At 44.7% G+C, this 72089-nt stretch overlaps 1 protein-coding gene across 3 annotated transcripts; it reads right to left on the bottom strand.

The window, feature by feature from the left end:
* Positions 1–13308: 13308 nt before the first annotated feature.
* LOC147450273 (putative magnesium transporter NIPA4) lies at positions 13309–68701 on the bottom strand. Of its 3 annotated transcripts, XM_086519548.1 has the most exons (11): positions 68546–68701; positions 68372–68456; positions 68003–68171; positions 37734–37790; positions 37573–37663; positions 37311–37471; positions 37098–37225; positions 14762–14899; positions 14584–14676; positions 14401–14509; positions 13309–14306 (listed from the first exon to the last, which is right to left on the bottom strand). In XM_086519548.1, exons 3-11 carry the CDS (start codon positions 68157–68159, stop codon positions 14179–14181), a joined length of 1062 nt encoding a protein of 353 aa, XP_086375674.1. In that variant the 5' UTR covers positions 68160–68171; positions 68372–68456; positions 68546–68701; the 3' UTR covers positions 13309–14178. The 3 variants fall into 3 exon arrangements, with proteins under 3 accessions (XP_086375674.1, XP_086375673.1, XP_086375675.1); XM_086519547.1 differs by having other exon boundaries at positions 68003–68239; positions 68372–68686; XM_086519549.1 differs by lacking the exons at positions 68372–68456; positions 68546–68701 and having other exon boundaries at positions 37734–37803; positions 68003–68140.
* Between the last annotated feature and the right edge of the window lie 3388 nt (positions 68702–72089).

The raw sequence follows: 72089 nt of genomic DNA, 5'->3' as shown, positions 1-72089 counted from the left end.
AAAAGGCTACTACTGTCAAGGACAGAAGAACCCAAGCCTTTAAAGAAAATGATTGGGTCTTATTTTAAAATTTCCCAATGCTCGATTAAGGCACACGACAGGCAAGAATCCTACGGGACACCAAAAGTACTATGCTAAGTTAGCAAAAAGGTACTATGGTCCCTTCCAGATTCTTATGCCAATCAATGAGATGGCCTATCAACTCAAGTTTCCAAGCCATTGGCTCATACACAATGCTTTTCATGTTATCCTATTAAAGCCTTACAAAGGAGAGCCACCTCAAGAACCTACTATTGAAGACCCACCGGAAATCAAGGACCAAGAAGAGGTGTTGCAGCCCAAGTCCATTCTCGGACATGAAGACAAGGTACTAAGAGGCGGTAAGACTATTCGACGATATCTTATTAAGTTTAAGAATTATCCTTTTTGAAGATGCTAGATGGATGCAAGGCATACAATTAAAGGATAACCTAAACCTTGTCAATGCTTCCCTAGAGTAAGCAAATGTACAAATGTTAAAAATGAACAAAGTTTTTGTCTTATAAGACTCTCTTTTTCTTTATTGTGCACAAAAATGAAGTAGTATGCATTCTTAGATCAAGTTTGCGGAGACGACGTCTCCCAAACACCAAGTAGAGCTTGTCACTCTACTATGGAAGATTGATAGGACTAATGTGTAGACATGCTTGCGGCAACTTAGGCTCCCAAGCACCAAATGGACTAGTCATCCATTCTGGAATGATGTCGTAGGTTTTAAACAACATCCACTAATCCAATTAGCCATTGGTTCACCATGTGACGAGACACGGGAATACAACAACTGAATAACAAAAATTTGCAAGTACACAGAGTAGACGCAGGAAATCAGAGATGTATATTGATATCAATTCCCGGGTACAAGAAGAGTGTAGCTCGTATCAACCTCCCGACCACCCCCGAGCTATCTCACTCTCAATCTCAATCTCAATCTTAATCACAAGGCGCCATCACAATAGAATATCCTCCTTCTGCATACGGGCTGTCTTCTTCACGCCAAAAAGTGGTTATTTTTTACCTTCTTTCAGTCTTTAGCAAAGCGGTCCAAAAATAGGTTCGAAAAGAGACGTCCTGCATTCAAACGCATAAAAACCACAAAACGCAACCCACACTCGCGAGTTAGCAAATTTAGAAACTTTTTTTTTTTTTAAGTCCACAATTTCTTGCCATTTTCAGCGAGCCGTAACTCCCAAACGGTTTAGAATTTGATCGAGGCTGTCTCATATGAATTTGTTCATCTCATTGAGCTCTCCAAAAGTTGTGAGATGCAAAAAATCCATATCCTTCTCAGTTTGCCCAAAAATTTACCTACAAGTCAGCAATTTCCACAAAAACAGCCTAAAACAGCATTTTCTCACTTTTTCTCTAATCTACGGGCTAAAAAACGGGCATCAAAATGAAGGAATCTGTAAAAACTCAAAGATGCAATATTTTTCTTCCTGATGAGGACTATAAGTGCTACATACAAAACTTTTCAAAATTCTGGCCATAGCACCCTCAAAATTGGCTCCCGAGGGGTGTCCCGGGTCAAAATTTTGAAACTTCACAAGAACGATTAGAATGAAGTCGTACACTGAGGAAAAACGCTGGAATGAACAAACTTTACTCCAAACAAAAATATTTATCAAAACTTTGCAGAATAAGTCCTATTACATTCTCCCCTTGTCAAAATTAACTATGTCCTAAGAGTTGGAAGGAGGGGTATTCAGCATGCAAAACATCTAAATCTACCCAGGAGGCATCTTCTACGGGATACATATCTTACTTAACCAAAACTTCAACAAGAGTTCTACTCCTAAGCTGTCTAACTCTACGATCAAGAATTGTCTCTGGTTCTATTTTCAATGACCCATCATCGCGAAGATCATATATCTCTTACAAAACATGACGAGGATTAGCCACATACTTCTTCAATAAACTTACATGGAATAACGGATGAACTTTCACATGCACAGGCAATTCAAGTTTATAAGCAAGAGACCCAATCCGCTTCAACACCTTAAAAGGACCAGCAAACCTAGGAGACAATCGCCTATCCTTTCCAAGAATCAGATTAGTACTCTTGGGAACAACCTTTAAGAAAACCATATCTCCTACATCAAAAGACAATGGTCTCCTATGCCTGTCATAATACACTTTTTGCTTTTTCTGGGCTTCCTTAATGTGACGTCTAATCTTGGAAATCTCTAGGTCCATTTTCTCAAGCACTTGCCTTGAGACTTCTACCTTGCTTTCAGGGTCTGAAAAATTTAAGGGAGTTGAACAATTACAACCATACATAGCTTCAAAAGGTGCCATTTGAATAGAAAGCATGCCAAGAACTGTTATAAGCAAACTCAACCAAAGGCAAGTAGTCCACCCAATTTGTTTGTCTCTTACTCACATACATCCTAAGCATGTCTTCTAACACCCGATTTACCCGTTAAGTCTCCCCATCTGTTTGAGGATGGAAAGCATTACTCATTCTTAATTCTATTCCAATGGCCTGAAGAGTAGCCTTCCAAAAGTTTGATGTAAATTTAGAATCACGGTCAGACACAATGTTTTTGGGCATACCATGCAATCGAAAAATCTCCTTGACAAACAATTTAGCAACATGCAAGACAGTATCGGTCTTCTTCATTGGAAAGAAATGTGCCATTTTTGTTAATCTATCAACCACAACAAAAATAGTGTCAAAATTTCCTCTAGTTGTAGGTAACGCGGTGATGAAATCCATTGATATGGATTCCCACTTTTTACTAGGAACATCTAGAGGCTCTAACTCACCAAGTAACCTCTTTTGTTCAACCTTCACCTGTTGACATTTTAGACATTCACGCACATACAGCAAAATACCAGCTCGCATATTCGGCCAAAAAAAAAGAGCTCTTTACTTTAGCATATGTTTTGTTAAAGCCAAGGTGTCCCTCAAATGGAGTATTGTGACTTTCCCACAAAATTTGATGTTTTAAAGAAGAATTTGCAAACACACACAAGTGATCGTTATAATGCAAGTTACCCTTATACAAATGAAACTTCCCCTCCAACATTTCACCCACATGAGAGTTCAGAAATGAGATAATGTTAGAGTAAAAAGGATCATTATTCACTTCATCTCGGACTTGATCAATTAAATGACTACAGACCACAGAAACCAGATTACACATAGGCCTTTGACTCAATGCATCGGCAACCTTGTTCTCTTTCCCAGCCAAATATTTTAGATCAAAATCATACTCACACAGCAGTTGTAGCCAATGCTTTTGCCTATTGTTAAGCGATGGTTGAGTGAAAATATACTTTAAACTCTGATGATCAGTCCTTAATTCAAATTTCACACCAAGCAACAAATGACGCCAATGCTTCAATGCATGAACAACAACTCCCAATTCCAAATCATGTACATGGTAATTCACTTCATGTCTTCTCAACTTCCTAGATTCATACGCCACAACTCTCCCCTCTTGACACAAGACACATCCCATTTGTTTCCCACTTGCATCACATGTTACCACAAAAGGTTTCCCAAGTTCTTGGATTTTCAAAATACAATTTTCAGCCACTCTTGTTTTCAAGTTTCAAAAGCAGTTTGACATGATTCAGACCAAAAGAAACCCTTGTTTTTCTTTGTTAACTCAATTAAAGGGCTTGCGATCTTGGAAAAATCTTTAATATCCGTTTTCCTTTTTCTTAGACTTGGGAATGTGTTGCTTAAGGGAATAGACTAAAACTAAGTCCCCTTTTTTGAAGATTTTTGTAATTAGATGGGAATCGAAAAACTATTTTGTTTTCGCTTTTGTGCATAGATGTGAGCTATAGCAGTTAGCCTTTGCTCATCTGGCTTTTCTAAATCTTCAAGTCTCTCTGACAATTCATGTCCAGTCCACTTAATATCCTTAACTACCCTTAGTGTCGGCAATAGAAACTATATTGGCAGTATGGCATCAAGACCATAGACAAGGTTAAAGGGTGTCGCATTTAAAGCTATTTTAAATGAAACTTGATAAGTCCATAGAGCTGCATGGAGACTCATTTCCCAGTCTGTCCTTCCTAAACTAACCACTTTAGTCAATACCGAGCTAAGAATTTTATTTGTATGCTCAGCTTGTCCATTTGCTTGTGAGTAATAGAGAGCTGATTTGCTATGGATGACCATAGATTCATTAAGTTGATACTCAATTACCTCATTGAGGAAATGAGTTCCCCTATCACTGACTATTTCTATTGGCAATCCATATCTTGTGAATACATACTCATATAAGAATGCAGCAATGGTTCTGGCATCATTCTTTTGAGTTGCTTTAGCCTCGGCCCACTTGGTCAAATAGTCCATAGCTATAATGATATATTGAGCATGGGTTCTATAAGCAGGTGATTGTATTGGCCCAACAAAGTCTATACCCAATTTTGCCAAAGCTCTGGCCCCCATCATTGGTCTTAAGGGCATGCTATCTACACGGGTTGGCATTTTTACTCGTTGACAAGCATCACATCTCCAAACATACTCTTTGCTTGTGCAAAAAGTGTTGGCCACCATATGCCTGCCATTAAGATTGCTCTTGTGGTGGTCTCACTAGAAAAGTGACCTCCAGCTAATCCAGCATGTACTTGTTCTATAATGGGAATATATTCGTCTTTATTTGCACAAAGACGCAAATGTTGATCCTTACCTCTCTGATACAATTGGTTTCTAATAAGAGCATAGTCTCTTGCTTCTGTTTCAATTTCTCTTTGACAGCATTTACTCATATCCTCAGGAAATGTTCGTCTCGATAAGTAAGTGACTAGATAGTTACTCCGCTTAGGAACATGTGACATTGGGAGCAGCGTTACATGAGGTATGGGTGTTTGTTTTTTACATTGAGGACAATCCTTTACAAAAGAGCGAACATCTCTCCTTACAGTTGGCCAAAATACTCCAAGTCTCAGGATTGATCGCATAGTTTGATCTTCCGCAAAGTGAAGTCCTACTATGGTAATTTGTGCTTGACTTTAGGTATTGGGTTTTCTCCTTAGGATTAATGCATAAGAGCAATATTTCATCCCGACTTCTTTTGTACAACCTTCTAGCTAGCAATTGATACATAGCCAATTGCTCAATTAATCCGACTGTAATAGAAAGTGGTATTTGCGAATCCACTTTAGCTATGGTCATCAATGATACCATATTTTCCAACCATCGAGGTATCATTTCCACGGAGAACAGATATACATCTGGTTGATCATCGTCTACTCCTTTAGATGGTTCCCCTGAAACAATCTTAGATAAATGATCTGCTCTTTGATGTGTAGTGCCCTTTTTTACAACTACAGCGAAATCAAATTCTAGTAGAATGATGAACCATCTCACTATTCTTCCTGTGCTGCATGGCTTGTTGACCAAGTGCAAAAAGGCTTGGTGGTCCATAAAGAACACAAATTTGTTGGCCTATAGGTAATGTCTTCATATGCTGCATGGCTTGTTGACCAAGTGCAGAAAGGCTTGGTGGTCCAGAAAGAACATAAATTTGTTGGCCTATAGGTAATGTCTATACTTTTTTACGGCATAGATCATTCCTAATCCTTCCCTTTCAGTGGGGGTATAATTCTTTTCTGCCATATTCAAATGTTGAATAGCATAAGAAATAGAAAAAATAATTTTTTCGTCTCCTGGTTGAGCTAGTATGCATCCAATGGCAAAATTGGAAGCATCTACATGTATGTGGAATATCTTATTCCAATCTGGTGCTTTTAATATTGGAGCTTAAGTGAGATCTTGCTTAAGCTTCATGAAGGATTCTTCACACGTCTCAGTCCATTCAAAGTGTGTAATCAAGCTATACATGGGTTTTGCAATCATAGCAACATGTAAATGAACCGTCTATAATATCCACAATGTCCCATGAAGGCTTGAGTCCCCTTGACTGTTGTTGGTCTAGGCAAATCAGCAATAATATGAATTTTATCCATATCAACAGCTATGTCATTTATAGACACTATATGTCCAAGAATTTTTCCTTGTCTACCCATAAATGGGCACTTCTCAGGATTTAAGCAAATCCTATAAAGTCTACATTTTTCAAATATCTTTTTGAGGTGTTCAAATTGATCAGCTTGGATTGATGAATGTACGCATAGATCATCCATATATACTTCCAAGAATTTCCTAAGATATTCTTTAAAAATGTGGCTCATCAATCTTTGAAAGGTGGCAGGAGCTTTAGTTAACCCAAAAGGCATAACCCAATAGGCAAAAATACCCCATTCCGTTGCAAAGGCAGTTTTATGCTGATCTTTTGGGTCAACCAAAAGTTAATTGTATCCCAAAAAGCCATGTAAAAAGCTGTAAGCTTCTTTACCTGCAACTCGTTCTAAGAAGAGAAAAGTTGTCTCTAATGGTATCTGCATTCACTTTCTTGAGGTGGACACAAACGTGTAGTTTTTCATTCTTCTTGGGTACTACCTCAATCAGAGACATCCAATCTATGTGTTCAATTTCATAAATGAATTCGGCTTCCTTTAGTTTTTCAATCTCTTCTTTGATCTTTTTGGCAAATGTCTCATTATATGTGTATGGCCTTTGTCTACTTGGATTTGCATCATCTCTCATGGGTATGATATGTTGACAAATTTCTGGATCAACGCCCTTGAGATCCTTATAAGGCTAAGCAAAGATATCATGGTATTCTGTTAGTAAGCTTAACAAAAGCTCTTCTTCTTCTTTTTTTAGGTCATTTGCAATGTAGGCAGGTTTAGGCTCTTCTCCTGGTTCAACTAGATCTATCTTTTTTGCGTTTTCAGGTCCTTCATAGGACTCGTCTTGTTTTTGTGGTTCCATGATAGGTTGTTTGACAATTATGTGCATCTATTTGTATCAAGAACTCTGTTCTACTGGAGATTGATAGCATAGGTCTAGCTTTCACATTTTTGGTGTCTCTTTTTTATCTATACCATTTCTGTCTTCTCGATTTTTGGTTTGGAAAGTCAAAAAAAATTTCTTCCCCTCCTTTCATGAGTAGCTTAGCTCTCACATGTTCTTTTTTCGGCCCCGAATCAGAGATAGCTGAATATTCTTCTAACTCATCTGTTGCATCATAGTACAGGTCCAAAAAGACTTGTTGAGCTTTTATCAAGTCCTTGGATCTCTGTATTTTGTCTTCAATGTGAAGGGTTGAAATCATTTGTATGGGAATTATGGCATAGCCATCCTCATTGCAAAATTGAGTAGACATAGACGTGATTACACATGCATCCATTGTTGCTAAAATTTGAGTCTATCCAAATGGCTCAAACAGATGCTCTGGAAAGGGCTCAGGTACATAGGCTTCATCTATGCAATCCCTTTTTAAGATACATTCTTCTCGTTTTAAGCTCCTATTTTCTGAAGCTCCATACATCCAAACAGGAGTGTCTTTGTTCAACCAAGATGGAAGCTTAGTTTCAGCCGAAGAGATTGAATCAAACTCTTGTATGGGCATTTTTATGACATCTCTATAAATGTGATCTTTTAGATTAACCCTTGTTATTGATCCCACTTGCTTCAAGTACAGATAATTGTTTCCACAATCTTGTTGGATGAGTTGTACTTGTCGCATGAAAGGTCTTCCTAGTATGATTTCGTAGTTGAGTTTCTTCCCAAAGCCTATTATGGCAAAATTGTGTTGATATTCAATCCCACATGAATTAACTATCACTTTTTCAAGCAGTCCTTATGGTCTTTCAATGTGCATCAACCAATTGCAATTTCATTCGAGTTTGTCTAATGACTGGTTGTCCCCAGGATTCCCATACTGCTTTCGTGGCTATGGCTATGCCTGCCCCACTATCCAGTATTGCCATGGTTTCTATGTCATTATATTTCACTGGAAGGGTTGTGTTTCCTTCTTTCCCTTCGTAGTGTTCTCCAACTTTGTTCATTGGAACAGATCGAATCTCTTTGTTGTCCATTTCGTGTTTCAATTTTCCCAGATTTTTTGTGATTAGCCCCATTATTCTCACCTTATCTAGAGTTTTATGTAGATCATTCCATAAATATAGTCTGATTTTTAACAGTTAACCTAAAGTAAGAGTGCGTTGGATGGGTGTAGACATGATTGAATGGATGTTGTCTACTTCTAGGATCTGTTCCGCTTTCTTTACGTGAGTAGTTTTACACACTATAAATTCATCTTCGTTATCTCCCAAGTACGAGGGTAATGTTTTCAAGTTCAATGGTTTAGACATTCTTGAAGCTTCAGATCCGAAATCTCCATACAAGGATTCTACATCCATGTCCATAACAGGAGGTAGAATGTCTAACCATACTTCCTCTATAGAAGTTGACTTCAGAGTTAGGTTCCCATCATTGATCTCTCTAGATTTTTCTCATAAGTGTCCAGGACAATCTTCTTCTATGAATTTCTAAGGCATCTTCGTTGTCCGGCACTATAAATTCTGGCTCTTTTGTTCCAAGGTGGGACCACCATCTCGGATTTTTCTTTATCGTTTCCTTCCGCAAGCTGCTCAGGTTTTGTCATACTTTCGAGTTTAGGTTTTTGTTTTTCCAGCATCTCTTACGTGATTCTTACCAAATTTTGATAAGCTTCAAGCTTAGCTGCTTCCATGTCTAGAGAAGGATAGTTTTTTCATTTATTTTTCATGTTTTTGTCTGCTTTAAGACCAGCTTGGTAGGCTTCCAAGGCTGCATTAATAGGTTCAAAAATTTTGTCTACCAAAATTGATCCTCTAGATTTCATGGTGGTCTCTTTGATTTCACTTCCAGTTTCTTTCACCTTTTCTTGGAATAGTTTTTTTATTTTCTGCTCAATTTCAGCGCGTTGTTTCTGTTTTCTCATCTCATACCTTTTGCTTCTGCTTCTTTTGGTCTTTTGAGATAAATTTTTTGTATTTTCCGAATCATCAGAGGAGTTATGTTACTTTTTCTTAGCGTGGGCTCTGGTGATTACCTTGATTGGAACAATCGGTTCACTCTTAGATGAGCTACTAGGTATCACTTGGACTACATTCCCTATTGTTTTACCTTTGTTAAGGATTTTTTGGACAATCTTCCGGGAAACGTCCTCCCTTTTTACAACATTGTATGCAATAAGATTCAACTGGCTTGAGGTTCTTGTCAAGCTCTGGGAATTCATTTTTTAAATGATAATCTGCACCATAGTTATGATAGTTTCTAGTTCTTGGCTTAATCATGGGTCTTACCATAGTAGGTCTGATACCTTGATTAGCCACATAGTATATTGGTGCAGGCTCTGGTGGAGCATAAGTCACAGGTTCTTCCATTAGTGGTGGTGGTGAATTTTACCAATCTCCTTCTACCATTACTGTAGATGGACTAGGCTCAGCATAGGGTGTAACAGACACTAGTGCTTGTTCATCTATGACTCCCTCTGGATGCATGTACTTTACAGGCACTGCATTATGTCCTGAATATGGAGGTTGTTGACCCAACATGGGTTAAGGTCTTTCCATACCCATCACTGGTCTTTGAGTTGGGGCCATGTTAGGCTAATATATGTACATGGGTTGTCCTTGTGGCCTTATAGGCAGGTATTGAACATTCCCATCATACTTTGGTCGGTAATATCACTCATTGGTCTCATGGTTGGTCCATTTACCCTCGATTTCACACCATTTCTATGGCGTAATTGGTTGTCCTTGTTGAGGTATCCCTTGTCCTGGTCCTCTCATAGGTGCTTTTTTCGTGTTATTCATCATGTCATTCATCTGTCTTCTATAGCTGAAAGCGGTGTTGCAACAGTCGTTCCCACTTGTGTTGGTTTAGTGGATGTTGTTGGTTATCCTTAGGGACATCTTCTTCGTTAAAAATATCACAATTGTCTCCTAAGTCAATAACATCTGACATACACTCTTCTATGGTTGTATGCTTCTTGCTATATAGTATGCAATGAAGTTCTTTGTTTAGCATTCCCTCTGGAAACAATGATACTAATTGTTCTTCTGCAGCTATCTCTAGCTCTGGGCATCTGGCAATGTATTGTTTCATTCGAGTTGCACAATCCCTAATAAACTCACCTTGTTTCTGTTCAAAATTGTAGATTTGAGCTACCATGTTGTGTTTGATTCCCGTTTTGGAACAAGCAGCTACAAATCCTTGAGCTAATGTGTTTAAATCCATGATTGACCTTGGTGGAATGTTTTGGAACCATGTCAATGCTTTTCCTTCTAATGTCATTCCAAACCCATCGAATTGAGTATGGAAATCGAATATGTGTTCTGCTCTTAGCACTTGCTTAAAGCTTACTAAGTGGTCATAGAAATTCCCAGATCCACTGTATTTTTTGACCCATTTCTGAGAATCAACTGGTCTGACACGTCCATTTGGTTCAACCTCCGATCTCCTGGCAGTTGGTCCCGTTCTGAGTCCTTCAAACCAGTATGTTGGAAATAGTGACTCATGTAGCCTTGGACTAGCTTTACTGTTACCCGGTTTTCTTTGTGATGAGGTGGTTTCTGGTTTCTTAACATTACTCTCAGAAGATCTCTCACGGTGTTCTTCTCTTGGAATAGTTTATGGTCCTTGGTCCAATATCCAATCTCTTATGAAGTACCTTTGGTATTTGGTTTGTTCCACCTCCTCAGGAGTCATCATAACAAAGTTGTTGTTATAACAATCCCTAAATAGGTAGGTTAGTAGATATGATGATCCCTTAACTTTGATCTTGAAGATATAGATGATCTTCATGGGCGTTAGTTGTTTCGATTTGGCATGCGAAGTCCATAGAAGATCTTTTACGTTTCTATCCTCCCAACAATAGACTCCGATCCTAGGATTATCCGTACTAAGCCATTTCAAAGACTTCAAATCAACTTGATCGTATCCTTCGAATTCTAAAGTTGGTGGTCCTTCTTTAGCTGTCATATCTGAAATTACGGTATTTACTTCTAACCCCTATTTGTCTATCACGTCAGGGTTTTCGACTTGTAAATACTGAGTTCCGTTTCTATCCATGTACATTTTTCCTTGTTTGTTTGCCATGATCTCCTCTTCAAACTCAATACCATGGTCATCAATGCGAATAGCATACTCTTTGTTGGGTCTAGATAAACCTGAGCTCCATGGCGATTAGTCTTATAAAATGCACTGTCGTTCCGCTGTCTGAGTGAGTCGAATAGGAAGACATTTCGAATGTTGAATCTGAAAAACTGTCGGAGACTTCTTCAAGGATAGTGTACAAGGGATTGCCTTGATTAACACTTTCTTCGATGGATACTCTACTAGCGGTCTCTCCAAATATGCCTTGATTAGCTAGTATACGACCAGATCTAAGGTTCATATAGACTTGTGAAGCCTTAGATAGACTACTTATCGTCGGATTGACTTGTTATCAACTTTTTCTACTTGATTTGATTGCAACTCCTGCAAGCTCTCGATTCCTTGTCAGCAACATGATTCCTGTATCAATTTTGATCAAGTTAGCTATTCTTTCACAAAGACTGTGTAGTTTTTGCTAACTATTGTAATTGGTCTTTGTGGATCACATCAAATCGAGCTATTTGAGTCAGCAGTTGAGACTTTCAGACTCTAATTTTGCAACAAGTCAAAGGACTAATCTGCAACGTGAAAACTGAGTGAACATGTACCAATTTGGATCCGATTGAACCCAAAATTGTATGGGGACTTTGTATTATGTTGGTCTAACACTCTACACATTTAAAAGTAAAAAATGGTGTCTCTGTAGCAGTAGTTAATAATCGCGATTATTTACTTTTGTCAATTTTTTACACTTTTTGGCTTGATTTGCCCAGTATACAACTTGTTAAGATCTCTGAACAAGTTTCAACAAGTTTGGACCAAATCTATTCAAGTATAGCAATTGTTTCGTATCTGTAGACTTTGATTTGAAAATCTAGCTTTTTTGTGATCCAATTTTCACCAAAATTGATTTGTGTGGTCCACTTAATATGCTTAACCCTGTGGTATACTCAAATGTGCAAAATTATCAATTTTTGAAACAGATGTAAATAATCACGATTATTTACTCTAGCTAATTTTTTGCAAGTTTTTGTCTCAATCTTGACACATATCTATTAAGCACCTCAACTTAAGCACCCTAGCCAAATTTCATCAAGTTTGGATAAAATTTGTTTGAATGGTCATCAATTTTGTGTCCGCAGACCGACTTTGCAAATTTAATCGTTGTCCCTCCGTATTCATGTGTATCTGATCTTCCTAATGGGTTTTCCTCAAGTCTCCCATTTGTAATTAATCAAGAAAGATTTATAAAAAATTTGTGTGTGTGTGTGTGTGTGTGTGTGTGTGTGTGTGTGTGTGAGAGAGAGAGAGAGAGAGAGAGAGAGAGGAAGAAGAAGACATTTTTAACGTCGCAAGAAACTATCCCAAGAGACCTTAAAGAAAGAGAGAGAAATAGAGAGCTCCAAAATATTGGGTAATAAATTTTCAAGTAAGAAACCCCTTTAATATTTCTTATTGCTTCCCACAAATGCTCTATTTGCTTACTAGAATTACTGTGATAGTGAAATTTTTTACAGCAAAGTATGCAAAACTAAGCTTAGATAGCATTGCGAGTGGCATTTTCCTTTGGTAAAGGAACTCAGCATTTTCCACGCACTATTTGTTGCCAAAGCTTGCGGGAGGCCTGCATAGAAGATAATCGGCTTCTTCCTCACCTTGTGTGCACGCTTTTGGAAGCAACTACAAAATGTTATAATTTGCTGCTTGTTGTCACATGACCATCTAATGTTTCTCAATAAATTCAACGAGCGAGAGAGAGAGAGAGAGAGAGAGAGAGAGAGAGAGAGAGAGAGAGAGAGAGAGTTTTAACGTCGTAGGAAACTATCCCAAGAGACCTTAAAGATCTAGCCGACGAGGACCTTAGAGAGAGAGAAAGAGAGTCTTGGTTGATATCTTTGTAGGCACTACTCATATCCCACAAAATTTATCAGACTGTTACTAAAGAACAAACCTCTACTCTATACTTAACATGGCATAATTGCTTGCACCAGAACGTGTTGGGACACCAGAATGTAAACCTTGCAGAATGTAGCTCTAGCGGCATCACATGAGCAGAATTGTGTTTGACAAAGGACACGACATGCATAACATTCTGCATTGGGTAGCACGATCAAGATCTTTGCAACCGAGTAATTATGGTCAATAACTCACTCCAATCAGCTTTTAGATTCAGGATGTACCTGTTTTTGCTTGCAATTGAACTTCTGTATACAAAAACTGTTTTTCAGGTTTAGACGCATCCGCAAACTCATGTCCTTGCAGTTATCAATAAAGTTTATGAGAAGCCTAATCAGGCAGCAAACCAAGGTTGCGCCATCTCTATAAAGCTTGTTGAGCTTAAAATTACTAGAGGGAATTACATTGGGATGCGCATCACAGCTACCGAGTACCATTACATACTTGCATGTGGCTTGAGAATCCAAAGTACATGTCCCCTGAATATTATTTGCTTGTGTAATTTCAAAGGATGAATATTTCCAAGAGGGAACCGAGAAGCAGCATTCAAGTCTTAGCTCAGCACTCTCTACAACAAGAAAGTTTTTAGCATCTACACCACTTAGTCAAGATCACTGAACATAGAAGTAGGGTCCGAGGCGAGGATAGGGACCATTTTATGTACGACGCTTTTGATCTTGTGACTGATCAAATTTGACAGGAGCAAAACCTACAAATTATCCAGTCCTGCCAATAATGTTACTACTAGACCCAGACAACTGTTAAAACGATGGCCAAAAAGCGAATTCCCCACAGAAAGACCGCATGGATATTCAAATGCTGACCTGGACATTGATCATTGGCCACCAAGTTACAGAAAAAGCCTGATCAAGGATTGGAGCGTTACAGCGAAGTCCCACCCTCCCCCCCCTCCGGGGCCGCTTTTCTCTTCCCTTGTAGAACAGTAATAAGCTGAACAAGCTGACTGTTTCTAGCTTAGCTTTTTCAGCTTATTACATATAAGAATAGTAAGAAAACTATGGCTAGTGACAATTAGCCATTCAATACTATGCACATTGAGTAAGCATGCCAATGTACGCATCCAAAAGATGGGCGTCTGCATGAGCACTTGCTCACAAAGCGCACAAGCCTGAGCTCGAGATTGATGTCTCATATAAGGGCCACAATGTGTGAGTGACAAGGGGCAACTTGGCATGCCACAAGTGTTGTGCCAGGAGCTGAAAGCTCAAAACTCAAGGTGCACGGAAGGACTCCATTTTCCGGAGAGGAATTTCTTCTTTAGCAAAACCATCACCTTCAGGTCGTTTTCCTGCCACAAGCCGAGAGCTTGAAATTGAAGAAGTCAAGCAGGTGTATGAACCTGGGAAATAAACACGTGGTAAACGCATGAAAAACATTGATGCACAACGAAAAACCAAAGAAGCAAAGACTAGTCTAAGGACCAGGGGTCATGCCATTATCGCCCATGTCTTTGGTGGAGTGAAGTAAGAAAGTGCCCGAGAGAATGGTGATAAAACCGCAAAGCTCCGTGATTATTTGAGAAGGGTTTTGTCTGTCCCAATCCTATGCCACCAATAGACACAAAATGTTACCAGAAAGTCTTCAACTACTTTTTTGTTTAAAGGAACCTTCGATACCTTGAACATGATAACACTGGCCACTATGGTCAGTGTAGTGAACATCACATAGTAGATGGGGGAAACAATTGCAGTGTTGAACGTATCCAAGGCCTGTATAAAAATGTCAACACATCAGCAATCCATGTGAAAAAAAGGGCTTCGCTTTTGTGGTGCAGTCCAAGCAGTCAAATTTTACCTTGTTCAAGTAATTCATTTGTGTTACAATACAAGTAGCCACGACCAATGCAAAAAACCATGTCTGAGGATAAATTAGTTGATTCACACCCTGAAAGGTCACCTTAAGAGCAATGCCCAATGCTTTGACACTCATCACCTGCAAACATTATAGAAGTACTATAAATCCAATGTGCCGACACCAGTTAGTAGACAGGTATAACAAGCAAGTAAAACCAAAGGCAAGGGAGTAAAAGAATGCCTTCTGAAAAGAAAAAGAACCATTGATTACTCATTCTCAAATTACTCTCTTATGCAATGACAAATTTGAGACTTAGATGTTGAGTTTAAGGGCATTTTACAGTATATATTATAATCAACACCATAAGAGAAATCAGAGGTAAAACCTAATGGATTGGAGCTGAATCTTATACATGTAACGCCTCGAGTCAGAACGTTGAGGATGTCTAGAGGCCAGCAAACATTATGTTAAGAGTTATGGCATCCCTCTAGATTCCTCCAATCGGCAGTCCCGGTTTCTCCCAGGGACAAGTGACAGGGAGTGAGGACTGTTTTGCGGCTGTGGCCAGCCAGAGAGGTAGTTTTCTCATGTCGGGATATGTTTAGCTATGTTGGCTCGGGGGTTTTAGGCTTAGTTTCCATGGCCAGTAGGGCCTAGGCTGTCACAAGTTAGTGACGTGGAGGCATCAGATGCTGCTCCTGCCTCACTGCCCCCCCTCGCGCTGCCCCTGCTCCCTCCCCACGCTGTGCCCTACCCCATCCCCCCGCCTCTCCCTCCCTCCCCCTCGCGCTGCCCCTGCTCCCTCCCCGCGCGCTGCCCTGCCCCATGCCCCCCCCCCCCAACTCGCCCGCCTGCTGCCGCTTCTGCTTTGCCCGCCCCCTCCCTAGGCAGGAATTCACCCTCTCTCTCCTTCATCAGCAATAGCAGACACAGATGGAAGCTCGTGCTCCGCCACAGAGGGACTCAGATGAAGCCTCCTCGTCCGACCCTGCCGAGCCCACCATCTGACTTGCTCTGTCGCCAGCAGAGCAAACGAGCCCCGCAGCAAAGGTGGAGTGCCTTCAGGCCACCTATGTCATCTGCAAGATTATTGGCAGTCGTCCCAGTCAAGGAGAGATACTCGACCTTCTGCAGGCCCGCCTTCTGGCAAAGGTGCGGAAGATCATTGACATCCAGCTTCTCGGACGAGGATACTATCAGATAGAGTTTGAGACTCCTGAGATGGCTGCCATGGTCATCTCGATGAGCCCGTTGGCCATTCGAGCTATCAGAGCTCTTTTCCACAATGGCGCCATGGGTTCGATCCAGCATCGGATGTTCTTGTCGAGGAGGCAGACTTGCCTATTTCGGTCTGCTTCCCTGGCCTACGGAGGGAGTGAGATGAGGGCTTCCTGATCTCTTACTTTGCCCCATGCACGGCAAAGTTCTGTGCTTTCGTCCATTTGATTTGGGTCGGTCCCTATACAATCTAGTACCAGTCCTGCTTTCATCTTTCCTTTTCTGCCACATTCTTCCGCTGCTTTGGAGCTCTCATGCTTTATCTTCTGATTGTCCTCACTGTGCCTTTATGGGGCACTTTGCAGAGATGTGTCCTTGTTCTCTGCAATCAAAACACTTCCCCTCTTTGAGATAATCTGTTCTCTCATCCTTGATCAATTGGGGTTGCGCATCCTTCTTTTCCTGGAACTTCTTCTTTCTTTTATTGTCATTTGTTGAGTTATGTCCGGTCCTTGGGGTCGAAACTTGATCAGTGGGATAAATCAAGTTACCCGAATGCATAGTAAATCCCCGCAAAACATGTCCCATCAATTGTTGTATGGACTCGAACTTCTGCTCAAGATAGTGTAAGTCTATGATTAAGGCGGATATAAAAGTGATGCATTCATAACTAATCCATATTGCAATCATATCTATAGAGATTCATGAGACCCGAATGCTGCAGTCATTTCGTCTATCAGTTCCTGCACTCAAACAAGTCAAGTACAAATCAATCAGTATCATTTTCATTATCGGGAATCCCAACAGAATACTATCAGCTCAACAGTATCCTTGAAACCCAATGGGACATCAGTGACTCTATATCAAATCAAGGTATCGAGGCAATCTATCGAAAGGAGCGGAGTGACTCCCCTCTTGTGCATACCCACTGCACTAGATTCGTCCATGCTGAAATCGGGGTTCTATCGGAGTAGACTATGCTAAACCGAATGCTTCAAGGTAAAGGTTCACAATCTGAGGAGTATCTGTCAGGTCCTCCTCCTCCATCCACTTCGCATCTAATGCGGGATAGTTCTTGAATTTAACCAAGAGTTGCCTCATCACTTTACCTTTAATCTTTCTATCTTTATGTGTCAGTATCTGTTTTGGAACGAGTATCTCCTCGCTTTCCTCACTTCGGGTTGCTCATCTAGCTCCCCATCATCGGGCACATCGCCTTTAAAGGGCTTCAAGAGACTCACATGAAAAGCATTGTGAATTCTCCAAGTATCGGGCAGCTTCAGTCTAAAGGAGACATCATTTATCTTTTCTTGTATCTGGAAAGGTCCATAGTATCTCATGCTAAGCTTTGGAAAAAGCTGCTCCTTTCCCTTTTTCTTTCTCAGGCAGTACATTCTCAAAACGTAAGAGCACCCAGTAGTTCTTCTTTAATTTCAAATCACGACGGTGTCGATCTGCTGCCTTTTTGTGTCGTTCTTGAGATTTCTCTAAAGCCTCCCACGCCTTGGGAAAAGCAGTGTCCAAGTCCCTCGTGTATTGGTTGGCTTCAAAAATCTTATCTTTCGTGCTTAAGAAGGGTGGAACCTTCGGAGCACCTTCAATAATCTCAAATAGCGTTTTTGCATTAGCATACCAGCTTGGCGTTTTCCCAGTTTGCAGATCAGCCTTGAGTTTTTACAAACTCAGTAGATCAGCCCCAACGTTTTCTAGGCTTGCAGATAGATCAGCGTTTTCAGTTTTCAGCCTTCCAATCAACAAAACCAGCGAGCGTTTTCAGATTTCAGCCCTCTTAAGGAAATATAAAAGAAACCCACTGGTCACTTAGTAGAAGCAGAAGGAGCTCAGGCAACTTGCAACGCATCTTCTCAGTAAGACCGGCAGGAAACCCAACCTTTTCAGCCTACAAGACCCGGCGCCTTCCCCGTCGAAGAATGTATCGTGTTATTGTAGGCAAATTCCACCAAAGGCAAAAAAAATTCCCATTGAGTCTTCTGATCCAAAACGTAAGACTTCAATAAATCCAGTACGATTGAATTTGCAGTTTCAGATTGCCCATCTGTCTGCAGGTGGAAAGATGACGAGAACTGCAACCGTGTCCCAATGTTCTCCCAAATAGCCTTCCAAAACAAACTCGTGAATCGGGGATCTCTGTCAGAGACGGTTGTCTCAGACATGCCATGTAATCTGAATATCTGGGCAATCAACAGTCTCGCTAAATGATCTGGCTTGACGGTTTTCTTCACTGGAAAGAAGTGAGCTTGCTTGCTAAATCTGTCAATAACAGTCCAGATACCATCGTGTCCACTCTGTGTTTTCGGGAGATCAAAAATGAAATCCATTGCAATACTTTATCATGGGCGGGTGGGAATGGGTAAAGGATGTAACAATCCCTGTGCTTTATGCCTGTCAAACTTGAACTTCTGGCATACCAAGCAACTGCGTACAAAATCGTCCACGTCCTTCTTGAGTCTCGGCCAAAAGAAGTATCTCTCCACACCTTTCAAGGTGGTATCAATGCCGCGGTGACCCGTAAATAGTGGACAGTGGCATTCGGTTGGGAACCTTTTCCCTCAACGGCTGTGTAAAGCACAACATCGTTTTCTTAATCAAGTAGCCATCCCGAATGGAATATCCCGCTACTACCTCCCCATTCTGTATTCGACCGAATGCATCTGCAAAATCTGGATATGTGGCGTACTGATCGACCATATCCTCAAAGCTCTATGATGTATAGCGGAAATAGCCAAGACCAACGGCTTCCGGGGCAAAGCATCTGCCACCAAATTCTTATGTCCCTGCACATGGACAATCTGGAAGTGAAACTGTGACAAGATGTTCACCCACCGCATCTACTTTTCCAATAGCTGCTTCTGTGACAAGAAGTAGCGTAAACTCTGGTGATCTGTAAAGACCATAAAATCGGCTACGAGAAGGTAATGTTGCCACCGAGTAAGAGCATGGATAACCGCCAAAAGCTCTCTCATATATTTGTGCTATCAATTCTAGCCTTGAAAACAATCGGCTCTCATAAGCAATGACATGGCCTTCTTGCATTAAGACCGCACCCAGACTACGAACACAAGCATCACAAGATACTTCAAATGACTTCTGCAAATCCGGCAAAGTCAAAACTGGTCATGTAGTCAATTTTTCTTTTAATGTCTGAAAGGCAGTCACCTCTATGGGTCCCCACGAGAAAGGGACTCTTTTCTGTGTCAAAATATGCAAAGAGGAAGCAACCTCTGCAAACTTTCTAATGAACCGCCGGTAGTAAGAACATAAGCCCATGAAGCTTCTAACTTCATGGACATTCTTCAAATCGGGCCAATCACGTATAGTCTCAATCGTGGCCGGGTCCATCTGCTGTCACAATCTGGACACGTGGCTACCCTTGGTACACACATTTGGCTGGCTGGCTGGCTGGCTGGCTGCTGCAGACTGCCAGAAACGCTGATATGGCAGGCGATGTACGGGCTAGCTGATGACATGGCAGGCCTATACGGCAGTTCCGTAAATTACACTAACAAAAAATCCGTGGGCAGCTTTTGGTCTTGCTTTAATTCCTACACAAGGAGTTAGAGAGAGAGAAAGCTTTTATATAAAAAGCTTTTGCTTTTATTGCCAAGTATGGCTTGAGAGAGAGAAAATTGAACTGCTTTATTTTTACAAGCTTTTGATTTTCAGCTTTTGAGGCTCTGCTTTTGGCACCCCTTGTAATCTCTTTAAATATGTGGGTAGGCCACTCACAACTCAGAGCATCTAGACGTAGAGTCTGAGTGTGAGCGCCTACCCGCACCCTTGTACTTTGAACACAGATTAATACAGAAAGAAATACGAAAAGGGGCGCCATTCTTTGGGGCCAATGTCTCTGGGCACGAAACTCCGCCGGGCCAATGTCGAATCAATTGTGAACTGTGAACTGTTTGAAGTGATTATTTGTGGTGTCGTGGTAGATTCTCGACTTGGAGTGTCCAAGTCTGTTTTACAGTGGTATCAAAGTGCGGCCGATTTCTCTCCTATGGAAAATCCGATCCTTTTTCTCGCGACACCTATGGCTTCAGGCAAAGATCGGTCGACTCCCTCTGCATCCAGAGACACGGAAAGGGATCACAACAAAGATTCAGGCAAGGAGTATGGCCCGCCTCGGCCTACTCAGGCGGAGCGTCAAGAGATGGAGTGTCGTCAATTGATCGGCGATGCAACAAAGATGATGCTTAATTTCGCGAAGGACCCGAAATTTGCAAAATATATGAGCCAGACTTCTTTCAATGAGGTGCACATGTAGTGGCAGAAAACCACAAAACCACCCCGAAAACCCGCTATCAAGAAACCTCCTACTCCTAAGAAGTATACAGAGAAAGAATTAGAAGAGGTGGTTGATGCACGAATTGCTCAGCTTTTTGACGCGCAGAACAAAGTTAAAAAGCACGACAAAAAGCAGAAGAAAAGCACTGACTTCTCGGGTTATTTGGGTCGTCAGTCTACTTTTGAAAAGGCAAAGAAACAAAAGAAGCGTGTTTGATTTGAAGGAATACCCAGTTCTTCTTCTTCTTCTTCTTCTTCTTCTTCTTCTTCTTCTAACAGTTCTTCTAGCTCATCTGACTCGAGCGAAGAAGACAGAAAAGGTAAAAAGCGAAGGAAAAAGCAACGCTTCAGAAAGGGCACGAAAAAGGCAAAGACGTCTAAAATCTCGCCCCGTGGTGGACAGCTCTACAGAGGACTCGTCTACAGATAGTTCGGACTCTGATGACAGCAACTTTTATGCAAAGAAGAAGAATTTGTAAAAAGCCAACCAGTATGACTTTCTGAAAGACAAAAGCAAGAAAGTCCAAGAGTTTAAGGAAGGTGGACAATCAATTAAATTTGACACGTTTTCGGGTTACAGAGATGCTTCGAAGGCTTTGTCTTTTCTACAGCAGTTTGACATCGCTTTCGCGGGAGGGCGTTACTCAGAGCACTCTAAGATTCGGAGAGCTGCCTCTTACTTTAAGTGGAATGCTCGAACTTGGTGGTCCACGCTTCTATTAAACAAGACTGTGCCAGTTAAATGGCTGATCAAGAGGCTTTTTATTTCTTCTTGACTGACTCGAGAGTATGAACGCGATATACGAACTGCTTGGAACCATCTTCCAATGACCAAGAAGGATACAGTGGACGCTTATTGCGAGAGATTCTGGAGCTCTTTTCTACCCGCCCCTTCATTTAATAAGATCTCGTTCAAGGAACAGATTGAGCGGTTTACCTTGGGTCTTCCTACAAAGATCCGAGATCACTGCTTGGAACAAAAGTCAACTTCCATTCAGGAGTTGATGAGTCATGCGAAACGGGGTTTTTTGCCATTCACTCTAGCAGTTTGACCTACCGCACCGATGAGATCATGACGCAAAGAGCCGAACAGACTTCGACAAATGAAAGTAGAAAGAGGAAGAGCAACCCAAAAAAGAAAGATGCACGACCCAAGCTCACTCCTCAAGAGAGAGCTCGCTACATCAAGGAGGGGAAGTGCTTTGGATGCGAGGAAACGGGACATATCTCCGCGAAGTGCCCTAAAAAGGCACAGAAAGAACAGAACGACAAGGACAACGAAAGGCCTGAGAGTTCGAGAGCAGCTGAGGAACGTGGAAGAAAAGGCAAGATGAAAACACGACTGGTTCCAGATTGCATGGGTACCGATCCCAGCACGTTGGACGAGAGTACAGAACTTTGTCGAGCTTGGGGCAAAGTGAGAGCAAGAAGCCCTGATTTTCTTTGATGGAGGAGCCAAGGCCAACTTCATTTCACCGGAATTGGCGAGCGGCTCGAGATCACTCCCGATCGGATGGGACCACTTGCAAAGGCAGTTCTAGCGGCACCCGGCAAGGACGTAGCCATTACACCTGTCATTGGCAAACTTCGGTAGCATTGTCAAGGGTATTTGGGGCATGAGGACTTTTACATAATGCCTTTGGAAAGTTGTGATGTTCTCTTGGGAATTTCCTGGTACCACAAGAACAATGCCGTGGTCGACTATCGGGCGAGGCAAGAGACTTTGACCACAGAGAAGGGCAGAACCATTGTACTTGATATTAAACTTAAGGGCGAGCCTGTCCCTATCGTATCGGCTTCAGCCATTTCAAAGTTAATGAAATCCAGTCTGTTTGTTTACTCGATCTTTATGAAAGAGTTGAGTGATGAGGATAGGACAAATATGTCTGAACTTGATAAAGAACGCCAAGATTTTCTCCACTCTCATGCCGATTGCTTCTCACAGGGCCTGCCAGGCGAGTTACCACCCCCTCGTCCTGAAGATCATACCATTGATCCAAGGTTGCATCCGTACATATGTACGGATTCTATCCGTACCGTACATCCGTACCGTACGGTTCAATACATACGGATATGTTCCGTAGGCCCTTTTTTTTTTTGGTGGGGTCCCCCAAATTTATTTCAGCCGATTTCAATCATCATCATCATCTTCAGTCCTATTTCAGCGGTGTTTCAGCTGAGTGTGCGATTTTTAGTGCTTACTAGTTATTAGAGTCGGGACTCCAGACTTCAGTCTTGGATTTATCATTTTCATAATTCATTATGTATTTATTTTGATGCTCTTAGTTTTATGTGACCATGATAGCAGACATCTGATACTATTTGTTTGTAGACATTGATCAATGGTTAGCTAATCTCAGCTTTGCCTTTTCATTGTTCACTTAGAGTCGTGGACTCCATTTTTGGTATTTGTAACGGTGTACTGTTGATTTGCTAGTCTTTATTTGAAGTCTTGGTGAATACATAAGTAAATGTATGAGGTACTCTCAGTTTTAGGCTTTGTGAAAAAAAGGACGAATTTTTACGTACCTAAAAACTCAATCCATTCTATACTATGTACCTTACGTACCGAATTTGTACCGAACACTACGTACCTAACTACCTTGCATTGATTTGATACCTGGAAGCACACCACCGAACTGGCCACCTTACCGTGTGAGCCAAGAAAGAGATATATATATATATATATATATATATATATATATATATATATATATATTATATATATATATATATATATATATATATATATATATATATATATATATATATATATATATATATATATATATATATATATATATATATATATATATATATATATATATATATATATATATATATATATATATATATATATATATATAATATATATATATATATCTAGGATAGGTGCAAATTCACCCTTAAAAGGAAAGTGCAAGGTACATACCCATGGTAGTCACCCACAAGACAATATAACCATCAGCTCCATCATGCATAGTATTGACTAAATACCACGACATCCCCACTAACGTCGTCAGTGCCCAATAGTGGGTGTAGAACTAGGTACTAACATATGCTCCCAAACACGACACACACCACACACACACACACAAGAGCATAGTGAAAGACCTCTTGGAAAAGAGTCTTGTCCAGCCTAGTATTTCGCCGTATTGCTCTCCAGTGTTGTTTTTTTTTTTTTTTCCGAGAAAAAGATCCTTCTATTAGTTAATGAAAACTTCCCATAGGGCTACAACCACCTCTGCAAGAGAGGGCTACAACAAGCATGATGGGGAGACTCTCCCAATGAAAAAACAGCATATATACAATGAGGCTAAATCAAGAGATGGGAGGAGGAAAGAGCCACACAGGTGGACAGTAGTGCCATCTGAGCACCCCCTGGACTATGGTGTAGAAAGGCCCAAGGCGCCAGAGTCGAAGGAAAGCCTCGCGGCGCTCACGCATGCGATCGGAGCTGCCCTGTAGTCCCTCAAGCTATCCTCTGAGAGTATGGATCAGCTCTAGCCAAAAGTCACGAACAGTCTCTGCTGGTGGCACAGGGCAAGCCTCAAAGAAGTGGAAACAACGGGCCCACCAGATGAACCAAAGTGTCAGGCCACTGATGAGCTCCCAACACTCCTCTCTCTCACTGCACCACTCCTGTGGAGTAAGCTCTGTAGCAGGCTGGAGTGTAGGTCGCCCCCCCTGCATCACTATCATCCTCCTGATGGAAGATAGCTCAAACTGAAGTGCCGGGCCCGTGAGGGTGAACCAAGCCGCTGCCCCCCAAGTGTACTGTCGAGCCGTGGAGAGATCAGGCATCAGCCAAAGAACTCGTAGCCACACCTGCTGGGCCGAGGGACAGTCCCAAAGACAGTGACGCTGACTCTCCACCAAATGGTCACAAGCTGCACATGCGGCCGAAAGACCACTATGCACAAGCCAGCTCCCTACTGCTGTAGCTCTATGTGCAACCAGCCACTGGAACAAAGTGACGCGCCTCGGCTGTCCGAAGTCCCACAACCTCTACCAAAAGGCTGCCAAGAACTCAACTGGGAGACCCTCCTCCTGCCAATGACGTGTTGCAGCGGGGCGGGCCTCTCTCTGTGCTGCAAGTATATGACGTCCAAGCCGAACAGTGTACTGAACGAAGGGGACTCCTGGGTGGTCTGTAGAAGAGAAGGGGTCCCTCCATAGCCACTCACCAAGATCCCACTGTACTCGTGCCAGTGGACAGCACTCCCAAGCCCATAGCCTCCAGTGTCCAGTCTCAAGAGCTGTTGGGTCAGGGTCTATGACGCAAGTCCTCCCACAGATGCCCACAACTCGGATCCTCTGAAAACAGCACTCTACTACCTACGGGGCCTCTACTGCAACTCCTTGTAATCGTCCCCCACCCTGAAGCTCGAAGAACAGGGCTGGGACTGTCTCTGAGCAGGCTCTGACTGAAATGAGAACCTCCAGTCGTGTGAAGGCTCCCATCCACCGGGGTGCTACTGGCTCGAGAGGCGTAAGCCACTCAGCTGGAACTGACTCTGAGATGTCCTGACACATGCTCTGCACCCCTCTCATGCCCTACAGCAGCTGGCAACCCTGTACCTCCTCTGACAAACCTGTGAACTCTAGCCAGTCACCTAAAGAGCGCGCTGGACCTGCTGCCATGGGACCCCAGGAAACATGCGGTCGACTACCAACCAAGTGGCCTCTCTGAGTGCTAACCATGGGGTTCCAGACGAGGGGCTGCCGTAGGCGCTCCTCCATGCACATCGGCTGTCGCTGCTCCAGGCCACGCCGTAAGAGCTCCCAAGAACGAAGCGAACTCACAGCGAAGCGGTCCTCTAGTCTCCTGCTCAAACCAACTCGGCGCATCTTTGTAAAGATCCATCTGGTCGAAGGTTGCCAAGGGCCTCTTGACTGAGGCACCCTGGCATGAAGCCTCTGCAACAAGAACTCCTTCCAGGGCTCCTCACCTGGAAGAAGTCCTCTGACTATGAACTTCCCTTAGAAGGGCTCTGCTCTGCTGTGCTGGATCAATGATCCCAAGCCCTCCCTGAGAACAAGGAAGCGTGATGATCGACCAAGCCACCTTGGCTCGGGCCATCTGAGTGTCACGTCCTGACCAAAGGAAGTTCCTGATCAGCCTCTCTACCTGGCTGATACAAGAACTCGAGAAGATCCAGCAGGAAGTGATGTACCACATAGTTGCCAACAGCACCTCGTTGGCAACTACTACTCTACTAGCCAGCAACAGACGTGCTGAGCTCCAATGTAACAGCTTTCTCCTGATGGACAGGAGAAGAGCAATCTGCTGCTAGGGAGACAAGTCCAAACCAACCTGACAACCCAAGTATCGAACTGCAGTCCCTCGGGGAATCCACCTGAAACCCTCTCCTGGCATCCAATCTGGCATAGGAGCACTACCAACCGAGAAAGCCACTGTCTTTCTCCAGTTGATCAGTGTGCCCGATGCACAACAGAAGGTCTCCAGAGCCTGCTCACATCTGTGAAGATTGGCCTCCTGGCCATCTAAGTACAAGGCTGAGTCATCGGCAAACTCAGCGTCCAGTAGCTCCTCTCCCCGAATAGGGAGTGCTAAGCCCCGAAGACCAACCTGCTGTGACACCAAAAATCTGCTCATCGCCTCCGCATAGAACAGAAAGAGAAAGGGGGCAAGAGGACAGCCCTGTCTGACCGAGCGTGTGAGCATGAAGCGCTCACCTCTCCCTCCTGCCAAAAGCACCTGATTGTGAGCCTGCCTGTACAAAGCTGACACCCCTCTGATCCAAGCATCTGAGAAGCCCATCCTGCGAAGAGTGCCCTCTAGAAAGTCCCAGTCAACTCGATCGTAGGCCTTCTCAAAATTGAGAAGAAGAATCACAAGGTCCTCACCACGGAGCCGTGCCATGGCAGAAGCCTCCCAAAAAGTAAAGATGTTGTCAAGGATACTGCGTTCCTTGACAAAACCTGTCTGAGTCCCATGTATAAGGCTCTCTAAAAGTGGTTGAATCCGCAAACTCGGAGACTTGGCAAGAATTTTGTAGGCTGAGTTGAGGATGGTGATGGGGCGCCACTGTCGAATCTCATCCAAGGAGCCACCCTCCTTGGGAATGAGGTAGATCAGGCCCTCACTCATGCTGTCAAGCATCACTCCTGTGTGCAAAATGTATTGAAAAGCACTACAAAGATCTGGGCCAAGCAAGTCCCAGTACTCCAAGAAGAAACTAGGAGTCAACCCATCCTCTCCTGGACAGCTACCACGAGGGAGGGCCCTCAGAGTTGTGTGCAGCTCCTCAAGCTGAAGTGGCATCTCTAGCCTCTGGCGCATCTCCTCTGTCACAAGACATGGCATTTGTGCCCAAACCTGCTCCCTGCATGCATCCTGCCGCTCTGACTGAGGTTCAGCCGATAGTAACTCACGGTAAAATTCAGTAGTGACTGCACGCATATCCTCGGGCTCACAAGCAACTGACCCATCGGGCCTCCTCAACTGACTGACCTTGGCATGCGAGTGTTGAGGCCCCACTGTCTCAAAAAAAAGCACCGTTCACTCTGTCACCCACCTGAGTCCACTGAGATGCCTGTCGGTGGAAGGCAAACTCATGACGCCTCTCCTCTGTGCTAGCAAGCTCCAGTCGAGCCTACTGTAACTGCTCCTCCAACCATGGACTGTCTGGATGTTGCTCCTGCATCCTCTGTAGTGAAGCAATGCCCCGTCTGAGACGCTGCTCCGCCTCTCTCGCTGCAGCCCGGCGAGCCAGAGACTCCTGGAGAAAAAAGTGGCTAAGCTGAGCTAGGCCTGAGGCCACTCTGTCTGCTGGTGAATCCTGTCTGTCCATGCCCTCTGTCCAGAGAACCTCTACCCTCTCTCTGAGTGCTGAGTCCAACAAGACCCTCTCTGGGATGCGGAGCATCGTGCTCCCACTCCTCTGCCTGTCTGCCACTGTGAGGATAACTGGTGCATGGTCCGAGAAGGAAGTCCCTGCCAGGATGCCCACGGAACCCCCCATGTCACTGAAGTGGTCACTAGTGTAGAAGCGATCTATGCACGATAGATTCACTCCTCCCACTCTGCGATCCGATCTAGAGAAGGTAAGACTGTTTGGGGGCCTCAAAAAACCAGAGTGCTGCCATGTATCCGAGACCCTCAAAGTCATGCAAAACCTCTCCCAAGCTGCCAACTCGACTCCATGCACAGTAGCATGGCTGCCACCAATCCTATCAGAAGGGTCCTCCAACATGTTGAAGTCCCCTCCTATACACCAATGATCGACCTGCGGCAAAGACTCAACAATCTGTGACCTAAACTCTGCCCGAGCACTCGCCACATTGGGCGTATAGATGTTCAGGAAACCCACAAGGCCACCCTGAACCTGCATAGTAATCCACTGAGCCCTGCCTGGCACAATAATCCCTTTGCCCACAATGGCCTACTGCATTGAGTCCGCAATAGTCATACATACCCCTCCCTGGATGCCTCAGGTCCAAAAGCAGTTGACCAAAAGGTATCATAACGTCCACGCAAAATCTGACCACAACGCCGAATGCGGCTCACACGAATGGTGCTCCTGAAGCATGAGGAGATCAATCTCTCCTCCCACGAGGCAACGCTGAAGCTCCTGACGCAATCGGCCCCGCTGTCACTGAAACTGAGGCCCACCTAGTCCCTGCACATTCCATGAGACGATCCTCATGGGGAGCGAGAGAGAACAGATGTTGCTGTAGCAGCAAGACGGGCTATCTTCGAGGCAGGCTTGGATGGGGAGTAATCCGCATCCGAGCGTCCTCTAGATAGGCGTGACTGCAGTGAGTGCCTAGCCCAAGCCCAAGCAGAGCGAGCCGTACGCAATGCAACCTCCTCTATCCAGAAGTCCTCATGAATGTATACATAGCAAGGCAAACACTGCGTATCAGCAAAGAAGTACACCACAATGTGCCTACATCCTGTTGAGTCTGGGGGTGTCACCGCAAACTTGGCCAAAGGCCACAAAGTCCGCAACATATCTGTAACTCCAAGTTCTCCCATGTGCTGAGAGAACTCTAAGACCTGTGTATGTAACCATCCCACCACTGAGTCAAGGGACCACTCTAAATCGGCCCTACCACAGAGGGGGAAGGAGAAACCAACTGCTGAGTCCAGGGCCTCTGTCCCCCTAGCGGCAAGGAACATAACATGGACCCTGAAACAGGCTGCCTCATGGTCTGCTGCGGAATCGCCGAGAAAACGAATGAACACGTAGTCGAAGAAGTCCCAGCGGCGTCTGATGTCAATGCTCGTCAGCCCATGAGGGATGGCTGCAAGGGAGGATGTCTAAATCTGTAGAGGGGGCCGCAAGAAGGGCTGACCCTCTTGCGCTAGGCGACTCGTGGCAAAGGCGCTGCCAAGAGATCGCCTAGCCGCCGAAGAGTGACCAGTCTCCTGAGCCGACTGAGGAACTGGAGCAGGAGGGGGGGGAGAGGGAGCTGGGGAGAGTGGAGGAAAAGAGGGGCGGGATGGGGCGACAGAGGTAGAGGGGCGAGGTGGAGAGGCGACGGGAGCAGAAGGCGGGGAGGATGAGGCAAAGGGGGGGAACTCTGGGGGGGAGCGGCTGTCGAGGGAGAAGCGGAGGTGGAGGCTGGAGTAGGGATCTCCTCCTGCTCGAGAGGACCAAAACGGTTCCCCGTGGGAACCCACTACTGCTGAGTAGGCACCTGAGGGCCACTCTGAGTGCCAGGCTAACGCTGTGGCCCCTGGCGTCGGCGGCCACGGGCCTGCTGCCACCCCTCCTCCGCTGGAGCCCCAGGCTAGGAGGGTGGCTCTGCATCTGTACGCTGTGCCGCTGGCTATGGCTGCGGGCCAGCCCTGGCAAGCTCGGGCTGAGGCTGTGGTACAGGTTGCGGCCTCCTCCGTGGACAGGCCTTCGCTAGATGGCCCATCTGTCGGCAGATGAAGCACTGGTTCGGGAGGCCCGAGTACTCCACACTCTGTCGAAACCAACCCCCACTCACCCGAGGTAAAAGGATAACCTTCGGGAGAGTGTGGGTATCTCTGACCAAAACTCGAACTGAGGGAATGCCAGCCGCCTTGGCAGCTACTGATGTTGCCGTGCGAGGTGTCTCCAAGACAGTCCCAATGGCGGAACCGATCCTAGAGAGAAGTGGTAGGTACTCTCTCCGTAAACCCGGAAAGCAGACTGAGATGGGGATGTCTGCCTCCTCTACTAGAACATCCGAAGCTCGGTCAAAACCATGTCGCCACTGTCAAAAGTGGGCACGTGAGGCTCGGATGGCCAGTGGACTCATAGCTATGACCTTGGACGCCATCTCGGAGGACTCAAACTCGATCTGATAGTACCCCCGTCCGAGAATCTGGACATCCAAAATCTTTCCCACCTCTCGAGAAGGCGGGCCTGGAGAAGGTCTCGCAGCTCTCCTCTGCTAGGTCAGGTGCCGAGAATCTTGCAGATGACAGAGGTCGCCTGTAGTCGCTCTACCTCGGCGGCAAGGCTCACTTGCTCTGTAGGCGAGAGAGCAAGTCGAATGGTGGGCTCAGCGGGGTCGGGCGAGGGGGCTTCTGGGGAGTCCCTCTGTGGAGAAGCTGGAGCCTCCATCTCTGTCTACTGCTGTGGCGTAAGAAGAGGACGACGGGAGGGTGCTGCAGAAGGACGCGCCAACACTACTCCAATGAGTTGAAGCAAATGCTGAAAGTGCCAATTCTGCAGGGAGTAACCGAGGTGGTGGGCCCAAATTGACGGTGAATGGGCCGAGTCGGGGGGGGGGGGTTGACAAAGCGGGCTGAGGCAAGCGGGCCAGCGGCGGCGAGAGAGCTGGGGCTGAGGGCGTGCGGCGGCAACAGGGGCTGATGGCAGGCAGTCGAGTAGGGACAGGGCAGCGCGAGGGGGGGGGGGGGGGGGGGGGGGGCAGCGGGGGCTGAGGGCAGTGCGAGGGAGGGCAACGGGCAGCACGTGTGGGGGAGGGGAGGGTGCACAGCAGCAACGAGCGCGCGCGTCGGCACGCCAAGCGCTCTCCAGTGTTGTTAGTTTTCAAGTAAGACAGATCTTGGAGAATGTGCATCGATTATAGAGCTCTCAACAAAATCACCATCAAGAACAGATTTCCGATTCCTAGAATCGATGATATACTTGACCGACTTCAGGGATCCTCGTGCTTTAGCAGGATCGACTTGAAAAGTGGATATCATAATATCCGAATCGAACCGGGATACGTCTACAAGACAGCCTTTTGGACGACTTTTGGGTTATTTGAGTTTTTGGTGATGCCTTTTGGCTTAACCAATGCTCCTGCGACATTTAACCGGATGATGGACAGGATTTTCGAGAGTACAGGCTATTTGTTGGCACTTCTTTTTGACGATATCATTGTTTTCTCCAAGGATGAGGCAGAACATAGAGATCATCTGCTTCAAGTCTTTCAGGCATTACGAGATCACATGTTAGTGATTAATGCGAAGAAAAGTGAATTTTTCCTACCAGAGATACACTTTTTGGGACACATTGTGTCAGCAGCAGGAGTGCAGATAGATCTAGCCAAGATAGAGACTATTCGTGATTGGCCCGATTTGAAGAATGTCCATGAAATTAGAAGCTTCTTGGGATTGTGTTCGTACTACAAGCGGTTCATTAGAAAGTTTGCAAAGGTTGCTCCCCTTTGCATATCTTGACACAAAAAGGAGTCCCTTTCTCCTAGGGACCCACAGAGGTGACTGCCTTTCAAACATTGAAAGAGAAATTGACTACGGGACCAGTTTTGACTTTGCCGAACTTGCAGAAGTCATGTGAAGTATATTGTGATGCTTGTGGTCGTAGTCTGGGTGCGGTCTTAATGCAAGAAGTCCATGTCATTGCTTACGAGAGCCGATTGTTCTCAAGGCCGGAATTGACAGCACAGATTTATGAGAAAGAGCTTTTGGCGGTTATCCATGCTCTTACTCAGTGGCGGCACTACCTACTCGGAGCGGATTTTACTGTCTTTACAGACCATCAGAGTTACGCTACTTCTTGTCACAAAAGCAACTATCGGAAAAGCAAAGCAGATGCGGTGGGCGAACATCTTGTCACAGTTTCACTTCCAGATTGTGCATGTGCAGGGACAGAAGAATTTGGTGGGAGATGCTTTGTCTCGGAAGCCGTTGGTTCTGGCTATTTCCGCGATTCACCATAGGAGCTTCGAGGATATAGTCGACTAGTATGCCACCAATACAAATTTTGCAGACGCTTTCACACGGATACGAGATGGGGAGACAGTAGCGGGATATTCCATTCGGGATGGCTACTTGATGAGGAAAACCATGTTGTGCGTTACACAGCCATTGAGGGAAAAGGTTATGACTGAATGCCACTGTCCGCCTTTTACGGGTCACCGCGGCATTGCTACCACCATGAAAGGGATACTTCTTTTGGCCGAGACTCAAGAATGATGTGAGTTTGAGCGCAGTTGCTTGGTATGCCAGAAGGTCAAGTTTAACAGGCATAAAGCACAAGGATTGTTACAGCCTTTGCCCATACCCACCTGCCCATGGGAAAATATTGCAATGGATTTCATTTTTGATCTCCCGCGAACATAGAGTGGTGTCACGTGACACATCCAACCCTATGTGTCCATGGACAAGCTACAGCACGACAAGGGTTTAATCAGTCTAGTCAGTCTAGATTTAGAAGTGATTTGGCAAGTTTGTGAGTCTCTTTGCAGACCGTGCATGCCCAGACACTTAGTGTAGATGCATATCCTCTGGTTGCACACAGCATGATCATAAGCATTCCCATCAGAATCCTTCGGGGGAATTTTCCAGTGCATTTAGCCTATTTTCCCTATTTTTGACATTTTTCACTTATTATTTTTAAGTGACTTTTGTTGGAAAGTAGGTAGGGCAAATTGAGTAAGTTTGTATATAAGCAAACCTAAACTAGCACTAATTGGCAGAAGAGGCAGCAGGAGCACTCGCTCAACAAGCAACTTCTCAGCAGAACCCCAAGACCTAGTGTTTTTACATCACTGCAGCAAGCTAGCGTTTTTGGACAAGAACAAGGATCAGCTAGCGTTTTTGCATCTGCATCAACCCGGCGACAGCAGCAGGACATCAAATCAGCCTAGCGTTTTGCATTTGCACAACAACCGGCAGCAGCAAAGCAGAATTCGGCCCTAGCGTTTTTGGTTTGCATCACAACCTCAATGTTTTTGCAGATCATCGCAACGGAACATCAAGAATCACCAGCGTTTTCAGTTTTAAGCCCTCGGACATCGCAGATCAAGTCCCGAACCTCGCAGATCTCACCTTCCCGTAACAGTTCCTCGCTGCACAGTGGGATCCATCAGGGTTTGCAGTTTCAGCCCGGAAAACGCAGATTTCAGCATTTGCGTTTTCAGCGCATCGTCGTCGTACCGTCGTCATCGACATCGTCATCGACATAGAGTCAGAATTCAGCAGATAGAAGATTTGCAGATTTCAGCCCGTCTCGTCATCGTCGTCGACATCATCGGCAAGTCCAAATCATTGAGATTTGTGCAATCATAAGTAGACCGCTCTCGCCATAGAGAGTGGGACCTTCGGAGGAGGGTTTTACAACACCTCTGGTGTCGTATTTCTCTTCTCTCTCTATCTCTCAGTCTCAGACTTCCATTCACAGTGTCCATTCACTTTGTTTGTGTCCATTGCACTCTCTCACTAAACGAACGGAAGGCTCTCCCTTCCGTAAGTAAAAGGAACCTTGAGCACAGTTCGGAGCACTCATCTTGAGCAAAGTTCAAACATTCATTCCGTTGCACCTTACATTGGTATCAGAGCTTTGGCAGTGTTCTGTATCACTCAAGGAAAGAACCACAGAATTTTTTTTTTTGCTTGTTGAGGTCGCACGTAACCAAAGTTCACTTGGGCGTGTCGATTCCTAATCGTGTTTTTGAAGAGTGACAGGAAACCCAAGAACGAAGGGCTTGTCCAGCCTCCCCTTGTGCCTCTTTTAACTCATTGAGAGCGGACCGTGCACTTAGCGGCCGGCCAATCGACGTGAGGTGGGAAAAAGCAACCTTGGTGTGAGCGTAAGGCCGCCAAGGGGGTGCGCCCGCAGAAAAGAGCAGAACTTGGGTGAAGAGAAGATCCTTCTCTAACAGAGATTGCAAGCGAAAGAAGAACCTCAAGAACCTCAAGAATCCAAGAACCCCAAGAACCCAAGTTCCTGTTGAGCTTAAGAACCCAAGACGACAAGAACCCACAATAACCCAAGACTTTAGTGGATGGTCATCACTCGAAGCAGAATGGATACTTCGCTTGGAGGTGATGAGCATGAGAGAGGCAAAGAAGAATTTTCCCCACCAGGAGGTTTTTCCGACCCTCCCCCTTCCCCATCTACGCGAAGGAGTACACTAACTCCTATGGAGGAGTTGGAGCATTTGTTTATGGATAGGAAGTTAGAACGCGAAGCAAGAAGAGCAGAAAGAAAAGCAGAAATGGAGCGCGAACACCAAGAACGAATGGCATCCATAGCGCGTGAGAGCGAGCAAGCACGCTTGGAAGCCAAAGCAAAACAAGCCGAATTTGATCACGAGAAGAAAGCAAGAAAGGCAATGAACGACCGACACATGGAAGAGATGTTGCGACTTTTTTCTCAAGTACAGGCGTACTTTGCACAGAATCACGAAAAGGAGACTCTCAGTCTCTTCTTCTCCAAAGCAAGACACACATTATTTGCATGATGATTTGAATGACAATGATTTGGATGATGATTTGGATGATAATGATGAGCATGATGATTTGGATGATAATGATGAGCATGATGATTTGCATTATCAAGATGTGATTTCTCACAAGCATGATGATTTGCATGATCAAGATGTGATTTCTCACAAGCATGATGATTTGCATGAAGATGATGTGAGTGTTCACAAGGATGATGTGTTAGTTGATACTTTCTCTAGTGAAGCTAACCTCATTGCAGATTCAATCAGTCACAAAGAACCGATCTTGGCTCTCGAGTCTAAGCCCAAAGAACCCCCTCAGGAAGAACCGATCTTGGCTCTCGAGCCTAGGTCCAAAGAACCCTCACAGGAAGTACTATGTGTTCGCATGATTCGTCATCACGTATTGATCGAGTGTTTCATTCGTGATCGTTTCCTGTATTTTAGTCAACGTCTTTTTGCAATGCCTTTTTCTCGACATGACATATTGTACGTTGAGCACGTTTCACTCATGAATGAGCACGAATGTATACAAATTGTTCATGAAAAGCTGAAAAGTATGTATGTAAGTAAGTCACATTCCATGTCTCTTCCTTGGCACGACACAATTGTAGAAAGAGCACATGAAAGTATGAGCACCAAGCATGGGCATTTCTGTTGTGAATTGCCACAGTTGATTGATTTAGATCATAAAGAAAAGATTCGATCTCATTGTTTGTGTGTGTGTGGTGAACGATTTAACACTCCGTCTCTTTGTTCATCTACATTGCATGCCCAGTCTTTTAGAACGACAAGATTTTTTCCACTCACTTTACATGGAATAGGTATGTTCATGGTTTTGTGTTGGAAGTAGTTTCAGGAATTTTCAGCCTCGGAGATTCTTGAAGAAGGTGGACCTACGTCCATAGCCAAAGTTGAAGCATTGAAGGAGCTACAGATGACTTTGTGTCGCTTTCAGCGCGGCCCAAAGAAGCAAGCGTTGCAGACCTTTATGAAGTTCAATTACCGCACGACCCACACATCAAAGTGGGCCGGCGAAGAGTCCCTTCCAGGATTCCGGATAAATTTGGCGATCTCCCTCGACGCCATACAGTTCGGTACCAGTACCTCACTTTGAAAAGGAGGGGATGTCACGTGACACATCCAACCCTATGTGTCCGTGGACAAGCTACAGCACGACAAGGGTTCAGTCAGTCCAGTCAGTCTAGATTTAGAAGTGATCTGGCACTTTTGTGAGTCTGTTCGCAGACCGAGCATGCCCAGACACTTAGTGTAGATGCATATCCTCTGGTTGCACACAGCTTGATCATAAGCATTCCCATCAGAATCCCTCAGAATCCTTCAGGGGAATTTTCCAGTGCATTTAGCCTATTTTCCCTATTTTGGACATTTTTCACTTATTATTTTTAAGTGACTTTTGTTGGAAAGTAGGTAGGGCAAATTGAGTAAGTTTGTATATAAGCAAACCTAAACTAGCACTAATTGGCAGAAGAGGCAGCAGGAGCACTCGCTCAACAGGCAACTTCTCAGCAGAACCCCAAGACCTAGCGTTTTTGCATCACTACAGCAAGCTAGCGTTTTTGGACAAGAACAAGGATCAGCTAGCGTTTTTGCATCTGCATCAACCCGGCGACAACAGCAGGACATCAAATCAGCCTAGCGTTTTGCATTTGCACGACAACCGGCAGCAGCAAAGCAGAATTCGGCCCTAGCGTTTTTGGTTTGCATCACAACCTCAGCGTCTTTGCAGATCATCACGACGGATGGGCATGCACGGTCTACGAATAGACTCACAAAAGTGCCAGATCACTTCTAAATCTAGACTGACTGGACTGAACTGAACCCTGATCATGCTGTAGCTTGTCCACGGACACATAGGGTTAAATGTGTCACGTGACATCAGAAGAGGAAGAACTAGGTAGTCATTCGAAACGTACATGCTTCTTTTATTTTCGTGCATCAAAAAAAGAAGATTGACGGCCCAAATAACCAGGGTAATCAGTCCCCTTGTTGCGCTTCTTCGATTGTTTCTTCAATGGCTTCTTCGCTTCCAAAAGTTGGTTGATTCATCATTCGATGACGTCATCAAGTTCTTCTTCAATAAAACATCCATGGGGTAGGAGGTTTCTTAAGGGCCGATTTAATTGGTGAATCAATGGCTTTCTGCCAATGCGTATGCACTTCGTCAATCGGGTGGTAGGTCAAAAATTTGGCATACTTGTGAATCCTTTGCAAACTGGAGCATCTGCTTTACGCACTCGTCAACCAGTTGTTGGCATTGCATCTCCATAAGCTGATACTACGTGGGCCGAGGTGGCCCGTATTCGTGATCCGCTAATCCATTCGAATTTTCTATGCTGCCTCCCGCTCCCGAGGTGGCTACCTTCACCTTGGTTTTTGACCTAGGATTTACCGATTCCCTTCCACTGCCGATAAATTGTATTCACTGATTGAATCTTCATGTGTTTTGCATACAGTGGATTCTGTGATTAAATAAGAAAGTGCTCCATGAGAAGTTGGACTTCCACTTGCCTCACCCTGTCCAGCACATCTACAGGATCTGGTGTGGCTCGGGCTCCCCTGCGAAAGAACCTCTCCAGATTGAATTCTCTCTCAAGGACAAAGAACTTTGTTTCTTTCGGTTTATCGTTGCTCTCTTTCTTTTTGCTTTCTGGATGCTTTTCTAACGATCTTTTTGGAAAAAAAAGCACCTTGCTTCACTGAGCCCACAAAGCGCCTTGCTTTTCTAAGCTCAAAAATCATATTGCTTGTGTGCCAGCCTTTTAGAGGATTAGCTTTAAGCTCTAAAAAGAACACGTTGAGTTATAGCTTTCAAGCACTCCAAATTGCAGATTCTGGCACTCAATTTAGAGTAGAGAAGTCACACATAGTGATCAAGAGTGAGCACAATATTCAGAACCTTACTCCAACCACACAGTTGTATCCAAAAGTGCCTCAATTACAAAATACCCAACCCAGGGTTGACCAGAAACGACACCTTACCTACGGCTGCCTGTGGCAGCTGATAGACAATCAGTGCAATGGATTTTTTATTGAGAGTATAGGTTCCAATACCTACTGTTTCATGAAATGTAATTCTCAGCATAAACTTGTAAAGCAATAAACTCGAATATTGCAGTAAAAGCGCATCAAGTAAGACTCTTACCGAAAGAGACCCCATTAATGAGCAGATGCCAATATAAACCATCACGTGTGTACTACCATAGGAGGGTGCAAAGTGGTAAATGAGGACCAGAACCACCGCTATTGCAGAGAATGAATATAGCAGGAATGCTACAAAAGTAAGATCACCTTCTAGTTAATTAGACTGCACTATTTGAACTCAGAGTAAAAAGATGACAGGTGAAGTCAAAAATACCTGGTTCAGTTGCAAGAGTCCAAACATCATTAATGGACTCGATCTGCCGTTCTGCAGGAGCATGAAGTACGATGCTGGTTGAGCCAACTACACAAAGGACACACCCAAGTACCCCTAGGACATGCAATCTCTCCTTTAGCATCACATGCGCAAGTGCTGCACTGCAGAGGGGCCAACCACATGCCTAAAAAGTTAGGCATCACAAGGCTGTATTGCATAATATCCTGGCAGTCCCACTAAGAAAAAGTTCTCATAAGCTCACCTCACAATTATGCTTAAGGCTCCAAGAGGAGTCACAAGAATAGCTGGAGCAAACGCATAAGCAGCAAAATTGGCCGCTTCCCCAACAATCACTACAAAAAACAATGCATCTTGATTAACCTTGATAAGTTGAGCAATCTCGTCAGAATTTTAATGCCTTACTCGTGATCATGCCAGCCCACCAGAGGGGTTCATGCAAGTATGAGTAACCTCCCAATCCTGCCAACAACTTCTGTACAAGTCAGAAAAATTATGCTCAAAGACCACCAATAACCATAAAAAACTCAGTCCTATCTCTATGTATATAATCTTTCAGCACAAACATAACCGATTTCCAAGAGCAAGCAACCTTTACAGAAAATTTTGTTTCCCTAAAACTTAAAAGCCCCAGGCGCAGCAGATGATAAACGTGACAGAAAGATCAGATATCACACTACTCCAAAAACCCTTCCTTTGTTTTTTATACAAAAAAATAGGCCTTCTACCCTGTTGCATTACATAAAATCGACCACAGATCATGATATAAGAATTTGGAAGAAACCCTACAGCATATACAATGACATCAGTGGAAAAAATACCCCATACAAGCACAGGTTATACTAAAACCATGATACGATCAATGAAGAATGACACGAAGCCACTAGCTGCACAAAGCCTGCTGTATCTATCAAATGCTCATTTGCACCTGACGATGTAGTCCAACCTTTGCAGTCACAATGACCTCAAGTATCATACCATACATACAGCATAATCCTGTAGCCTCACATATGCTCCTAGGGACTGACTAGGCCCTACGATGTGCCTCAAGCATGTCCTGCATCCATCTCATTGAATCTCTACGTCGATACCCAATTAAGATGGGAGTCCTCTCTCTCTCTCTCTCTCTCTCTCTCTCTCTCTCTCTCTCTCTCTCTCTCTCTCTCTCTCTCTCTCTCTCTCTCTCTCTCTCTCTCTCTCTCTCTCTCTCTCTCTGTGGCGGGCGAGCAGGTCTGTGGCGGGCAAGTCTGGCGTGAGGCTGAAGCTATGTGGCGGGCAGGTCTGGCGCGAGGCTGAAGGTCTGTGGCGGGCTGAGCGCGAGGCTGTGACAGGTTTCATGCGTTAGGGACAAGCAGCACAGTGACTCTCTCTCTCTCTACACACTCAGTTCGAGCAGTGTGCAACATTCTGTGGGCAACGTGCAACATTCCACAGGGCAGCGCTGCCTGTGCATTAGGGTTTTGGGCGAGAGAGGTGGAGCAAGCAGGAGCTCGCGCGAAGGGCAGGCAGCAGAAGAAGTCCTACGCGTAGCATGTCCTAGCAACCCTACGCGTAGCAAGTCCTAGCATACGCGCACCCTTCACCTACGCGTAGGAAGTCCCAGCCTTAGAGAAAATTTTAAGCCTTAAGATAAAATATTTTAAGTTTGTCCTATTCTCCCTAGTACCCTACCCCACATTTGGGGCTCGGGTTCGATGGATCCGCCTACCGAAGGGGAAGGGCCGGGTGTAGATAGCTACACCACCCCAAAAAAAACAACAGCTACATTTAAGCGGAGAAACAGAGATACTGTACTATCACCAGGATCATTACGAGTGGGGAAAACGTCCAAGATACATGATGAACTAATGATGGAGAAGGTCCAGATGATGCTCAAATCAGAACTAAACTACATGAGAGATGACATCAGGAAGGAAATGCACGCGAGCGCTGAGAGCTACAGGAACTCCATGTATGGAGACATGATGAGAGAACTAAGGAGAGAGATCCGGGGGATACAGAATGAGGAGATTCAGATCTTGAAAACGGAAGTACGAAACCTAATCAAGGCCGAAGTAAATGTAACATAATGCGTTATGCAAAAGAAACTCAATGAGGCAGTAGCAAGTTTTGAAGCATGGAGAACAAATATGGAAAAGCACATGGGGGAAAAAGATGCAATAATTGAGGAGCTAAAAGGAGAACTTGCGGCTTGCAAATCTGCAACTAAGGAGAAGGGAGACGACCACCCTTCGGTGTTGAAGGAGCTCGAGGACATGAAAGATCAAATGAAAACTCTGCGGGAAGCAGATGAACAGAAATCGAAAACGGCATCTTCATGGGCGGAACGTCTTTTTAAGACACAAGAAAAGGTTGATGAAGCACAGAAATGGATTGAGGATGCGAAGAAAGGGAAGGCCCATATGCTCGAGACCACACCTACTTCTACCATTATTAATATGACCATTGAGGAAGAGCAGAAAAGGAAGAATCGGGCTCTGCATGTGCGGGTCACAGGAGTCAAAGACAGAGAGAATGTAGATGAAGAAGTGAAGGAACTGCTACAACGCATGGGCATCACAGAGCCTACTCACACAAGTGCATGGAGAGTGGGCAAGAAAGGAATCGATGAGAAGGGAAACGTAAAGGACCGGGCACTTATTCTCCGCTTCCCGAATATAGAAATAAGGAACGAATTTCTAAAGAAGAGGCCAACTCTTAAGAAAACCGGTATTTTCCTGGGAGATGACCTTACATTGGCACAAGTGGCACACATGCAAGAGTTGATGCCAGAGATCAGGGCAGCAAGAGAAAAGGGAAAAATCGCCTTTTATAGAGGAGAGAAAGTAGTGGTTCTGGAAAAGCGCTCAGCATGACGGTGCGAGACCTATGGGGCGACGCTCCAGATAGCGGCATGGAATTGTAATGGGTCATATAGGCTAGATGTAGGTGCCTTTGAAGACAGCTTTAGGGACAGAGACATAGTTTTCTGCTCAGAGACACACCAGATACTGGGACAGCGTATGCCACATGTGAAGGGTTATTTATGGGAAACAGCTGGTCGACCAGACAAGAGATCTCTACAGGGTAGCCGGGGGTCAGGAGGAGTAGCAGTCTTATTTAAAGAGGAGCTGAAACCACTACTACAGATTATCAAGAAAGATGAGCAAGCAAGGTATATGTGGGTGAGAATGAGAGCCGAGACAGGTAGATTTCTATATATCGTTATATGCTACTTCCCTCCAAGTACCTCAGTCTACTCCTCACCTAAAGGACAGTCCCCTTTCTCCATATTGAATAATGACATATGGGAGTTCTCTAGAGATGGAGACATAGTTCTCTTAGGAGACTTTAATGCCAGAACGGCCAACTCTCAAGCAGCATTCTATGATACTTCTGAGGAAATGCTCAAAGAAGTGGATTTATCACAAAGGGGGCTTACTAGAAACTCACAGGATAAAGAACACACTGAATATGGGAGACATCTCATGGAGATGGCAACCATACATGGTTTGGCCATACTTAATGGTCTAGAGAATTTCCCGTTATCTGGGGGATTCACATGCTTCCCACACAGGCATGGGGCCAGTACAGTGGATTATGTCATGACTTCACCAAGCTTTATTTCTAGTATCAAGGACTTTAAGGTGGGACCCAGACCAGTTGGGATTGCAGTGGATCATGCTCTCTTGACCTTATCAATCTCCTTCCAATACAATGCCTCTCAAGTACAAAGGAAGAAGACACACACAAGATATACTTTCACGCCAGAAACTGATTCAGTCTATGTGGAAAAGATCTATAATAGGATGCGGGCAGCAGAGCCCGTATATACTGTAGAGGAGATTACTTCTCAGTTAACAGAGATACTACATGGAGCAGCACAAGAGGCATACCCACATACTCAACCTGATTAGAAGAGAGGAGCTGGGAACATGCCTCAAAACAGTTGGTATGACGAGGAATGCAGAGAGACGAGAATCAAGGTCCAGAAAGAGCTTACACTTGGGATCATCACATATAAGCAGTCTCGGATTGCTCTTCGGCGTATAGTACGTCGCAAGAAAAGGACATTTTTAGCCAAACTAGAGAAGGATTTATATCAGCTCTTCTTGAGTCAGGACTCACATGAGGCATGGCGCTTATTTCAAGAGCACTCACCGCCTCCGACGATTACTTCTCCTGAGATCTGGGGTCAATATGTAACATCATTATATATGGTATCTGGACAGCCTCCATTACCAGATCCGCTAGAGCCATGCCCTACTGCTAGTACTTTCTTTACTACGGAAATGGTGGAAAAAGCCATTGATAAGATGAAGACAAGAAGAGCATATGATCATGAAGGTTTAGTAGCAGAACATCTGATCCATGCCAGGGATCTACTTTCAGAAGTCCTTGCTCGGCTGTTTAATCGGGTCATGTGTGAAGGATTACCTGAATCTTGGAAATTATCTACTATCGTACCTATTTTCAAGTCAGGGGATCCTATGATACCCTGGAACTACCGCACCATTATGGTAGGTCACACTTTGACCCGAACTGTACGCATCCATTCTTGAACAAAAATTGAGTAGATGGGCAGAGAATGAGGGCATAAGAGCAACAGGACAAGCTGGATTCAGAAGGGGTTATTCCACTTAAGATCATATTCTTACGCTCAGAGCCATTATTGAGGAAGGAAGAGCAAAAGGGAGAAGGATGTATTGTTGCTTTGTGGATTTTTGGAAAGCTTTTGATACAGGACCAAGGGCCAGATTGATGCGCAGGATGCAAGAGTTAGGGGTCCCCAAAGAGATTATTTGGGGGATCATGGCCTTATACGGGTCAGTAACTGGTTACGTACGTACTCCAGAAGGGGATTCCGACATTGTTCATTCCACCGTTGGAGTAAAGCAGGGATGCCCACTGTCCCCTACTTTATTTGGTATGTACATAGATGAGGTATCAGATTACATTGATAGAGAGGGTGACAGAGGGGCTCAACTTGCAGGGTCATGGATCCCTTTGTTGTTGTATGCAAATGATATTGTATTGATAGCAAAATCACCAGATGGAATGCAGAGGCAGCTAGATGCATTACATAAATTCGCAGAGGACAGTGGCCTGTCGGTAAACTTGGGTAAAACCAAAGTTATGGTGTTTAACACCACACCGCAGTGGGTCAGGAGATCGGCACCTATATTTGCATATGGTCAGGATACAGTAGAGTACACAGATGCATACACATACCTTGGGGTGGTATTTGCAGGACCGAAGTTTACTCTTAAGAAAGCAGCGGATGCTAGATTATCCAGAGCCTCTACGGCCTTGGGAGGGTTGGAGAGGATGTGTTCACAAGTGTAGTTTCAGGAACCACGAACAAAACTTTGGCTCTTTGATACTGTGGTGGCTTCGGCTATGCTTTATGGGGTCCAGATTTGGGGACCATCTGTGGATCAGGATAATTGGAAGTCAATGGAGAGACCTTGATTTCCCGAATGATTAGAGCCAAGGCCTCCGTACCACACGCGATTACCCGAGCGGAACTAGTGGCCCCTCCGATAGAAATTGAAGCTCTTACCCGATCAGTGTCCTTTATACATGGTTTGTGGGATACAAATAATTGCCGATATACTAGACTGGCCCTCGAATCCTCTCAACAATTAGCAATGAAAGGGGATACATCATGCTGGTATGCGCAACTGTCCTCGTGGTTTCGGAGACACGGGTTCAATATGGAAAGATTACCCCCCTTCCAATACTCTCTTGAGGCCCCATCACTGGCAATTACACGAACGGAGATTAATAACATCATCCGACAGGATCTTATACAGTTGGATACTAAGAGGACATGGGTAGACCCTACACAAGAATTGGGCACGAAGATGGCCGACTACAAAGAAAACTTCCTACAACTATCTGAAGATGGATTTGTGATTCACCCAAGTTACATGGATACCCACCTGTCTCATGGTTTGAGATGTGCTATTGGTCAGATTCGTACATCCTCACACCAGTTGGAAATTGAATTTGGCAGATTTAGGGGAATCCCACCCTGAGAGCAGAATTTGCAAGTTATGCGGAATGGAGCCGGAGACAGAATTACACTATATATGCCACTGCACAGTATACTATGAGATACGGGGGCGTTTTCATTGCCTCTTTAAAGAAGGCTTTGGACCTCTAGATAGAATCATGCAATACCAAGATCAAAGATGCTTAGGCTTGTACCTACTGGAACTACATCGGCACAGGGATAATCTAATGAGAAGACAAAGAGCACTACAGCCTCAGAGGCCGATCACAGATTTCTTCGGATCGAGAGAAGCAGGAGTGGAAGGAGAAGCAAGAGGCCAACAGCCAGCACAAAGGAGTACCCACAGTCATACCAAAGGCACACTAATTGACAGAGCGACTGAGCTTAGAAATCGAGACGACCACGACCAAGATGCAGAAGCACACTTCACCGGAGGAGACTACAACAAAGGATTAGAAGCATTCTAGCCAGACACCTAGAATGCTCCTAAGAAGTTTATTTAATACTTTGTATTTAGTTTTTCACATTTATTTTCACACTTTCACACTTTTCACACTTAGTACTTTAGTACTAAGGTACCCAGACATTGTAACAGATTCACCACTTTTGTATCAGTTTGGTCTCATAGGTCATTCCGGCCTTTTGAAGACGTTAATATAACATTTCATTTCATTTCTCTCTCTCTCTCTCTCTCTCTCTCTCTCTCTCTCTCTCTCTCTCTCTCTCTCTCTCTCTCTCTCTCTCTCTCTCTCTCTCTCTCTCTCAGAAAAGGGACTGTATTCTGTGTACATAAGAGACCTCTGGAGATGCACAACGGCCTATCATCCAAAGGAAGTACAAAAGTGGGCTAACAAGGAGAGAACTACATATACATCAAGGTGCCCTATATGATGAATGTAAGAGAAACCACTGTGGGGGTGCATAATGCCATGTGATGTAGCCATGATCTCGACGGAAAAGAACTGATGATCTCGCCCATCTTTGGAGAAAGACACATCGACACTGCTCCGCTACGCTGGAGGAGCCGGCTGAAGAACCCCACTTACTGCGAAGAGTATGCAGCAACTCTCTCTCTCTCTCTCTCTCTCTCTCTCTCTCTCTCTCTCTCTCTCTCTCTCTCTCTCTCTCTCTCTCTAAAGCGCCTGTGCTGCTCCCTACCATCAGTGTGCTGCTAGAGCTGCATCACCTGCGCGCTGCTGAATTTCACAATTTGCGCACCGCTAAGCCTGCCACACCTGCGCATAGCTGAACTTCACAATCTGCGTGCTACTGGAAATCAAAACCTTGCACGCTGCTGGGACTGAAAAACCTGCACAAGACTGCCCTGTCCAGCGCCATCACGGGTTGCAACTGCTGTCGAACAGCCCAGCCCGCGCCAGCCTGTGCTGTGCCCTCTGTTGCAGAGCTGTCCCCAGCAGCCTTCCTGTTGTGTCTCGCAACAAGGTTGCAGATATTATTGGTGATTTAGCTTCTTGCGGCTAATTTTCAGATTCTCAGACTTTCAGAAATTCAGAGGGGCAGGAAATTTTCAGATTTCCAGACTGTCAGATATTCAGAAGTGCAGAAATCTGCAGATTTTCAGTAACCTCAGAAGTGCAGAAATTCAGAATTGCAGAGAATGTAAGTGGATGTGGCATCAGCATATATGCGTGTTGTGGGAGCGCAATACACATGTATGCATAATGAGGAAGAACGTGTCTGCATAGTGAGACCCTTCCCTCCCTCCCTCCCTCTCGCTTTCGGCAGCTTTCAAGCATGAAGAAACAGAGTGACAAAGCTGACCCCTTAAAGGATGCCATTCAAAAGTGCAAAGAAGAGATGACCGAGACCATTAACAAGATCGACCGAGACCATTAAAAAGATCAACCGCAACCTCTTGGGCACAATAAAGATGCTCGAAGAACGTGTGCTGGTCCAAGAAGGCAAGATAACCACACTCGAAGACTGTGCAAAGACCCAAGATGAAGAGATTGAGCTACTCAAGAAGGAGCTTGCCGAGGGGTGATCCCAACACGCACTTGCAGAGGGAGAAGTGCAACCCTCAGTAATAGAAGAACTCAACACGATTAAAGAGCAAGTGCAGGCCATCAAAGAGGGGGAAGAGCAACAAAGAAATGACGACTTCTTGGGTAGACGTTATTACAAAGACTCAACAGAAAGCGGATGAGGCCGAAAAAAGGATCGAGGTTGTCAAGAAAGGAATAGGCAAGGAAACAACGCCCACACCAACCATTACTAATATGACACTAGAAGAGGAGCAAAGAAGACGTGTGCGCGCTTTACATGTGAGAATTTGTGGCCTTAGAGACAAAGATAATGTGGATGAAGAGGTAAAAGAACTCATTGACTATGATGGGGGTTAATGAGCCGATGCACACGAGAACTTGGAGAGTTGGGTAGTAAGAAAAATGAAAGCAATGGGGAAACCTCGAAAGAAAGGGCACTCATCCTTCATTTTCCCTCCATGGAAGCGAAGAAAGACTTTTTGAAGAGACCAACTCTTAAGAAGACGGGCATCTTTCTCGGGGACGACCTTTACCCTCTCGCAGATCGCTCATATGCAGGAGGTAACGCCGGAGATTAGAGCAGCAAAGGAAAAGGTAAGATTTCCTTTTACCGAGATGAAAGAGTGATGATTTTGGAGCGACGCTCCACATGACGGTGCGAGACCTATGGGACCATACTTAAAGTTGCTACTTGGAATTGTAATGGATCTATCCACCTTGATGTGGGTGCTTTTGAGGATAGTTTTACTGGGAGATACATCACTTTCTACTCCGAGTGTAAGGTGCAGCCGAAGTAAATGTTGAACTTTGCTCAAGATGAGTGCTCCAACCTGGGCTCAAGGGTTCCTTTTACTTACGGAAGGGAGATCCTTCCGTTCCTTTAGTGAGAGAGTGCATGAACACAAACAAAGTGGTGAACACTGTGAATGAAGGTGCTGAGACTTAGAGATAGAGAGAGAAGAATACGCAAAAAGTTGTAAACCCTCCTCCGAAGGCCCCACTCTCTATGGCGGGAGTGGTCTACTATTGATTGCACAAATCTCTACAATGCAATGAAGGTGCTGAGACTTAGAGATAGAGAGAGAAGAATACGCAGAAAGTTGTCAAACCCTCCTCCGAAGGCCCCACTCTCTATGGCGGGAGTGGTCTACTATTGATTGCACAAATCTCTACAATGCAATGGACTTGCCAACAACGAGCACGATGACGAAACGGGCTGAAATCTGAAAACGCTAATGGCTGAAATCTGCAAATCTTTATCTGCTGCATTCTAACTCTATGTCGGTGACAACGGCGATGACGACGATGCAACGACGACGCGCTGAAAACGCAGATGCTGAAATCTGCGTTATCCGGGCTGAATCTGCAAAATCCGGTGGATCTTACCTTGCGGCGAGGATCTGCTGCGGAAAGGTGAGATCTATGAGGTTCGGGGGCTGCAGTGCGGAGTCTATACGCTGAAAATGAAACCGCTTGTGCAGACAAGCCGATGACACTTGAGATCTGCAAAAACGCTAGGCTGAAAATGCTGTCCAAAAACGCTAGGGCTGAATCTGTGTCTTGCTGCAAAAACGCTAGGGCTCCTGTTGTCGCCAGAGGATCTGCAAATGCAAAACACTGGCTGATCTGCAATGCTGAAAACGCTGGGCTTTGTCTTGGCTGAAAACGCTAGGTTTGCTGCCCCGGGGGGGGGGGGGGGGGGGGGGGGGGGGGGGGGGGGGGCTTGCTGAGAAGGTGCACTGCTGGATATCTGGTCCCTACTGCCTCTTCTGCCAGAAAGTGCTAGCACTAGGGTTTCTTATATACATGCTTGTCAAAATTGCCGTACACAGTTTCCCAACAAAAGTCACTTAATAATAATAAGTGAAAAATGGCTAAAATAGGGAAAATAGGTCTATGCACTGTAAAAATGCTCCTGATGGGTTCTGACTGTAATCTGATAGTCATGCTGTGTGCAACCAAAGGATATGCATCTACTCTAAGTCCCTGGACATGCACAGTCTGCGAACAGACTCACAAAAGTGCCAAAACACTTCCTAAGCTAATTGAACTGAACTAAACTAAACCCATGTCATGAAGTAGCTTGTCCACGTACACATAGGGTTAGATGTGCACGTGACATCCCCTCCTTTTCAAAGTGAGGTAATGGTACCGAATTGTATGGCGTCGAGGGAGATCGCCAACAGCGTCTGGAATCCTGTGAAGGGCTCTTCGCCGGCCCACTCTGATGCGTGGTCATGCGATACTTGAACTTCATAAAGGTCTACAACGCTTGCTTCTTTGGGACGCGCCGAAAGTGACACAAAGTCATTTGTGGCTCCTTCAATGCGTCAACTTCGTCTATGGTCATGCGTCCAATTCAAGAATCCCCAAGGATGAAAATTCCTGAAACCACTTCCAACACAAAAACATGAACATACTCATTCCATGTAAAGTGACAAGAAAAATTCTAGTCTTCTCTAAAGACTGTGCATGCAATGTAGATGAACATAGAGACAGAGTGCCAAACCGTTCATCAACACACACAAACAATGGATTCGAAACTTGTCTTTCTGATCTAAATCTATCAACTGTGGCAAATCACAATGGAAATGCCGATGCTTGATGCTCAATCCTTTATGTGCTCTTTCTGAGACTGTGTCATGCCAAGGAAGAGACATGGAATGTGAATTCCTTGTGTGCAAACATTTCATCTTTTCATGAGTAATCCGCATATATCCATGCTCATTGATGAGTGAATCGTGTTCATCGTACAATATGGCATGCCTATGAAAAGGGATCACATAAGGACGGTGACTAAAAAACAAAAAAATCACGAATGAAACACTCGAACAATGCGTGCTAACTAATTATTCGAACACATAATACTTCTTGTGGGGGTTCTTTGGAACTCGACTCGAGAGCCAAGACCGGTTCTTCGTGATTGATCAAATTTGCAATGAGGTTAGCTTCACTAGACAAAGTATCAACTAAACCATCGTCCTTGTGAACAATCACATCTTTTTCTTGCAAATCATCATGCTCGTGAATAATCACATCTTGATCATGCAAATCATCATGCTTGTGAATAATCACATCTTGATCATGCAAATCATCATGCTTATCTTGATCATGCAAATCATTATGCTTATCATTATCATGCAAATCATGTGTGTCGTGCTTTGGAAAAGAAGAGATTGAGAGAGTCTCTGTTCCCTGATTCTGTTCAATCTACGCCTGCACATTAGAAAATAGTAGGACCAACTCTTGCATGTGTTGGTCTCTTTGTGCTTGTCTACCTTCGACCGCCAAGTGCGCTTGCTCACGCTCACGCTCCAAGGCTACCCTTCTGTCTTCGGTCGCCAAGCGCGCTTGCTCCTCGTGCTCACGCTCTAGGGCTGCCATTCTTTCTTCGGCCCCCAAGCGCGCTTGCTCGCGCACACGCTCTATGGTTGCCATTCTTTCTTTGTCCTCGCGTCGCGCGATCCCGTTTTGCTTTTCTTTCTTCACGTTCACGAGCCAATTCTGCCTTTCTTGCTTCGCGTTTAGACTTCCTGTCCATCATCATCTTGTCGAAAGCCTCCATAGGAGTTAGTGCAATCCTTGGCATAGATGGGGAAGGGGGAGGGTCGGAAACACCTCCTGGTAGGGAAAATTCTTCTTCGCCTCTCCCATGCTCATCACCTCCATGCGAAGTATCCATTCCGCTTTGGGTGATGACCATACACTGAAGTCTTGGGTTCTTAAGTTCACGAGGAACTTGGGTTCTTGTGGGTCTTGGGTTCTTGGATTCTTGAGTCTTGAGGTTCTGGAGTCTTGAGGTTCTTCTTTAGCTTGCAATTTGTGTTAGAGAAGGATCTTCTCTTACCCGAGCTCTTCTCTTTTCTACGGGCGCACCCCTTGGCGGCCTTGCGCTCACACCAAGGTTGCTTTTTCCCACCTCACGTCGATTGGCCAGCCGCTAAGTGCATTGTCTGCTCTCAATGAGTGAAAAGAGAAACAAGGAGAGGCTGGGCAAGCCCTTCTTTCTTGGGTTTCCTGTCACTCTTCAAAAACACAATTAGGAATCAACACACCCAAGTGGACTTGGGTTACGTACGACCGCAACAAGCAAAAAAAATATGAGTGATACAGAACACTGCCAAAGCTCTGATACCAATGTAAGGTGCAGCGAAAGTGAATGTTGAACTTTGCTCAAGATGAGTGCTCCGACCTGTGCTCAAGGGTTCCTTTTACTTACGGAAGGGAGAGCCTTCCGTTCCTTTAGTGAGAGAGTGCAATGAACACAAACAAAGTGGTGAACACTGTGAATGAAGGTACTGAGACTAAGAGATAGAGAGAGAAGAATACGACACCAGAAAGTTGTCAAACCCTCCTCCGAAGGCTCCACTCTCTATGGCAGGAGTGGTCTACTATTGCTTGCAGAAATCTCTACAATGCAATGGACTTGCCGACGATGTCGACGACAATGAGGACGACGACGAGACGGGGCTGAAATCTGAAAACGCTAATGGCTGAAATCTGCAAATTTCTATCTGCTGAATTCTGACTCTATGTCGGTGACAACGGCGGCGACGACGATGCAATGACGATGCGCTGAAAACGCAGATGCTGAGATCTGCGTTTTCTAGGCTGAATCTGCAAACTTTGGTGGATCTGACCGTGCGGCGAGGATCTGCTGCGGAAAGGTGCGATCTGCGAGGTTTGGGGGCTGCGGTGCGGAGTCTATACGCTGAAAACTGAAAACTCTGGTGCAGAGAAGCTAATGACGCCGGAGATCTGCAAGAACGCTAGGTTTGTTGCGGGGCAGGGGGGGGGGGGGGGGGGGCGGGGGGTCCTTGCTGAGAAGGTGCACTGCTAGATGTTTGGTCCCTACTACCTCTTCTGCCAAAAAGTGCTAGCGCTAGGGTTTCTTATATACATGCTTGTCAAAATTGCCCTACCCAGTTTCCCAACAAAAGTCACTTAATAATAATAAGTGAAAAATGACTAAAATAGGAAAAATAGGTCTATGCACTGTAAAAATGCTCTTGATGGGTTTTGACTGTAATCTAATGGTCATGCTGTGTGCAACCAGTGCATATGCATCTACTCTAAGTGCCTGGACATGCACGGTCTGCGAATAGACTCACAAAAGTGCCAAAACACTTCCTAAGCTAACTGAACTCAACCCATGTCATGAAGTAGCTTGTCCACGTACACATAGGGTTAGATGTACACGTGACACTGAGACACATCAGGCCCTTGGACAGTCTATGCCTCAAGTCAATGGATACACATGGGAGACAGCCTACAGACAGGAGACACGATGTTAGGTGGAGCGGAATGAATGTTTGTGCTTTGCTCAAGATGAATGCTCCGAACTATGCTCAAGGTTCCTTTTGTTCTTATGGAAGGTAGAGCCTTCCGTTCTTAATGAGAGAATGCTATGATCACAAACAAAGTGAATGGACACTGTGCATGCAAGTGTATGAGACTCAGAGAGAAGAGAGATACGACACCAGAGACGTAAAACCCTCCTCCAAAGGCCCCACTCTCGTCGACGAGAGTGGTCTACTATTGATTGCACAATCTGGTACAAAGTGAATGCATGTGACTGATGCAAGTCTAGGCTATGTCGACAACTACGACGGGGATGACGAGACCGACCTAAGTACTGAAATCTGCAATCTAGTATCTGCTGTCCAAAACGCTATGGGCTGAAATCTGCTACAGTCCAAAAACGCTGATTTTGGGGGCTGTTTCTGTAGGTCTTTGTCACTGAAAATCTGCAGGTTTAGGGCTGAAAACTAATCGTCTTTCTGGGCTGAATCTGCTACTCTTTGAGGGTTGAAAACTGCACTTCTTTAGGGCTGAAACTGCAGGTTCTTTATTGCTGAAAAACGCTGCTATAGATGGCTGAAAATGCTGGTTCGACGAGGGCTGAAAACTCTGCAAAAACGCTAGGGAAAACTCTTGCAAAAACGCTATCTGATGGGGTTCCTGTGGCGATGATGATGATGATGCAAAAACGCCAGGCTGGGAGGTATGGCGATGACCACCTTGATGGAAACGCCAAGGTGCTGAGTCCTTTGCTTGGAGGGGAGACCACCAAGTTCTTGTTGAGAAGTTGCCTGCTAAGCTTGGCTCCTGTTGCCTCTGCTACCAAATAGTGCTAGTCTAAGTTTGCTTATATACAAACTTACTCAATTTGCCCTACCTACTTTCCAACAAAAGTCACTTAAAAATAACAAGTGAAAAATGTCAAAAATAGGGAAAATAGGCTAAAATCACTGGAAAATTCTCCTAAAGGATTCTGATGGGAATGCTTATGATCATGTTTTGTGCAACCAGAGGATATGCATCTACACTAAGTGACTGGGCATGCACAGTCTACGAATAGACTCACAAAAGTGCCAGGTCACTTCTAATCTAGACTGACTTGACTGAACTCAACCCTGATCATGCTGTAGCTTGTCCACGGACACATAGGGTTGGATGTGTCACGTGACACACAATCAGAGCACAGAGAGCAGGGCTCAGAAGGAGTTGCAATCATTGATACATATAGCCCGCAAGGATGAGCAGGCTAGGTACATGTGGGTGAGATTGAGAGCAGAGACATGCAAATATCTTTACATTGCTATTTGCTACTTCCCCCCAAGTACGTCAGTATACACACCACCCAGAGAAAAGTCTCCCTTCTCTATTTTGGATGATGACATATGTGAGTTCTCTAGAGATGGTGACATTATCATCTTAGGGGACTTAAATGCTAGGACTGCCCATCACCAAACAATATTTTATGATACTTTAGAGGTGCTAAGAAAGCTGGATGTTCTAGAGACGGGCCTGTCTAGATTGCCTGTCTAGACTATAACAGGATGTGGAGTATATTGGGTATGGACGACACTTGATAGACATGGGGATTGTACATGGATTGGCCATCTTGAATGGCCTACAAAGATTTCCCACTGCGGGAGGTTTTACATGCTTTCCACACAGACACGGAGCCAGCACAATGGATTATGTTATGGCACAACCGAGCTTCATCTCTAGTATCCAGGATCTCACGGTTGGAGCCAAACCTTTTGGTGTGGCAATAGATCATGCCCTTGTGTCGATGACCATCTCTTCCCAATTTAGTATAGCTCACAGGCCACGGGTAGCAGCCCCTACTCACTACACCTTCACACGGAAGACGGACTCTGTATACATAGATGGGATCTACAGGCGCCTGTGCACTGAGAAGCTAACTACTATACTGACACAAACATTACATGACGCAGCAGCAGAGGCATACCCACACTTCCAACCTGCAGCTGATATGATCAAAAATGCCACGAGGCAAGAGCCAGACTTCAAAGGGAGGTGCTTTTGGGAGACATCACTCACAGACAATCACAGATTGACTTCTGACGCCTAGTGTAGCGGAAGAAGAGGGCATTTTTGGCTCGACTAGAGCAGGATCTACACCAGCTATTCTTGAGTCACGACTCACGTGAGGCATGGCGACTCTCCCATGAAAACCGCCCCCCCAATTACCTCTACATAGGCCTGGGACCGATACGCATCATCTTTGTACATGGTTCTTTGTACATGGTTCCTGGACAACCGCCCCTTCTCGACCCCCCTGATCCATGCCCACACACACGTACTTTTTTCACCACTGAGAGGGTGAAAAAGGCCATCGATAGGATGATGACTAGGAGAGCATATGATCATGATGGCTTAGTGGCTGAGCATTTTATACATGCCAGGGATCTGCTCGCAGAGCTTCTAGCAGTTATGTTCAACCATGCCATGTGTGAGGGCTTGCCTGATACTTGGAGCTTATCTACTATTGTACCTATAGAGACCCTATGGAGCATGGCAATTATCACACCATCATGATTGGACACACATTGGCACAGTTGTACGCATCCATTCTTGAGAAGCACCTAACAGGTTTCAAGAGAGGTTTTTCTACTCTTGACCACATCCCGACACTCAATGCCATTATTGAGGAGGGCGTATCACATGGGAGACGGATCTATTGTAGCTTTGTGGACTTCCGCAAAGCTTTTGACATAGTACCCAGAGCTAGATTGATGCGCAGACTACAGCAGATGGGAGTACCCACAGAGCTGATTTGAGGGATCATGACATTATACAGGTCAGTAGTGGGGCATGTGCGCACTTCAAAGGGGCTATCTACTTCAGTTCACTCCACTATCGGAGAGAAGCAGAGCTGCCCGCTCTCTCCTACACTATTTGGAATGTATGTAGATGAGGTTTCTGACTATATTGAGAGAGATGGTGATAGAGTTACAGAGCTGGCAAGGACATGGATTCCACTATTGTTTTATGTTGATGATATTGTGTTGATCTCTGACTATCCGGAGAGGATGCAACGTCACCTAGATGCTTTGCATAGGTTTTCCCATGAGTGGTTTGTCTGTCAAGCTTGGTAAAACCAAGGTTATGGTGTTTAATACCACACCACAGTGGATCAGGAGGTCAGCACCCACATTCACATACAGCCAGGAGACAGTGAGTACACAGATGCTTACACTTACCTTGAAGTGGTCTTTAATGGACCAGCTTTTTCACTGACAAGAGCAATGGAGACTAGACTGACCAGAGCATATGCAGCATTGGGTAGATTGGAAAGGATGTGTTCACCGGTTCAATTTCAAAAGCCTCGCACAAAGCTCTGGCTCTTTGACACTTTGGTGGCTTCCGCATTGCTCTTTGGAGCTGAGATAAGGGGACCTTCATTGGACCATCACGGGAGGTCCGGTCACACTGATGGATGGGGGAACTGTTGCTAAATTGGCTTTATCTTACAGAAAAATAATTCTAAATGAATTATTGGATTTATAAGTGAGAGGGTTTTCTCGCTTGGAACACCAAGGAAAAATAATTCTAAATGAATTATTGGAATTTTAAGTGAGAGGGTTTTTCTCACTAGAGACATCCGAGTACAGAGTATTCCTAGTGCGTCATTCAAAGTAATGACAGGAGCACTGAGAATGGAAATATCTGTAAGGCCACCAGGAACGGGTACTTCTGATGCGTCACATCGGATGGGTGACAGGGAGCATCGGGAAGAAGTATCCGACCATCCGGGAACGGACATCTCTGATGCATCATAGGATGGGTGATATAGAGCATCTCGAAGGAGATTGTACCGTAAGTTCGGTAGAAAAGGACTAGGTGATGGGTATTCCTGAAGCGTCACAAGGTGGGTAACGGGTGCATCGGAAAGGGAATATCCATAGTCGGGAGGAAATTCCGAACTGTGTTAGAATTGTGCACAAGGAAAAAGCAAGCACTTGAATGAAGATGGGTTCAGAGAAAACTTTGAGGAAAAACAGATGCTTTTTGAGAAAGCGGGATTGCCTTTCGGGAAAGCAGATGCTTTCTCACGAGGAAGTCTATGTCTGCATTGCAACTGTGCATGTGATCCACGGACGCCTGGGAAGTGCTGTGAAAGCATTGTTTTTAACTTATAAGGTTTTATTGAGTTTTTGGACAGATTCATACCATTTTTAAAGGTGACCGACCGCCCACTTAATAAGTGGACAGCCATCTGATAAATAAGGCAACAGATCAGCCAACGTTTTCTCTCTCTCTTTTTTTGGCAGAGGAGCGAAAAAAAAAAACCGGCCACGATCTCTACGCGAGCAGCTATTCGTGTCCGTGGCTAGGAGCTATAAAAGCATCACATGCCCTTACTTAGAGGGGAGGACCAATCTTTGCAAGGAGACGATGTTGCTGCAGATTTCCGTCGTAAAGAAGATGTTGCCGGTGATGCCCATGGCTACCCCAAGTGTACCAGATGTCGCCAAGACCCAGTGCGCGAGTTCCCTCGCGAAGAAGTGCCTACGAAGAGTGTTTCCATCGCGACAAGTTGCTGTTTTTCTCTGTTTTCAGCCCATAAACATCGTAGATGGGGCTGATTTACGAGAAGGAACCCGAGAACACACCTCTTTTGTGTGTAGGATTGGAAGAGAGGATTTTCTATGGAGAGATCTCTTCCGGGGAATTGCTTTTCGAGAACGGAGTTGCGTTTCGAGCGTCGAGACTTTGAAGGTAACAATTTTCATGTTATGAACTCTGAGTATTTATTTGCAGGTGTACTTCCTCTTAGTGAGGGAGTAGGAGCAGAGGAAGGTATGAGCCTCTGCAAGAGAAAAGCGCTCTGAGGAACTAGAGCCAGATCAGCCCAGGGGTTTCGTACCCGAGTTTGGGAAGTAGATCCACGGATCGGAGAGAGGTAGTCTCTCGAGTTGTGATCCGGAAGTTGGGATTCCCAAGTAAGGACTTCGTGTCCAGGAAAGCAGAGTTGTTTTGTGGGAAGAGGACTCTGGAAAGAGAATTGGAAAAGAGTTGTAGGGATGCCATGCCCTGAGTCTGGAAGGTGAGATCCAGAGGCGAGAACCTTGATTCTCGAGGAATTGGAATAAGGAACGGAAGTTCCTTGGAATAGGGTTTTGCCCTAGGAATCGGAAGCTGAGGCTTCCGGGAACCATCGTCTTATTCTAGAACGAACGTGGTAATACGTTCGGTTCAAGTGCTTGTATAGACTTCTCCTCAGTAATAAAGATACTATTACGGGGGGGGGACCAGCCCATCTTCTGGTCCCCAGTACTGTGTCGATCTTCTCACTCTCTATCCCTCTCTCTATTTATTTCTCTCTATATCCTCTGGCTTCAGTAATAAGTAATAAATCCTATTTATCTGAATGTATTTTATATTGTTATGCGCTCCCGTTTGTGACAGTGGTATCAGAGCATGGTCTCCTCTCTTTCTCTGTAAAGGAGGACGACTCTGGGAAGATATGGGAAGAAGCCATGACAAGCCAAGAGAGAAGTAAGCAGGCGGAAACCTAAGTCCTGCAGGAAAAGCTCACAGAGTTGGATTTTTTTTTTTTTCTCTCTATGCAAGAAGTCGAAACAAGACTTGGGATTCTTTGAGAAGGCGACAAGAGCATGATGCTCAAGAACCTAGAGAATCCAAGGAGCGGAATGCTCGAGATCCTTCAGAATGTAGAAAATATCCATGAACGTCAATCCAGAACTATAGCCATGAAATCCCGTCATTCCGAGAAGGATATGAAGAAGGTCTCTAGACCTAGGAACACTCCAGTGACCAGTCAAGTTTGATACTTTTGACGGAAGGGAAGATGTCCTGAAAGCTACTGCTTTCATTCGACAGTTTGAAGTTGCCTTTGCAGACGGCAATTTCTGAGAAGCGTCGAAGGTGAGGCATGTGACCAAACACCTCAAGGGGATTGCAAGTACTTGGTGGTATACCAAAGCTCTGCAAGGAACTTACAACAAGACTTGGATTCAATTCAAGCCTGAATTTTCGGACAAAATTTTTTTCCTTTACACTTTGAGGAAGGCATCTAAGAAGATTGGGATCCGTTTGCCCAATAGGAACACGAGCGAGTCAAAGCAAGCAGTGGTTCACTCTTGCCAAGGTAGCTCCATTCTTGATCCTCTCTAAGGAAGGAAAGATGAACAAATTTAACGAGACTTTTGCCCAAATTTTGTAAACCCATCTGCAAAATAGTTTGCAGTAGATGGTGGAGACAACAATACAAGCTGAAAGTGTACACCTCAGTGTACATAGAATCTAATCCCCACAGTGGGACGGGAACCATTGAACACAGAAACGATGAATTTTTGTTACCTCTCCTCGAAGGATACGTTGCTATCCGGAGAAAGTTTGGAGTAAGGGAATTCAATCTAACTCTTGAGTTTTTTTGAATAGAAGACCCTCAAACTTCAAGTGAGAGGGCAGGTCTGATCAAAGTTACGTCTTTGAGGAAGTTACAAAGCGCGTTTTCTTTTTCACACGAGGATTGCATAAGTCTAGCCAAGACTGATCACTCTTGAGTGCTTATGAGAGTAGGGTTGAGTCAGAACATTGTTTTATACGATGAACTACTTTGCTTAACCATCCGGAAGGTCCATAATTGATCTCGTATCCGGTAGTTCACCAACAAATTACCTGCTATTGCAGGTAGGACGACAGAAAGGAAGGAACCAATACGAGCTTTCGACCAAGAAAAGCTTTCACTAAGCTTATGAACCAACACCCCCTACCCGGTAAGGGAAGATATGGTAGTGCTTTTTGCACAAGTGAATGAACACTCTCTTTATGAGGGAAGGAACAAGCGACGACTACGGCCTATGCTTGAGGAATCCAAGGATTAAAATCCTAGCTTATTTGATGAGCGGGTTTTGCTCTAAGATCGAGCCAAGGGATCGTCAAGTTGAGCGTCTTCGCTCTAAGGACCTTACGAAGGGAAGGTAATTTCCCAGGTTCACCGAAACTTTGACACAGCTTAAGAATTATGTATACTTTTGAGTACATGGATAACACACGAAGATGCAGACCTATGCCAAGGAACTGGACGAGAGTTTGTTATACTCTCTTGAGATCCTTTTTGCGCACAAGGATATTCCGACACGAGAATCTCTCTATGAGTTTCTCTTCGGAGAAGAGGTTTTCTGATGGTCGTTGATCATTGAATACGCTATGTGCTTTTACCATTACAGAGCAACTTTTGGTTGCGGTATATGTATTATGTTTCTCCATGAGCGGGTCAAGTAGCACTTACACGCTGCTGGAATAAATTCGAACTATTATGTTCGTAAGAATATAGTTCGCCAACCGTTTCAAAATGGTAAGAATTACAAATGGGAGAACATCCCTAAGAATCAAAGAGGGTTCGCTCTATTGTGAACCGGGTTTGAACGTACGTTCAGAAAATGCTATGGCTAGAATCCTATCTGCCTGAGATTTTGCAAGGCGTCATTGATGCTCGCAAGGTGAATCATTTTTTATGATATTGTAAGGAAGAGACTCTAATGGGCGTCTGGAAAACACTGCTGGTGGTAATAACTCGTAGGAGGAAAAGATTGGAAGGAAGTGCCGCCGTGCACAAGGAATCTTCGGATTGGAACCGTCCGCCTACGTTGAGCGACAGCCCGAAACAAGAACCTTCTTTAATGTTATCGCAAACTCTGTTTGTGAAAGAAAGACATCGAGCTTAATGCTCTATGACTTGGGCATTCCCTATGTGGGAGGACACAAGAGGTTTAATACCCTCTAGGCTAACAGCGCAGGATTATGCGCAAGGACAAATACCTAGATTGATTTCTAGGAAGATTATTCTTCTCGAATTTGAGAAGACGGAATCAAGTTAACAGAGTCTCGGATAACGAAACTTTGGATCAGAACAATTGGCCTACCCAAAGCAAAGGCCCGAAATAAGAACTTACTTTGGTAAGGTGGCACACTTCGTCTGCCACAGGAAGATTCACAGGAGCTTAATGCTCTCGACATGCCCTATGCGGGAGGACACAAGAGGTTTAATATCCTCAGGACTAATAGCGCAAGGTTATGTGCAAGGATATAGACCTAGATTGATTTCTAGGAGGATTATTCTTCTCGGGATTGAGAAGGTGGAATTGAGTTAACAGATTCTCGGATGAGGAAACTTCCAATCTATTGGAAAGACGCGCGGAGTTCTTACATGGCTCGTAAGTTTGATGATTGGTGAAAGATATCCTCGAGATACTAGAGGAAGGACATGAACCGGTAAGGTAAGTATTGAATTTTTGAATTTCTGTTTAATTTAATTTTTAAGTTCTCTTTTGAGAAAGGACCAGCTCAACTCACCATTGAGCAAGATTCGGAATCTTTCCGGTTTCTCCCCGGGCAATTCAGTTGGACCTCTACAATTGAGGACAATTGTTTATAAGTGAGAGGGATGTTGCTAAATTGGCTTTATCTTACAGAAAAATAATTCTAAATGAATTATTGGATTTATAAGTGAGAGGGTTTTCTCGCTTGGAACACCAAGGAAAAATAATTCTAAATGAATTATTGGAATTTTAAGTGAGAGGGTTTTTCTCACTGGAGACATCCGACTACAGAGTATTCCTAGTGCGTCATTCAAAGTAATGACAGGAGCACTGAGAACGGAAATATCTGTAAGGCCACCAGGAACGGGTACTTCTGATGCGTCACATCGGATGGGTGACAGGGAGCATCGGGAAGAAGTATCCGACCATCCGGGAACGGACATCTCTGATGCGTCATAAGATGGGTGACATAGAGCATCGCGAAGGAGATTGTACCGTAAGTTCGGTAGAAAAGGACTAGGTGATGGGTATTCCTGAAGTGTCACAAGGTGGGTAACGGGTGCATCGGAAAGGGAATATCCATAGTAGGGAGGAAATTCCGAACTGTGTTAGAATTGTGCACAAGGAAAAAGCAAGCACTTGAATGAAGATGGGTTCAGAGAAAACTTTGAGGAAAAACAGATGCTTTTTGAGAAAGCGGGATTGCCTTTCGGGAAAGCAGATGCTTTCTCACGAGGAAGTCTATGTCTGCATTGCAACTGTGCATGTGATCCACGGACGCCTGGGAAGTGCTGTGAAAGCATTGTTTTTAACTTATAAGGTTTTATTGAGTTTTTGGACAGATTCATACCATTTTTAAAGGTGACCGACCGCCCACTTAATAAGTGGACAGCCATCTGATAAATAAGGCAACAGATCAGCCAGCGTTTTCTCTCTCTCTTTTTTTGGCAGAGGAGCGAAAAAAAAAAAAAAACGGCCACGATCTCTACGCGAGCAGCTATTCGTGCCCGTGGCTAGGAGCTATAAAAGCATCACATGCCCTTACTCAGAGGGGAGGACCAATCTTTGCAAGGAGAAGATGTTGCTGCAGATTTCAGCCGTAAAGAAGACGTTGGCGGTGATGCCCATGGCTGCCCCAAGTGTACCAGATGTCGCCAAGACCCAGTGCGCGAGTTCCCTCGCGAAGAAGTGCCTACGAAGAGTGTTTCCATCGCGACAAGTTGCTGTTTTTCTCTGTTTTCAGCCCATAAACATCGTAGATGGGGCTGATTTACGAGAAGGAACCCGAGAACACACCTCTTTTGTGTGTAGGATTGGAAGAGAGGATTTTCTATGGAGAGATCTCTTCCGGGGAATTGCTTTTCGAGAACGGAGTTGCGTTTCGAGCGTCGAGACTTTGAAGGTAACGTTATGAACTCTGAGTATTTGTTTGCAGGTGTACTTCCTCTTAGTGAGGGAGTAGGAGCAGAGGAAGGTATGAGCCTCTGCAGGAGAAAAGCGCTCTAAGGAACTAGAGCCAGATCAGCCCAGGGGTTTCGTACCCGAGTTTGGGAAGTAGATCCACGGATCGGAGAGAGGTAGTCTCTCGAGTTGTGATCCGGAAGTTGGGATTCCCAAGTAAGGACTTCGTGTCCAGGAAAGCAGAGTTGTTTTGTGGGAACAGGACTCTGGAAAGAGAGTTGGAAAAGAGTTGTAGGGATGCCATGCCCTGAGTTTGGAAGGTGAGATCCAGAGGCGAGAACCTTGATTCTCGAGGAATTGGAATAAGGAACGGAAGTTCCTTGGAATAGGGTTTTGCCCTAGGAATCGGAAGCTGAGGCTTTCGAGAACCATCAAGTCTTATTCGAGAACGAACGTGGTAATACGTTCGGTTCAAGTGCTTGTATAGACTTCTCCTCAGTAATAAAGATACTATTACGGGGGGGGGGGGGACCAGCCCATCTTCTGGTCCCCAGTACTGTGTCAATCTTCTCACTCTCTATCCCTCTCTCTATTTATTTCTCTCTATATCCTCTGGCTTCAGTAATAAGTAATAAATCCTATTTATCCGAATGTATTTTATATTGTTATGCGCTCCCGTTTGTGACAAGAACATGGAAAAACCTTTTGTCTCCTATGATCTCGCGGCTTAATAGGGCCAAGGCTTCAGTACCACGTGACATTATCCGCGCAGAGCTCGCTGCCCCCCCACTAGTGGTTGAGGCGCTCACCAAATCAGTCTCCGTTATACACCGCATGTGGACCTTCTGTCTGCATAACACTAGAGAAGGATCCAAGATTTGTTTCAAGTCACCGTTTTTCTCCAAAGCAGTGCCATGCAGATGTTGATGTCTACAACTACCAAGCCGCACACTCCAAGGACTTGGCAAGCTTTCAAGAAAATTTTTGCCCGAAGTTATATGATTTTTGACATCTTCCTTCGGAGTGCAACTTCTGGCAGAGTGGGGTATCCTGAAATGCTTGCCATGGAAACCCTAACAGATTATAACTTGAAATTTCTCGACATCTCTCAGTAGATGTCTCTTCACCAGTTGATGACCTTGGAGGTCCAGTGCGATTGCTATCTCGGGACTACCATCGCCGCCAAAGAAAACACTGTCTGTCCAAGAGCTGTTGGACCATGCTGTGCTCGGCTACAACCTTATGGAATGAACCTAACCCAAATTTTTGGTGCAAGTTTCAGGATGGACAGCCAGTCGACTTTTCGAGCTCCACTGATGTCGAGATTGCTTTTTAAGTTTGAGTTCTGTTTGATCTTGTTTGGTGATCTTGTTTGGAATCTATTAGAAATGGATGGTATCTGTTTTGAACCTGTCTTCGTGCCAATTTGAACTGTTTGACTCTAGTTTTAATACTGGTTTCATCCATTGGAGATTGTACTCCCAGGTGGAGAAGTGAGAAATATTATTTTGGTATTGTTTGAACCTCGGAACGACGCAGGCCGATGCCTGGGGAGCATTTTGTTGTATGTTTGAAAACCTCGGAACAACACAGGCCGATGCCTGGGGAGCATTTCGTTCTATGCTAGAAAACCTCCGAACGACGCAGACCGATGCCTGGGGAGAGTTTGGTTGTATGCTTGAACCTCCAAGCGACGCAGACTGCGGTCTGGGAGCGTTTGGTTGTACAGTCCTCTGAGCTCATGGCCCGGACCGTTTTAGGTTATTTGCGGTGTGAGGATTCTAGGTACTAGTTCTTAATTAAGTACTTAAACTCATGATTAAGACTTAAGAAACTTGAATTGAACTCATAAGCAGGACTCAGAAGACTCTGTGATTGATTGATTGATTGAATGACTGCATGAAACTGAGTACAATAGGCTCCTTATATAGGAGACGAAGAGACACAAATGAAAAGACACATCTCCTAGTGAAGAGACATGACTTTAGACGTAAAAACACATCCTTTCGGCGAAGAGCTGCAACCATTGGGCGAAGAGTCGCACCCGTAGAGCGAAGGGGTGTGACCAGTCGTCGAAGGAGTGTGGCTTTTGGTGAAGAGGCACGTCTCTTGGGCGAAGGGGTGTGACCATCCAAGCGTAGGGGTCCTTCTTAGCATGGCACTTCGCATATCTGCAACTAGGAGTAGATGTAATACTGCAACATAGTCACAATCGTGACATTCCCTCCCTCTTTAAATAAAACCCAGGGTAGTGGAAGAAAACTCCGGAAGAAGGAGATATATTTTTGTAGTGCTTCTGCATCCAAAGCTCTTTCTGTGACGTCCCATGTCATGACACTGTTATTGACCATGACTATTTTGCCAAATTGAAAACTGATCATATCTGCAACTTGTCTCATCTTTGTGAAAAGTGAGTATCACATTTGCAACTTGATTAGTGCCTTTGTCGAAGCCTTTTGTAACTTCGAGCTTTGTCCAAGAAAAGATTGAATCTGTATCTGCTTCGAGTGAGATTATTGGTAAATTGACTTGAGTTTTCTGTTGAGTGATGGCCATTGGTTGTAAATCTGTAAGATATTTCATTGGTTTGTTTGGAACAGTAACATCCTTTTGAAGGGATGTCGTAGACTGAGACAAAGTAGTGTTTGGAGATATATCCATCTGTAAAGGTTTATCTGTGGAACAAGTTGTGTCCAACGATTCAAGTGCAACAACTGAAGTTGTGTTGCAAGAGTCTGTATCTGCTTAATCCTTTGCACCGTTGAAGGTAAGGACTGAAGCCTTCAAGTTTGAAGAATTATCATCCACCATAGCATCTGGTATCTGTTTAGAGACAAAGATTGTATTCTTCAGGGTAGTGACGAGGCGAATTTTCATGCCTCAATCACGGCCATAGAAGGGTTTATGTGCTTGTCCGTTGTCACATAAGATCTGGAATCTTTTGAATCTTCAGCTTTCTCAGCGGGTATTAAGGCTTCCAATTGAGAAGGGGGAGGTTGAGGAAGTTGTCATCTCTTAGACCTCTGAAGGATCCTCTTGCACAAGGAAAGGATCAATAAATCTTCGACTTTACCACCATCAGACAAGAAAGACTTAAATATAGGGCATGGCTCGCGAGGGAAAACTTGTCTAGTGTCGCAGCATTCACGACCGAGTACTCGACTAGGGTTGGATATCTGTGCCACTAAGTAAGCCCATCTTGATATCGTGGGTGATCCTTTGGAAGCTTGATATTGCTGCTTTTGTTGCTGATGATTTGAATAAGAAGTTGGTTGCTTAGTACTGTAACATTTCCAACAATATTCATGCTGAGACTTTTGCTGCTCGCACGAAGGTACTTTGCGTCTAGTTGTCTCTGAGAAACCATGCTTTGGGTGACAATTTCGATTCTGAAGGCTTATGTTTGAGTGGTTCTTTCTGGTCGACCACTGAAGCATCGGAAGAAGATGCCTGTATTGTCTGAGAAGCTGTTGGGTGACTCCGAGAAGAGGTTTGCAGCTGCATCTGATCCAAGAGAGTGTGAATCGATGCGAGGCTTGACAAAATTGCTGCCATCTCCTCTTTAATAACTGCAATCGGATCTTCGGTGATATATTGTCGTCGCCATCTTGGCACCATTGCCAATTATGTGTAGCATCAACTACTAGGAAAGAGGAGTATGGGTAACCACACGGAAACATCGGGAACAAGTCCGAGAAGTTGTTGGTTCTTGCTGGGCTTCGCTTTTCTGTAAACTGGGCACCAAGGTAAAGGCAAAGACATTCTGGCGACCATGGGCGGTCAATCACCAGTGACTTTGGGGCTGTCGACTGTGCTGAACCCACAATGAAGAGGGCCACTAGGGGCTAGTTCGCTGCTGGGTTGAATCGTGGAGAGTTCTTACGCTAGAAACGCTGGAAGGGTGATCGTACGTAGAGAGATTTCGATGGCTTCCATTTCATTAAGTTACCTGCTAGGTTAATTAATGCCAAGTCACCCACTTTGGCCGGCCACCCAATTTTGGGGCGGGCGGGCAACTTAAAAAAATTTTTAAAGTCTCAAGCTTAAGGTCCAGCCAGCGTTAATAACCTCTGTTGCGCACTTTTTGAACCAGCGTAATAATCCAGCAGCGCACAATTCAGCCAGCGAAAAAAAAACATCAAGCGCTGCCAGCAAGCTATCGCTTGGTGAATCATCGCTTGTAGCATGTGCCGCTTGGGAGAGGATGTGACGCAAGAAGGCTCCAGCAAAGGGGTGCACTCAGCCAGCGTTTCAAAATTTCTGCTTCTCACACGGAGGGGTACTCAACTTAAGAGGTACACACTGGCGCTTGAAAGGGCACACTCTTTCGCATTAACCCATGCATCACCACGAGCACGATCGGTACGGGTACACACAGCCATGCTGCTGTCTCTGGTGTGTTGTAGTATGTATTATACGGGAACAGAAGTAAATTAAGTTACCTCGTGTCGAGATGTGTGCGTAAGCCACCGTTCTTCGGATTCCATACAACACCGGGAGAGGGGTAGAGTGTAGCGTCAAGGGTGAGAGGTTCACAACCATAGGGTCTCAGGAAAAAAATTGCTCTGATACCACTGTGAGGATTCTAGGTACTAATCCTTAATTAAGTACTTAAACTCATGATTAAGACTTAAGAAACTTCAATTGAACTCATAAGCAAGACTCAGAAGACTCTGTGATTGATTGATTGAATGACTGCATGAAACTGAGTACAATAGGCTCCTTATATAGGAGACGAAGAGACACAAATGAAAAGACATCTCCTGGTGAAGAGACATGACTTTAGACGTAAAGAGACATCCTTTCGACGAAGAGCTGCAACCATTGGGCGAAGAGTCACACCCGTAGAGCGAAGGGGTGTGACCAGTCGTCGAAGGAATGTGGCTTTTGGTGAAGAGGCACGTCTCTTGGGCGAAGGGGTGTGACCATCCAAGCGTAGGGGTCCTTCTTGGCATAGCACTTCGCGTATCTGCAACTAGGAGTAGATGTAATACTACAACATAGTCACAATCGTGACATGCGGGGGGGGGGGGGGGGGGGGGGGGGGGGGGGGGGGGGGGGTGGGGGGGGGGGGGGGGTGTGACGAGGTAGTCGTTGAGTAGCTTCATACCGCAAACCGTTTCTCTCAAGGTAGTGCTCAGCAGCGCTGTTTGTTGTGTCTTATAACATGCATATGTAAGTATTTGTATTGCATTGTGATGTACCAACCACTGAATATTCCTAATTGAATGAGCTTGTCTAGGTATGTAATTTTAGTGCATGGAGACACTCGTGGAAGATCAGTGTGGTCTAGGTGTGATGGCTAATTTTACTACGCCGGAATATCAAGAGTTCCGATCTGGACGAAAGGAGAAGTCAACTCCTTGATCAAAAGAGCCGAAAGGAGAAGCTAACTCCTTAACAAAAAGAGCAAACTGATTGTCCCTCGGAATGTCCCTCGGAAATTTTTGAGCTAACTTGAGTTGTTTTGCAGATATGTTGTAATCACGGACGATTACTCTCTGTCAAGAAGGGGAGATGTCACAAACTGCTAACGTGTCAAAGCCCTGAAGAATGGAGCCAACTTACACATGCCGGCCGAGGGGCCTAAACCCTAAGAAGAACAAGTAACAGAAAAAGAAGTCCTACAAACTTATGGGGACCCCGTCCGATGGGGCCCCAAGTGACAGAAAGAATTAAAACAAAGCAAGACCTACACACACAGGCTTGCGCACGAACTGATGACGTGGCAGATTTTCAAAAATTGCATTGACATGATGACGTAGCAGGCTGTATGAACTTCCGCCTTTTGTGTTGATTGCTGACGTGGCAGGTGTACGGAATTCCGTGATTTATGCTGGTAGCTTTTTGGCATTGCTTTTGGACCAGAAGCTTTTGAATTTGAAGGCTTTTCATGTAAACTGCTTTTCATAGGCCAAGGGCCTTTAAATATGTGCTAAGGGCTCATTCTCTGGCATGCTTCCTGCAGAAGGTGCAGAGTCTAGAGTACCGGCTTGTACTGTGTTGATGCAATATAAAGAAATACCGAAAGGGGCGCCAAGGTTTGGGGCCAATACTCACTGAGGTGGAATTCTGTCACTCCGTGTCGTGTCGTCTCTCTCTCTACGTTCAGTTGTTATTGAAGTCCTAAAAGTCTGTTCAGTTTGTTCTTTTCTATTGGCACGTGGTGCCTGTCTTGTGACACAATGGGCAATCGATTGCTGATCAGGTGGAACCTCACCCTGAAACACCAATCTGATGTGACATCCATGATGGCCAATCTCAGCAATGCCAAAGACTAGAGTCCCTTGCTACGCAACAATCGGGTCTCCCTAGTGAGGATCGAAGTACACCCACCATCCTTGATGAGAAGGTCTCTCTCTCATAAGAGGTCCTCCTCGTCCGATAGAGTTTTAAGGTCTCTTGGGATAGTTTCCTACAACGTTAAAAATTCTCTTCTTCTCGGGTGGGAGTGTGTGTGCGCGCGCGCTAATAAGAAGAGGAAAATGGTATAACCTTTCCATCACCCAAGTGTGGTATTGGTTATGCCATTTCCCTCTTGAATAACAAGTCTTGAGTTCAACTCCCCTCATCGGATAGATATTTAAGGTCTCTTGGGATGGTTTCCTACGACGTTAAAATTTCTCTTCTTCTCGGGTGGGTGGGTGGGTGTGGGTGTGTGTGCGCTAATAAGAAGAGGAAAATGGTATAACCTTTCTATCACCCAAGTGTGGTAGATTGGTTATGCCATTTCCCTCTTGCATAACAGGTCTTGAGTTCAACTCTCCTCGTCAGATAGATCTTTAAGGTCTCTTAAAGTAGTTTCCTACAACGTTAAAAATCCTCCTCTCTCTCTTCTCTCTCTCTCTCTCTCTCTCTCTCTCTCTCTCTCTCTCTACTAGATCTAGAATCTCCCTATTCGAGTTTTATAGCAGACCCATCACTCTCTCTCTTTCTACCAGACATGCCTATTCAAGAGATCTATCTCTATATCACAGGGGAAAGGACCATCGTAAAGTCAAGGAACATAAGAACTGAGACTGTGGTCTCTACATCTTGCCTATTCTCTATTGACGGTGCCTGGCATATAGGTGCCTTGGCACCTGAAAGCTGAAGTAGAGAGCATACTAAAGATCCAAAAAATGCTCCCAATAACTGCATTCATATAACCAACCTCAGCATATCTCAAGAAAGATTTAGTGCACCTTTCAAAATGAAATCTCTTTTGGGCAACATGTTTGATTGATTGAAATTCAACTATGCTCCAAAGTGCTAAAGCAAACACACATCAGTGAGCAATAAATCCAAGTAGAATTGAAATCCAAAAATCTACTGGTTATGAACCTCAAGCCCTTGCTAATAAACTAACTAATCTAGGACCACCTTTCCATTGCTACTTACTAGCACCGGAAACTTGACAGATAAACAGGACCTTCTCCAATTGACAATAGAAGCTTGCTAGTGTTTGAAGTCAAACCTTTGCCTAAAGGCTGAATGAGAGACAAAAAATCAGAAAAAGGTTAAGAGAGGGACTGTTGCGCCAGACTCATCAAACCATGAAACCTAACAGTCTGTTCGACATCACCAAACCCAGGAATATACAAGAAAACTCACAATAAAACACTTCAAAACAAGCAGATACGCTAGGCTTCAAATTTACTTGTGAGTTGAGCTTTAACAACGCACCTGCTCTAACACTGGTAGCCGCAGCCCGTTTGAGACCTTTCTTTTTCACAATGAAACTAGCACCAATGAATAGACTTGAAGAAAGAGCCAAGATCAGACCCTTCACATTATCAGCTGACATATAGATGAAAGAGGAACCGCTGGAGACTTCTGCCATCGAGATGCTTCACTGCCAATTATGCGAAAGAAGAAAACCAACGGGCTCAGCCTCTCTAACTTTCTTGTGAATGTTGTTGCCTGTGTTATTTTGTGAGATGAATCATTTCAGGCACCATAATCGTTACTCAAGAGATCTTAGCATCTGAAGGAGCGGCTCTAGATCCCAGAGAAGCAGCACAAAAATGCAGTTCAACCAATGCAAGGGCTCACCACAGGAGATGCCAGGAAAGCTGCCAACAGCAATTAGGACCTACTTGTGACTGACGATTTTGGGCTGGTCGCAAGAGGGCAAGCTCTGCCCAGGACGAATAGAAAAGCAGCTGTTTTCATGAGCATACTATTAAAAAATGGTCTGCCCATCTGCTCTTTAACAAGCCAACTCACCTGCTCAATATATGACCTGATTCTCCATAGCACAGCCTTCTGACCCGCCGAAAAGTGGAACAATGACACCTGCATGCTTCAATATTGACAGGAAAAATCCTAAATTCACATGAACTGTATAGTCAGGAGTAGAAGAGTAAACGGCGATCTGAAACTGTACAATGCCAACGATAGTTGGCGGTTTAACAAGCAATTGTGCAATGACGATGACGGAAAGTTAACGCATGCACAGAATGCGATGCCCTAACCATGGGCTCGGCAACAGAGAGGGAAAAGGGGTTGACAGCTCCGCTACAGTTGGGTGCTAGCCAATAGACGGACGCTGTATTGCCTGGTGAAGGGGCATCTGCCATCACGGTCAAGGCCATTCAATTTACAAATACAGTTTTGTGTTAAAATGACATGTGATTGTATGCACTCATTACCACCCTACTTCCCATGGGCCATAGTACATACCTCTCATCATCCCAACCCCCCCCCCCCCCCCCCCCCCCCCCCCCCAAAGCACTAAAGGGCACGGAGCCAAAGCGGTGGGATCAACCCGCGGGGATCTCAAAGCGGATGTGTCGTTCACAAATAAGTGTGGCCCCTCATACACCCTGCGATTCGGACCTATGACCTCCCACACGCAGGCTTATGCCCTATCCACCTCGCCCGCACGCACATTGTGACCACAATGGGAGACTTAAGCATGATAAATAAACTCGCCTCCCATGCAGTTTTTGTCTGAGTTTACTTTTCGGCATCCAAATTTACTTTTCGAGGATCTAACGATCTGCAATCTCTCGATGTCCGTGTTTCCACTCGCGCTACGTCGATCCCATGGCCGGACCTTCATTTAATGCTTCGTGTCCTTTAGTGCCCCCCCCCCCCCCCCCCCCCCCCCCCCCCCCCCCCCCCCCCCCCCCCCCCAAAAAAGAGCCACCCTGCGTTAACTTCAGGAATCTCACCTTGTTGTTTAATCCAGGCCCTTCCTAACAAGACATTTGTGATTAGTGTGTATAATGGACAATACAATTTTATATTAAAACACAACAAAAATGATATGTGATTGCAGGCACTCTTGACTTCAGCAGGACTTCTCACCTTGTTATTTAAGCGAGGCCCTTCCTAACATAAAGGAAATTTGTGATTAGTGTGTATAATCGACAATATAGTTTTATATTAAAACACAACAAAAATGGCATGTGATTGTAGGCACTCATTCAAACCTACTCAGCTATAATAGTAGGTATCATCATACGATGATAGCTTAGTCGATGAGGCACTTGAATAGGATCTTCAAAGTTAGGAATACATAGATAAACATAGACACACATATATTGACACACACTCATATACACATACACATGTATACATTGATACCCACCACCTACCCACACACACATAGATACACGCACACAAACAATGTTCAGGTTCACGCTAGCATTCTAAAACAAGATGAAGGTTATCACATGTCAATTTTTGTTGTTGTGTGTGTGTGTGTGTGTGTGAGAGAGTGAGAGAGTGAGTGAGTGAGTGAGTGAGAGAGAGAGAGAGAGAGATTAAAATTTAGCAAGCTTGATAGCTCCATAAGACAAAACGTTTGAAACACTCTTTGATGTGCTTGAATCATGTATTAATTACAGGTGCTTTATTGTAAACCAAATTATGATTAAGTTTCTTGCCCACTTGAATTGGAATTGATTTAACAGAATTGTTTTAAGCCTTTATTTTCAAGCCAAACTAATAATAAACCCAGATGTATGCAAAAAAATAGAAGCATTGTACTTGGATTGATAATTACAATTACCAAATTTTTGCCTCAAAATTTAAGGGCTAATATAAATCTTCAAAATTGATATTTTATTTTCATCTAGAAAATTTATACCACAAAGGAGGATAAGTAACCAATTTTAAGATTGATAATTTGGCGAACCCATACGATTGACACACAGCTTAATACATTTTCAATTACTAATTGTTCGCATGTTTTCTATAGAGAATCCTAAAATTATATAGCCCTTAGCTTATTATCTTTTTTGTTGAAATGGAATATCAGAGTTTAAGCGCTCATGCCAGGACAAAGTAATATAATTTTGTTGAGTAGAAACCTTTTAAACGAGTCTTTCTTAGAAAGTTTTCCTTGTTTTTTTTAAAATCTCATTTTTGTGGGATTGGTTGAGTTTCCTATTAATCAAGTAAGGTGGCAAGATTTTGGAATCAATTGTTTGAAATGAATATAGCGAGATGTGGAAGTCAAGTTTGAAGATGAAAACTCAAGAGAATGGGAAAGAAGTGTAGGGGGGGGAGGAAATGGTGGCCACGGACGACAAGGTTGACAACAAAGAGAGGAGCCAGGTGAGAGGACATGGATGGTAGGTTGTGCGAGACCCAAGGGGCGACATTGGAGTATGATGCGTATTGTAACATTTAATGGCCTAATAACTTGTGTGTAGCGGAAATTAGCATGAACATAGTGGGCATTTCATTAGAATAGATTCCTAATGAGAATTACAAGAGTGCTTGGGTGGAGAGAGAGCAACAAAAAACATAACACCTAGTTAGATAGCATCAACAATACTTTCAAAAGAGAGAAATTAAGCTATTGACAACAGTTGAGGACCGGATTTGCATGGAGCCAGTCCCCCCTCCAAAAGGATTTGTATTATGGTTTCTCCCATCAAGAGAGACATTGTACAATACAATTCTTTGTGTTCCTTCAAGACTAGCTAGTGCAATGAAGATGAAAACTTCATGCACTAAGCAAAACACTTAGCAAACACAACTTAAATTATCCCCGGTCTCAGACCCAAGACCTCACACACCTTCAAAGATGGTGAGAGCTAGCAGGGTATGAGAGTAGATTGAGAGGAAGAAGGAGTATCTTACGAGAAAGATGTACATCTCCTCACATAATCACTCATATTAGCATAGCTTAGCTTAGTAATTAGCATGGTAGAGGAGATGAGCATGCATTGAAGCTTGGCTCTTGGTTGGATTTGCATCCACATGCCAAGAGTATGTCGATGTAGGCTTCTATCTCACAAGCTTGGAGTAGGTGATGAGCTCTCCATTAAAGCTTGGGAAGAGATAGTCTTCTCTTTCTTCACACATGAGATTGTGTGAGTGTGTGTGTGTGATAATGCCTTGCAAAAATCAGCCCCCTCTCTCTCTTGGGCGAGCCCTCTTGCTATTTGCTCTTGCAGGCTCCCCATTAGACCTCCCCAGGGCTAGCCTATCACAATTAAGCAGCATAAGTGATAGCCTTCTGACATGTGTCCCCCTTTCCCCTTTTGTGAGAGCTTTAGGTAATTTAATAATTAAACTAAACTCTCATTGGACCCCTTTGCCTCCTGGCCAATAGGAATCAGACAAGCCATTGGGCTACTGAATGCTCATTGGACCCCTTGGGAGACTGTCCAATAGTCATCTAGGAGACTTAATTCTCATTACTTCTTTTATTAAGTGTTTTTAAATTAATTAAACTAGATTTACTCTAGCCTAATTCTCATTGGTCCACCTCCAAGGCCATCCAATAGGAATTGGGCACACCTTGTGGGAC

This window comes from Adiantum capillus-veneris, chromosome 9 (genome assembly GCF_014529385.1).
Source record: "Adiantum capillus-veneris isolate H3 chromosome 9, ASM1452938v2, whole genome shotgun sequence".
In the NCBI taxonomy this organism is placed as follows: Eukaryota; Viridiplantae; Streptophyta; class Polypodiopsida; order Polypodiales; family Pteridaceae; genus Adiantum; species Adiantum capillus-veneris.
The sequence above is the reverse complement of the archived record's forward strand: the minus strand, read 5'-3'. Positions and strand labels throughout refer to the sequence as shown.

What these genes read in the sequence shown, in the direction of transcription:
- LOC147450273 (XM_086519548.1), bottom strand. Translation starts at nt 68,159, where the DNA reads ATGGCAGAAGTCTCCAGCGGTTCCTCTTTCATCTATATGTCAGCTGAT. An exon ending in GTGGGCTGGCATGATCACGA is followed by an intron (nt 37,664 to 37,733) that starts GTAAGGCATTAA and finishes TGTTTTTTGTAG; the next exon opens with TGATTGTTGGGGAAGCGGCC. An exon ending in AAATGAATTACTTGAACAAG is followed by an intron (nt 14,677 to 14,761) that starts GTAAAATTTGAC and finishes ATTTTTATACAG; the next exon opens with GCCTTGGATACGTTCAACAC.